Source organism: Megascapheus bottae, chromosome 36, assembly GCF_031878675.1.
Source record: "Megascapheus bottae isolate mThoBot1 chromosome 36, mThoBot2.hap1, whole genome shotgun sequence".
NCBI lineage: Eukaryota > Metazoa > Chordata > Mammalia > Rodentia > Geomyidae > Megascapheus > Megascapheus bottae.
Window position 1 is genome coordinate 3,014,722 of NC_143544.1, and position 69,298 is coordinate 3,084,019.

Below are 69,298 nucleotides of genomic sequence, written 5' to 3' on the forward strand. Positions count from 1 at the left end.
GCCGACCTTGGGCCCACAGGCAGCCTGTGTGCAGAATTTTCTTGAGCTGTTCTGCCAGTGTTCAGAGGCTGGGTGATGAGGTGGTGATAGGGTCCTGGGAGTGTCCCCAGCTGTGGTGGTGGCACACAAACTGCTTGCTGAATGTAGCTCCTGCACCAAATACATGGTCCATCTCATGGGGGAGCCCACTGAGGTAGAGCTCAACTGAGTCAGAGTGCAGACAACTGCCACGTACAAGACTCAACTACCAAGGGATCTGGAAGGGGGAGAGGGGAACCAAAGCCTGTGTGGGAAAGCTGACCTCAGGGGGGCCTCATGGCCAGTGGGGGAACTTGGCATGCTGACAGCCTGCAGCCTTCTGCTGCACCCAGAAAGCCAACCAGGGGCGTGCCTGTGGAGGCAGAGCGAGGGCTTGAGGTGTTAGCACAGAGGGCAGGAGTGGGTGAGCTGCAAGCTGGGGTTCTCCAGCCCCTGGAAAGAACTTACCAGTCTCTCACTTCACCACCCACTCTGTCATGGAAATGCAGGTTCACCTGGCAGAATGCCAGTCTTGAATGAAAAAGTTAAGCTCATTAGGCCTCAAGTTCAAGTTCCAGCACACACACACACACACACACACACACACACACACACACACACGCACGCACACACAGGAATGGCAAGAGGAAGTGGTGAGATCCCTTTAATGTGCCACACCTTATAGTACCAGGCCTCAGGCCCCAGCTCCAACCTGCAGAGGGGAGGGGCTTTGAGTCCTGGAAGTGGCCCTTGAACCGTTCTGGGAGCTCTTCCTGCTGTGTGGGCTCCTCTTCTGGGCCTGGGAAGATGGTGGCGGGCAGCTGGGACAGTGGCTCCTGTCTGGATACCCAGGGCAGGTCCTCTTGTTGAGGCCTGACATTCTGAGGGAGCTGCAGAAGGTAGGCCAGGTCCGGGTCCTCTGTCCTCCCCCTCTCCAGGGAACAGCAGCCAAGCAGCTGAGAGTAAACAGGCTGGAGCTCAAACTGGCCAAGGTGCACACTGTGGTGCCAGCTGTCTTCAGCAAGCCACTGGGGTGGCAAGCCATGCCGAGGTCTGCGGCTTATAAACAGGAAGGGGCTGGAAATCGGTGTGTCCAGCCATCTGGCCAACACTGCTTGGCCTCTGTCAGATGCTGGGAAGTTCCCATTGGCCTGGGTGGGTCACTGTAGATGGCGCCCCTTTCCTAAATGTTTACCACCAAGTGGAGAGCCCAGATACCCTATCCTATCATGAGCCATTGTCACACTGGGGGATAGGGGACTGTGGTTTCCGAATTATTCCTGCAATCATTCTCAGTGTGCCAATACAGTGCTCCACCAAAGCTGTGCCCCTTGGCTGCTGCTTGCACTGGAGGTGAAGACTGTCAGAGTGGAGGTGACTGGTGAGCTAGCGGCCAGCCTAGGAGCTGGGGATACTGGAATATGGCCTGGAGTGACCTCAGGTGGGGGCGGGGATCCCTCCCCTAGCATCATGGGAAGAGCTCCTCACAGATTCTGCGAGTGTCTTCCGGGGCTGCGACCGTGTGGCCCACGGTTCTCGGGTCTGTGAAGATTTCATAGTCATTGCCACCCTGTAAAGACACAGGCAAGTATTTGTAAATGGCTCCACGCTGTCCCAGGCCTTGCGGGAGCTGGCTCGTACGGGGGCGGGCAGGAAGCGCAGGAGTGTGCCCAGGCTAAGGGATTTAACCTTCTCCTGAACTGCAGGTGAGCAGAGAACACATAATTATGTTTAGGAAAGACATCGTGTCACTCTTGTGAAGACGTGTCTAAGGCTCATTATTCTGCAAAGAGTGAACGAGGCAAGTGACAGCATCTTCACAGCCATCGGTTTGTTTCCACTGGTGCTGGAACTTGGACAAAGCTGCCAGTGACTCTCCAGGCAGGGCGGCAGGCTGAAGGCGTGGTTTCTGCAGTGAGTGGGCCAGGGCCCAGCTCCCAAACCTGTCTAGGGTGTGGCTAAGGAGATTCCAGTCTCCACAGTGAAGACCCGGTGCTTTAGTTTGGAGGCGGGATTTTGGTGGCTGGCCTGGAACTTAGCCCTCCTGCCTCAGTCACCTGAGTCGGATTATAGATGCACACTAGTGCTTTCATTTCTGCAAGATGGTGATGGATACCTTAATCCAGGGGGAGCCTGGCTCTGCTGCCTGGGGTGGCTCTGGGGAAGGTGTCCATGTCCCCCTCCTGCTGGTGCCGGCCCTTCCCACTGGGGCAGCTCAGTTCCCCCTTTCACTGTGGCCCTGGCTTGGGGTTTTGGGTCCCCAGCACAGCTCCCAACACTCTGCCTGTGATGCCCTGATCCCTCCAGAGCCCGGGCCCCCCCCTCCACCTCCCTTTCTGATATTTCCAGAAGTGCAGAGGGGTTTTACAGCACAGAGGCATGAGCCCCTAGGAGATAGGAGAAGAGCCACACTGGAGTGCTGCAACATGCCCCAGGCCTCCACCGGGACACTGGTGTCCCAGCTTGGAGGCTCTGCTCTTCTGCGGACAGACGCCAGCACGCAGCCTGAGCCAGGGACAAACAGCCTCATCACCATGACCTCCCAACCTCAAGCCCCAATTGAAACAAACTGCAAAAACATGGTCTGTCACACTTACTGGCATGGTTTTATCTCCAAAGAAATATATGGTCTTAAAACCGTCCTTTTCCACGTGTCTCAGGCAGTACCTCTTGTCCCACCCATCAGGAAAGACATCAAAGCTGATCTGGCCTCCTGCCGGGAAGGGAGCAGACAAAGGGAAGCCACAGTGAGGAGGGTGAGAAAAAGCGCTGGGGTGTGGCACTCACACCTGTAATCCTAGCTACTCAGGACACTGAAATCTGAGGATGGCAGTGGGAAGCCAGCCTGGGCAGGAAAGTTCATGAGACTCTTATTTCCAATTAACCAAGAAAAAGCCAGAAGTGGACCGCATAAGCCTTGAGCAAAAATGGCCAAGGGACGGAGCCCAGCAAAGTGCAGGCAGGAAGAGTGCTGGGATGTGTGGATGGAGGGTCACACCCATGTCCGAAGCCCCTTGCGGGGGGGGGGGGGGGGGGGGGGGGGGCTGGGATGTCTCAGCCATTCGGAGAGGGCCCTGCTCCCGACAGCCTGCACGGCCACCTTCCACCTCCTCCACACGGAGCCCAGGGGGACCCTCACTAGCTAGCCACCCACAACCAACTCCTGGCGAACGGAGACCCCAAAGTGTGTGACACATGCGTGTACACACTACCTATGGAAAACGTGAGGCCCTTCCCCTCAAACTCCTTCCGCAGCTCCGAGACGAATTTTTGACGTATATTTTCTTTCTGAGAAACAAAAAAGCTACGTTAGGTACTGTCCGTGCGTGTGGCTTTCCTAAGTCCGGCTGCTGTCTGGGGCATGTCAGCACTCACTTTATCCAGCTCGTAGAACTCCATGCGTTCTTCTTGGCTACAGCTCCTTCCGATGGGGGATACATTCAACATCCCATTTCGGAATTCGATGAAAGTTCCCCTGGGAAGGAAGGCAAAAAGGAATGGTCCCCCAAATTTCTACTCACTGGCGCAGCGTCACAGGTGGGAAAGGAGCGGGACAGCCGGGTGCTTTTTATACAGAAGGGGCTGCTGGGGCACATGGCGGGCCCTGAAATATATCTAATGTGCACTGAGACCCAGAATGAAAAGAATGGAATGGGGAGAACGATGACCAAGATGCACTCACTGTACTGGGGCCAGGAGCGTGGCCTAGTGGTAAGGTGCTCGACTAACATGTATGACGCCCTGGGTTCAATTCCTCAGTACCACATATGCAGAAAAAGCTGGAAGTGGTGCTATGGCCCCAGTGGCAGAGCTCTAGTCTTGAGGGAAGCCCAAGGACAGTGCTCAGGCCCTGAGCTCTTCCTCAGGCTAGAGCTCTACCTCTTTGAACCACGGCGCCAATTCCAGTTTTCTGGTGGTTAATTGGCAATAAGAGTCTCATGGACTTTTGTGCCTGGGCTGGCTTTGAACCACAATCCTGATATCAGCCTCCTGAGTAGCTAGGGTTACAGGTGTGAGCCATTGGTGACTGGCTAACATTCTATTGCTTAAAAACAAATAAACAAATAGATAACAAGTGAGGTAGACCAAACTAGAGCATCATCCTGACAAGCGACACTTCAGTGTTTTCTGAGAGGCCACCCTCTACACATCTCCTGACTTCCAGCGGTGATGCTTGTAAATCCTGGAGTCACCGAGGGATCCCATGCTGTCCTGGCCTCCAGCCACCAGCTACAGGAGATGCTAAGAGGCCCATGGCAGGTGCAGAGCTGAGGATGGCCTATCTGAACCTGCAAGCCTATTTCTATGCACCTTCCTTCAGAAGGAAGTTAATGGACTCCAAAGAGGGTGGAGATAGTGAAATGGACTGTTTAAGGTTCTATAGGAAGTGAGAGTGGCAGACACTCAATGCCTCTACACTGGATCCCGTTCCCTGCTCAGCTCCACTCATGGAGGATATAGCAAAAAACATACAAGACACCTAGACACTTCCTCCAAGACCCAGCCCTGGGGCTCCCTGTCCTAAGGGTGACAAATAGCATTGTGTCTCCCCCAACTCCAGGACATATCACCATGCTGTGCAATTCTGAGTTCTCAGGAACCAGGCCGCAGCAGCCTGTCAAGCATCAAGTACCCAGTTTCCCCCTGAAGATCTGAGGTCTTCCTGCATCTATCTGACCCAAGCTGTACGTAATGGCGTCTGCACAAGACATGCACACGCCGGTCACCATCTCAGTTCTGCGTCCTGGGCTCGCAGGCTGCTCTTCCCCTCTGGAGTTACAGCTCCACCAGCTGCGTCTCCCACCAGACCACAGGCTGGAGACAGGATTAGGACTTGTCCTTTTTAAACAAAACTACCCTTAATGCTTAGTCCAAATTAGTGACAGAGTGGACCTGGGGAACTTCTCACTGTGGAGAGATTATGACATGCCAACAGGAACCGGGATGCAATACCCATCAGCCCACGGGTAGCACCCCCATCTCCTCCCACGTGTGGGTGTGGGTGTGGGGGGGCTGCACTCCAGCTGAAAGGGTGAGCAGGAGGCGCAGGCTTTGTGGATTCTGCCAGCCGCTACCTGCAACAAGCTTCTCCTCTTGGTGATTCGGGTTACATAATGAGTGTTGACATCTGGGAAGAAATCATCTCTGCCAAGTCACCAATCGTCACTGTGAGCTCCTGTTTACTACTTTCCCGTCTTCCCATGTATGCCGTTACTCCTTTCCAAATGGAGTTCAGCACCAGTGGGTCATTTATCATCCTACCTACTCAGAGGCTGAGATCTGGAGCATCAAGGTTCAAAGCCAGAAAAGTGAGACTCCACCTCTGAATACCTAGCAAAATGCTATACTGTACGTACAGCTCAAGTGGTATAGCACCAGCTGTGAGCGAGTATGCTGAATACAGCACAATGCCCTGAATGAGTTCATGCCCCGGTACCAGCACACACAAAAGGGGACTGAGATGATAAGAGCATCTCAAACAAGCAGGAGGTAGATTCCTAAACCAAAGGCCTGCAGAGGTCTTAAGTGCTGTGCTCTGAGTATAAATGACCCTGAGTCTACCAAATGACATCGGTCCACATTCCAGTGGAGCCTCTGTGCTCAAAGCAAACTCACCTTTTCATTTTCTTTTTCTTTTTTCTTTTTTTTTTTTTTTTTGCCAGTCCTGGGCTTGAGCTCAGGGCCTGAGCACTGTCCTTGGACTTTCTCAAGGCTAGAGCTCTACCACTTGAGCCTCAGCACCACTTCCAGCTTTTTTCTATGTATGTGGTACCAAGGAATCGATCCCGGGTCTTCATGCATGCTAGGCAAGCACTTTAACTACTAGGCCAAACTCCCGGCCCCAAACTCACCTTTTCTTTGGGAGTTTAATTTTTGCTATGTAGCTCAGGCAGTAGTTGATTACATCTTGAATTAGGGCCTCACCCAGATGACCTTGAATATTCTACATGAAGAGAACACTGGAGTTACTTGATTAAGCCGGAAGTGTTTTCAACCAGCTTTCCAGCAAACCAGTTTTTCAACCTCTATTTCTGGAAAACCACAGGCTGCAGCAGCAGGTCCCTCCCTCCCCCAACAGTGACAGTGACTCCACTGCATTTCTACCTCTCCAGAACCACAAGGGCTTTGCTCAAAGCATTTTCTGCCTCATTACTCAAGAGTTTTGGGTTTATTGCCTTGCAAACGGCTCCTTGGAAGGTCCAGAGCGCTTATTGCTGTTGCTTTTATCCAATTAAAACAGCACCAGACAATGACTGAAATTATATTTGAAAGCTCCAGCTTTCTCTTCTGTGAGAACTCCAAGTACCTTATAAAGCTGCTTTCAATGAGGCCTCATGTTTGCTATTTTAATAAATATTAGACAAAAGCACCCTCTAAAATTAATGATAAAAGTTTAGTGACCAGTCCAAAATAGACAATAGCCTCATGGTTCCAAATTTCACATCTTAACATAGAATACGCAGTTCAGATTCCCTCCCTCCCATTCCCCAGCTCCCTGGCATGTCCCCAGAGACGTCCAATGTCAAATACCCCTCTAGACAACATTGTCATGGTAGGACACAGTAGATCATTTACTGAAGAGCCTACCTGTTTACACAAGAATTTCCCATCTTTGTAGGCCACCAAGCCATTTTCCGAGAACACATAATCGTATTTCTCAACCACTACAACCAAAACAAAAGACAACTCAGAATGCAGTGAGGTAAAGTCTACATTTCTATTTTGATTAACACCCACCACCTGAACTCTGAACTCTGGGAAGGACTAGGAGAGATGCGTTCATCTTAGCACACTGTGTGTGGGGTGGGGTTCCTTGCATATAGAGCTGAAGGATGAAGTCTGGCTTGGAGATAGGAGAGCGGTGAGGGCTTCTGGGTCCCAGCCTTCAGCATCCCGGCCTGTAAGGGGTTGCTGGCTCATCACAGTTCCTCAGCGACATTATGAGCCAGCAGTAGCAGGATCATGACAAAAAGGTGCATTTCCAAACTCTGCTCTCAGTTTTCAAAAATCAGCATGGGACAGGCTGAGAATCACAACTTTTTTTTTTTTAAGGTTAGGCTTGTAATCATTCTGATATGGAGGAGACCACGACATATCCTTTATGCACTTGATAAAATGCAGATTTGCAGGCCAGGCGTCCCTTGGATGTAACTATGTAACACTTGAAAGTTAACATGGTGAATGACCCACTGCATGTGGCCTTTGGCTGTTGACTAGCTGTGTACTTTGACTTTTCTGTTTCACATTCTCTGGAGAGCACAACATACTCTTCCACCTCTGACCACATGGTAAATACACTACCAGAGGCAGGAAGTGCGGTCACTACCGGACGGACCTGATATCTGGGGCTTAATGCACCGTTATGTCATTCATAGTATTTCCAATCAGAGCGTCTACAAGGAAATTAGGTGTAAACAGGAACAGAGAGATTTAAAGGGACTGAGTGGATTACTTTACTAGAAACTAGGATCCAGTAAATGCAATCTACACAGCTTTGTACTCTAAGATACGACACACAGAACAGTCATTTCCTATGCTGCCCAGGGGATGTGGGCAAAGCTTTGTTTTCATGTACTCTACTGGCATCTAGTGGGTAGAGACCAAAGACAGTGGCCAACACTCTGGACAACATCATAGCAGAGACTCACGCGGCCCGAGATGTCAATAATGCCGAGGTTGAGAAGCCTCATTCTAGAGGAGCTGGTTCCAACATGTCAGAACTCTGGTGAGAAGTGTGTGCCTTTTGTTTTGTTCTGTAAAGAAGATTCTCCTGACTCAGCCATCTGAGTGCTGGGGCCAATGTCCAGCACGACAAGAAGGTTTTAAAGAACTATTGGTCCATCTTCCCACCCACGATCTCTCCCAGTCCAGGTATTCTGAGGGCGTCCAAAGAGCCAGTCCTGGCATTCATGGCACACACAGGACCAGTGTTCCTTCAAATCAGACACCCATTACCAGCGGTGCACCAAAATCTTTGGGAGTATTTGCTACAGCACAGTTCCCAGGTCCCAGAGATGTACTGAATCTGAACCTGGCAGGGAAGGAGCCAGTGACACTTTCCAGGGTCCCGAGCTGGAGATGATTTAGTACATGTGGGGAGTCTAGTGATTCGTAACACCCACGACCGGGAACGTGGGGAACACTCGGTTAGGACAACAGGGAGGAGGAACCTAGACCCGGAGGGGATACCTCATCTGGGTAAGGATAGCCCAGCAACTCTGGGACTTGAAAGAATTAAAAGCAGAGGAGGAGCAAAGGCAGAGAAAACTCCTTCCTCAAGGAAGCAGAAAGCATGGCTTATGGAGAGGACTTCAGAGTGTGCTTGAGACAGGGCCCAATATCCTCATGAGAAGTTAATCTTTGACAAAATGCAATTAGCAATGGATTGGTTACCATCATTTCCCAGCTGCTCTTGCACTTTCTCAAAGTCCGACCCGCCTACCACTCCGATTTTCGTCTTCTGCCTCAATTTTTGTAGAAAGTCATCCATTTCCTTCGTAATTTTCTACATTTCAAGGAGGAATATGTAACAGTCATAAGCCATAAAATAACCCAACTCCTATTATTATATATAGCCAGTTGTTACCTGGTCTGTAGCTTTCTATACATACTCAGGTATGTGAGATATAATTTTGACTATTAAGTTTATATTGGAATAAACTTAGAAAATTTTACATACATTTACCCAAACCTAAACACATAAGGAATTTATGAGTAGTTGTGTATTGTTCTATCTTTTTGCTGTTGTTTAGAGATGGGGGAAGGAGAAGGCAGGATGTCTTGCTATGTTGCCCAGGCTGACCTTGAACTCCTGGGCTCAAGCAATCCTCTTGTCTCCTCCTCCTGGGTGGCTGGGATTACAAGTTGTACGCATGACACTGTCAGCTGTTGTGTTTGCTTAGTTAGTTGTTGTTGTTGGTTTTTTTTGAGACAGGATCTTACTATTACTATGTAAGATGCTGGGAATATAGCCACATCTGCTCGTGTACAAGATAGCTATGGCTTCAAAGCAGAGACAAGCAGTTGTGGCAGGCTGTGTGGTCTGCAGAGTGTCCCAGTATTTACTGTCTGATGGTAAGCTCTTAGCTGTGGTAATGACTTTGTGGTTACAAATAAAGTTTTGGCCCTTAAGGAATGCAGGCTAAGATGAAAAGGGAGATACACTATGATGACCACTGACAAGAAGTGTAGAGATAAAGTTAACAGGGAGGTGTGGACTATTTTTTAGATCTAGATTTTCTGTGCATTTCTTTTCAGTGATTCATGTTTCATCAAAAATTTTAAATGCTCCAATGATTCATGTGGGTTTACAGGCCCTTTTTTTTGAAAGCTTTTGTTCTCTCAATTGTTTTAGATGGAATGGCATTTTAAGCAAAGTACTCAGCACAAAAGAAAAACCTCCTGCTGAAACAGTGATTTGTGCCACCCATGCTAATCAGATTTAACCTTCATTGGTCATATCCTGTTACAGCAGCAATAAAACATATCCTGTTCTTCCCCTTCCAGTTTGCTTTGTGCTCATCAAATATTTGAGAATACACATATATTGAGGGAAAGGCTGTGTGATGAAAAGATCTTTGCTACATAATACAGCCCATAACTGTAGTTCCCAGCCCATAGGAAAAAAAAATAGCTTCTTGGGCCAGGAGTTTGGCCTAGTGGTAGAGTGCTTGCCTAGCATGCATGAAGCCCTGGGTTCGATTCCTTGGTACTACATACATAGAAAAAAGCTGGAAGTGGTGCTGTGGCTCAAGTGGTAGAGCTCTAGCTGCTCAGGCCCTGAGTTCAAGCAAAAACAAACAAACAAAAAACAGATCAAAACAAAAAACTTTCTAAAGGATAATTTTCTTTTTCCTAAGTGTTAAAATCATTTATCTTTGTTTCAAGGGAACATATTCTTGGTCATGTGAATTACACTTTATGCTTAGATATCCTGATTCTGGGCGCCAACCAGTACTCTTTTTCTTTCTGTGTGTCCTGGGGCTTGAACTTGGCCTGGGCGCAATCCCTGAACTCTTCAGCTCAAGGCTACCACCCTACTCTGAGTCAAGTCCCACTTCCTGTTTTTTAGAGGTTAAGTGGAGATAAAAGTCTCAGGTCCTTTTGTGCCGGGGCTGACTTTGAACCTTGATCCTCAGATCTCAGCCTCCTGAGTAGCTAGGATGACAGGCGTGAGCCACCACACCAGTACTTTTCTGACAGTATACCCGCATCTGGAGGAGCTTCCACACATAACGCTCTTGAGGAACTTCCATTAGGTCTGCCTTGTGAATTCAATGTCAGAATTGCAAATCGGTTCCAGTTCCCTTACTCTTTTTTGGGTCAGTTCTGGGGCTTGAATTTAGTGCCTGGACCCTGTCCCTGAGCTTTTTTGCTCAAGGCTAGCACTTTACAACTTTGAGCCATGGCGCCACTTTTTTTTTTTTTTTAAAAGTTTTTAATTGGAGATGAGAGTCTCACAGGGGCTTTTCTGCCTAGGCTGGCTTCAAACCCCAATTCTCAGATCTCAGCCTTCTGAGTAGCTAGGATTACATGTGTGAACCATTGGCGCCTGGCTCAGTTTCCTTACTTTTACAATACTAATAACAAACTACCCCTACCTGGGATGAAAGATGGAGGGAGACAAGGAGTCCCACACTGGGTGAAAAAGGATTAGAGGGGTGGGCGCATGTGCTAAGGCCTTGGTTCAAATTAGGCAGCTCTTTTTATAAAGAAGAAAGGAGGAAGAAGGAAGGAAGGAAGAAATATTGCTGTAGCCAGATACAGACAATACACCTACAATAATTCACAAGTGTATGTTGATCACTGAATCTCAGGGTTAGAAAAGGCCTTCGTATAATTCGGCCCTTGGGAATGTAGAGTTATCATCTGATGAATAAAAACTGTGACCCAGAAACCCTGCACTTGAGTGTCAGGACACATGACAAGAGGCTTTCTAGAGGGCACTTCACTAAAAGGAGTGGAATAGGAGCGGAGGCGAATGAGGTCATTTGGTCCAGGCTCAAGTCTTAAAAGACTCTTGTGCTGCGTGCCAAGGAGAGTACGGGGAGCCCCGTGACAAAGCTGATGTTAACCGCTAGAAGGAAGCGAGATGGGGAAGAGGGTCTCAGTGGGTCGCCTGGAATGACCTAGGGCTTTCTATAGCACGGCGGTCCATGGCAGAGGCTGCTGATAACATCCTAAAATCCGAGTTCGAATCTGAACTTACATGATTTCACCAGACCCTCGAGACACCCTGGGGAGGGGGGGGGCCCACAGGGAAGGGCCCCCATTTCAAGCTGAAGCTGTGGCGTTTCCGAGAGGTGAACTGCCGGGATCACGGCTACCAAGATGCGAAAACCTAAGTCCCGGGCCACGGAACTCCACCCGGCCCGGCCCTTGGGCGGCTGGTAGGGGAGCTGGGCTTGGGTTCCAATCCGGGTGCACCCGATACCATACCGATTTCCTGATCTTAAATAACAGTGTCCGGGCCTCGTCCCGTCTTAGAGCTCCCCGGCAAGGCTTCCGCCTCAGCCCCGGGCTGGGACCGGCTGGGACCGGGGCGGGGGTGGGGTGGGGTGGGGGCGGATCCCGCACCGACCAGTGGTCAGCCCGGGCCCGGTGGAGATCTCCCGCCGTCATCCTCCATCCTCCCGGGAGCAGCTTACCTGCCGCGGGGCCGTCAGGGTCCCATCCACGTCGAAGAGGCAGAGCGCGGGACCCGACGCTGCCATCTCCACCACCTCCGGCGGCTTTACTTGACAGGACGCGCTGGCGGCAGCAACTCCAATCGGAACTCGAACCGGAACTTCCGGGTCCCGCCCCTTAAACGCGTGTGCCGCAGGGCATGTTGGGAAAGGAGGATCCCGCGGCTACTACAGAGCCTTGGGGCCCACGGCTGCCAGAGTCCTGGGACTACAAATCCCAAAATGCAACGTGCGCCATACGTACCAACTACGTGTGCGCACGCGCCCTTAGTAGTTGGCTGGGGTTGGGCTGGAGTAGGCGGAGACACGTGGGGTTCACTTCCGGCGGTGGCGAAAGGACGGCCATGGTAAGAAACTAGTGACGAATACCGTGTTTGTCCCCGAGTTCCTGACTTTTGTTTCGCATGCTTCATATTTCGGGAGCGTGAGCCTCCTCCCCAGGTATTTGTTGAAGGAGTGAGTGACGCTGCGCCCTTTCTGGGTTGTTTTGTGCGCAGGGGAGGCTGCCTCCTCCTCCCTCAGCCTCCCGGCTGCCTGGATTTCAATCAGGCGTGTGCCAACCAGGTGACACCTTCATTTCCAGTGGAAAAACAAGCAGGACTTGAGACCTTGCCAGAAAACCCTGCAAACATCCAGGCACAGAGAAAAGTGCATTATTGCTGGGGCCGGGGCTTAGGGGTGGAGTGCTCGCCTAGCGTTCGTGTAGTCCTGGGTTCAGTCACTGGGTGCCACCTAAACAGGAAAAGCTGGAGGTGATGCCGAGGCTCCAGGGACGAGAATGCAAACACTGAGCAAAAACAGCTCAGGGACAGTGCCCAGGCCCGGAGTCGAAGCCCCAGGACTGGCAAAAACAGAAGTTTATTACCAGCAGAGAGACCGCAAGACCTGTTCTCACAAGAGAGGAGTGCCGGCTCTTGTCTGATCTATATAACCTACAAGCATAGGAGGCGGAGACCCTGGAGGTGTGGACCAGGGGCTAAATCATGACAGACTAGGATTTATGGCTGCTGCCCAAGTGGCAGATTAAAGGGTCTGCAGCTGCCCGGGCCTGAAGGTTATTCTAAGGGGATCTTGTTGCCTTCTATTGTAACTGCCCCCAAAGGAGTGTCATCTCAAGGTGAAGAGGAGTGGAAACGAGTTATTTATTGCCAGTACCGAATGGTTCTAGTGTTGTCTAGTGTTGGTATGCCCTCCTATGAGAGAGGAGGCTATTGGGTTTAAGTGAAAGTGGGTCAGTTTGAGACTCATCTCTACTCCCTTTATTCTGGCTTGTCCTTGCACAGTTCGTGGTAAAATAGATGTAGCGATGCCTGCCCAGAATAGTATTTGTGAAGCCTGCATGAAGTGAAGCACGTAGCTGGCTTTTATCTTAGGCGATCATCGCGGTGACTTGGCAGGGTCAGCCAGAGAATGCTTGTGTAGATAGATGTTCATCATGTTATTAGTATGGTTGAGTTCCATAAGAGACATGTCTTCTCTTCCTTCCAGGCTGCTCTCCTCTGGGCCATGCGGAGGCTGCGGGAGCCCGTGGCTGCCTGGGGAAGGCCCCTGCGAGTACTCTGGTGCTGCCATGTGCAGGACAATCCCAGGAGACGTGTGGGCAGTAGCCCACCCAACATAGCAGGGAAACCACCAGGTCTAGAGTCTGAGAAGTTCCAGATGGTTTACCGTTTCGGTTCCATCAGAGCCTTTGGGTTCATATCCCGGCTGAAGCTGGCACAAACCACCCTGACCGTGGTGGCCCTGCCTCCAGCCTTGTACAGTTACTCCCAGGGCCTCCTGACGCACACCACCATGTGTCTGGTGGGCGGAGTTGCCAGCTTCGCCCTGGTCATGCTCTACTGGATGAGCTCTTTCTTCCGGAGGTTGGTGGGCATCTTGTACGTGAATGAGTCCTGCACCCTGCTGCGGGTGGCCCACCTGACCTTCTGGGGCAGGCGGCAGGATACATACTGTCCTGTGGCCGATGTGGTGCCCCTGACGGAGACCCGGGACCGGCCCCAGGATCTGTTCATGCGCATCCAGCAGTACAGCGGAAAGCAGACCTTCTACCTCACTCTGCGCTATGGACGCATCCTGGACAGAGAGCGCTTCTCACAGGTGTTTGGAACACTGGGCACGCTTAAGTGAACAGTGGTGCCTTGCCCTTGGCAGCCTGGATCTCTGACACAGCTGAGGGAGGGGGTTCCTGGGGATTCATCTTGAGATGAAGCAATCCACAAGGCCTAGGGGAGAAAACCTTAACTGTACGTGGCCACATATCTCCTCTCCCCTCCCATCCTTTCCCCTCCTCTTCCCTCCCTTGGCTGAAACTCAGAGCCATGTACTCTTACTTTTATTTTTCAATTAATGCTGTTAGTCTGTCACTTGAGCCACACTGCTCCTTCTGTCTTTTTTTTTCTGGTTAATTGGACTTTTCTGCCTGGGGCTGGCTTTAAACTAAGAAATCTCAGTTTCCTGAGATTATAGGTGTGCCTCACCAGTACCTTGCTTTAGTGTTATTTTTCACATCTGTACAGTGGGAAAGCCTTGGCTCATGCGATGCTTGGCTTGTGGTAGTGCCGCTCAGTGGTATGGCACTTTGCCCAGCACCCAAGAGACCCTGGGCTTTCATCCCCTACACCACAAAGCAAGCAAACAACGAATGCCACATGCTTTGTAGACACTAAACTTTAGCAAACCCTGGGCCTTTGGTTGGAGAGGGAAGCATTCTGGCCACCAGCAAGGATTTGCAGAGTCCTGAGCTGGGTACCATGTAGTGCCCAGAAATAGAAGGGGCTGGATGGATCCCAGAGTGTATCTATTATACCAGTCAGGACATTACTTCCCTACATCCTGCACATTCATCCCAAATCTCAGCCAAGACTCTGGGGCCCCTAATGCTATTGTGTGTCTTTCCCGATACATGTTCATTCTATGGTTTGTACCAGGGTAAAGGGAAGGCCTGACCTTTCTAATCTTGCCACCTCAAAGCTGACAATTAAATGTTTTGTTGTATAACTTTCTAGCCTTTTTCTTTTTCTTCCCCCACTCTTTTTTTTTTTTTTTGTCAGTCCTGGGGCCTGAACTCAGGGCCTGGGCACTGTCCTTGGACACATTTTGCTCAAGGCTAGCGCTCTGCCTCTTGAGCCACAGGGCTACTTCTGGCTTTTTCTGTGTATGTGGTACTGAGGAATCGAACCCAGGGCTTTGTGCATGCTAGGCAAGCACTCTACCAGCCTCCTAGCCTTTTTGTATTATAATGAGATGCAGCTAACATGTGTTCTTTTAAACATTCTAAAATGTACAGTTCAAGGACACGGAGCACATCCACAGTATTGTACCTCCGTCACAGTATCCACTTCTAAAACATTTCTATCCAAACAAAATCTACCCATTTAACAGTGCTCTCTGTCCACCTTGGCGCTGGGCTGCTTTCTGGCTGCGTTTGCAGGATCTCCATCACTCAGCCTGGGCACTGTCCCTGAGCTCTTCAGCTCAAGGCTACCACCCTACCCTTGAGCCAAGCCCCACTTCCTGTTTTCTAGCCATTAGTTGGAGGTAAGAGTCGAGTTCTTTTGTTCTGGGGCTGGCTTTGAATCTTGGTCTTCAAATCTCAGCCTCCTGAGTAGCTAGGATTACAGGCATGAGCCACCGTGCCCAGCCAGGTCTCCATCTTTTACATGTGTTCCTTTCTATGTTTGAGCCACTGGTGTCTGGTGAAAAAGTGGTGTTTAGAAGCAGAGAAAGCATATAATTAATGGCAATTTGTTCCTGCACACTCCCAAGTCACTCAGTGATTCTGCCCAAATCCTAAGAGCACCTATCCCATGCCTGGCACTGGTGCCAGGCGCTTACCTGTCATCCTAGCTACTTGAGAGGCTGAGATCTGAGGATTGTGGGTCAAGGCCAGCCCAGATTACCCCCCCCCACCCACACACACTCACACAAAAAGGCAGAAGTGGAGCTGTGGTTCAAGTGGTAGAGGTCTAGCCTTAAAGAAGTTCAGGGAGGCCGGGAGTTTGTCCTACTGGTTAAAGTGCTTGCCTAGCATGCATGAAGACCCGGGTTCAATTCCTCGGTACCACATACATAGGAAAAAAAAAAAGCCAGAAGTGGTGCTGAGGCTCAAGTGGTAGAGCTCTAGCCTTGAGAAAATCCAAGGACAGTGCTCAGGCCCTGAGCTCAAGTCCAGGACTGGCAAAAAAAAAGAAGTTCAGGGACAGTGCCCAGACCTTGAGTTCAAGTGTCAGGACTGCTGCATGTGCGTACACACACGCACGCACGCATGCACACACACACACACACACACACACACACACACACACACACACACACACACACACACACGGAAGTGAAAAATAGCCTTACCAGCATGGCCACATGGCCAGCAGAGGGCAGTGTGAGCAAGTACATCATTCCTTCTCACTTCTCAAGGGTTAGGCCTTCTCAATTCTCTGGGGAGTGTTTTTTGTTTTTGTTTTTTTGCCAGTCCTGGGCTTAAGCTCAGGGCCTGAGCACTGTCCTTGGACTTTCTCAAGGCTAGAGCTCTACCACTTGAGCCTCAGCACCACTTCTGGCTTTTTTCTATGTATGTGGTACTGAGGAATCGAACCTGGGTCTTTGTGCATGCTAAGCAAGCACTCTACCACTAGGCCACACTCCTGGCCTTGGGGAGTGTTAATAATAATAATAATGAGTACCAGGGAGCTATTAAGAAAAAGGAGCTGGGCACTTGTAGCGCAGCCCAGGCGGCTGGAAAACTGGAAATGCAGCTGTGGCTCAAAGTGATAGAGCACTAGCCTTGAGCAGAAGGACTTGGGGATAGCACACAAGTCTTGACTTCAAGCCCCATGACTGAAAAAATGAACGTGTGTCGTTGACCTTACCCAATAAAGAATGTTGCTGTACTCCTTGGTCTCTCTTATCCCTTCTCTCCTGTGCCAGCTTTTTCTTTTTTGTAGGTTGTGGGGCTTGAACTTTGGGCCTGCGTGTTGTCCCTAAGCTCTTCAACTCTACCAGTTTGAGCCACAGCGCTGGGCCTGGTGCCTGCTTTCTATGGAGGAATTTCCCAGGCTTGGATTTCCATTTTGGACTTAAGTGCTGATGACACATTAGGAAAGGCACAGCGGGTGACCAGCACTGGTGACATACTTGTCCTTCCTTGTGTGGCCTTTATTCTGTTAGTAGAAAGCTATCTGGACTTTGCCCCACTCTCCAGGCTGCACTGTGTGGTAGAGATTGCGGGCAGGGTGGTCTGTGGTGTATCAAGCAAGCTTCTACTGCTTGCCACATAGAGTAGGGTGAGATCTGCTGTCCTTCCTACCTACTGTTAGCAAAATGAGACTTCTCTTTTCCTCAGGCCAAGTGTCCATTCCCCCCCCCAGCCCATCATTAACCCCCCAGGTTTTGTGCATTCTCGAGATGAATGACCCAAACCACCCAAGTGGGAGCTTCTCATTTGTTACTGTCTTAGGACTTCAGGATGTACCAGTTTGTAGATGGAAAAAGCAACAGGGGCCTTCTGAGCCCCAGGCAGAGTCCAACTTTTATGGCCTTGTTTTGATGCTGCCTGCCTTCAGTTATAAAACCCTGCTTGATTAGAGTTAATCAGGCAGAGCCTATGCCTGATACCATCTGGCCATGGTTGTACCAACTCTGGGGACAAAGCATTCGTTTTACTGATGAACGGTTTAAATACCCTGGCACCAGTTAGGCTGCAACCTGCGGTGGAGAAATAGGCTGAATCCTTAAGTGGAAAGAGCAGAAGTCGGGTGCAGTGCTGGCTTTCCCCTTGTCTCCTAGCTCCTCAGGGGCTGAGATCTGAAGCCAGCTGAGGCAGGAAAATCTATGAGACCTGTATCTTCACTGAACCACCAAAAAAGCCGGAAGTAGAGCTGTGCCTCAACTGGCAGTGCACCAGCCTTGAGGGAAAAAGCCGAGAGTGCGCCCAGACCCTAAGTTCAAACCCCAGGACACACACGTAGCAGCAGCATGCGGGGGTAAAACATACGGCTTGTGTTCCAGATTTCCTGCCTGCTTGACTGCCAGCCTGGTAACTGCCCTCCCGCTGAGAGGACTAAATGACCTCCTAAAAAAAGCCCTTAAACATAGCATTGCTTCATCCCAGAAGACACTTCAACAAACAGCATTTACTACGGTTACCCAGATCTGGTAGGCAGAGAAATGGCCGAAGGTCATCCAGACACAGAGCATCCACGCTGCTTCTTTATTCTAGTCATCCTCAACCTGATGCTTGATTATGTGATTATGGACTCAAAACAATCTGACTTCCTTGAAGTCAAGCCTAAACATTAATTTTTTTTTTTTTGCCAGTCCTGGGCTTAAACTCAGGGCCTGAGCACTGTCCTTGGATTTTTCTCAAGGCTAGAGCTCTACCACTTGAGCCTCAGCACCACTTCTGGCTTTTTCTAAGTATATAGTACCAAGGAATTGAACCCAGGTCTTCGTGCATGCTAGGCAAGCACTCTACCACTAGGCCAAACTCCCAGCCCCCTAACCATTAGTTTTTTTTGTTGTTGTTGGCGTTCTTCAAATAGGGTTTCAGTAGGAAGCCTGAATTGGCTCCCTGAGCCTCTTGAGTGGGGGAGTCACAAGTGGAAACCACCAAGCCCAGCTAGCATTATTTTTGTCTTTTCTGTTTTTCTTTTTCTTTTTTTGCCAGTCCTGGGGCTTGAACTCGGGGCGTGGGCACTGTTCTTGGACACTTTTCCTCAAGGCTAGCACTCTGCCACATGAGCTACAGTACTACTTCCAGCTTTTTCCATGTATGTGGTACCAAGAAATTGAACCCGGGTCTTGGTGCATGCCAGGCAAGCACTCTACCACTAGGCCACACTCCTGGCCCTGGATTTTTTTAACGGTCTTTCAGGTGATTGCTAAGTGTACCTAACATGCAGGACAGCTGTCCTTCCTCTGGGATTCTGGATTTCTTTCTCTCTCAGCCCATTATCATATTATTGCTGTCTTCATGCAGGCCCCAGGCCATTGTGGTGGGGGGAGATCCCTGCTCCCAACTCCAATGCTTCATGCTACTTCACTCCAAGCACCTGTTGTAAACACTAGCATTACTTCTGTTAGGACTCCAAGTTCACATCCTGCATCCATCCTCATGTCCTTCCCTTTATATGGCTTGTCCTTAATGAAGCCAACAGGACAAATGGCCTTGTGTGTCTTCCTGAGCCCCAGGCAACAAGCCGGTAGGATGCATGCCCTAAGTTGTCTCTCAGAGGTGTACAATACATGCTTTCATCAACACCTACCAAATAATTATAACAAAACTATTTCCAGCCCAAAGAAATCTGCATTCACCCTAATGACTCCATTATAAATATCTTTTTTTTTTTTAATTCAAGAGTACTGATGAACACAGGAAACAGATTTAATTCACAGAATTGGCATCTGGTCATCAGTGACATTGAGACATCTGGTCATTGGCGACATGTTACATTTCTGTAGTTATTGGCACTGTCAATGAAGTATGGTAAACAAGATCACTTCATATGCGTTTAAGTCTGCAATAGTCCTAGCTATGGTTTCTACCATGAGTTGATACAGAGAGACAGATAGAGCTAGGTAGGTATAGCTTTATAGATACATCAACATTGTGCACAGTTTTGCATGGTTACTTAGCATCAGTAAAAATCATTTAAAAAAACCCACACAATTTATAATAAAAGACAGAACGTGCTAAGACTGGCTAGTATTGGACTTGGTATTCTGGAAGAGACAAGACTCACTCGAGACATGTACTAAACTATGGCACTAATGTCTGATGGCTGGTTTCCAGACCATCAGTCCCAGCAATGCTGGTTCCAGGGCTCAGCCCTGGACAGCAGCCTCTCAGGTTTTCCGGCTTACTACCAACCTCTTTTACGTTTCTACAATTGTGAGCTTGCTTCTTGAAATTCATCCAGCTGAACTCCCAGCCCCAAAAAGGTAGTCTCAAGGACACTGTACCCCAATTTGAACAGAACTTGTAATTAAATGACTTAATTTTTTTTGGGGGGGGGGTGGTCATGGGGCTTGAACTCAGGGTCTAGGCACTGTCCCTGAGTTCTTCAGCTCAAGGGTAACACTCTACCACATTGAGCCACAGCGCCACTTCCAGTTTTCTGGTGGTTAACTGTCGAGTAGAGCCTTATGGAAAATACAATTAAAAAAACAATAAAAGTCTCGTTGACTTTTGTGCCTGGGCTGGCTTTGAACTGCGATTCTCAGATCTCAGCCTCCTGAGTAATTAGGGTTATTGGCATGAGCCACCAGCGCCTGGCTTTAATTTTTTTTTTTAAATAAGAAGTAACTTCTGGGTAAGAGTGAATTATGTATCTGGAAATAACTTTTCAGAGGAAGGGAGTTTTGAATTTCTCTGCCAATGGAAACAAAATATCTGAAGAGGCCCTGACTTAAAACCTTGGACTCCAAAAGCCTTACTGAATACCTATAAAAATGTCCCAGGAGAGGCCAGATTCCAGCCAATGAAGGAATTTGGGATTGTTTTTGGCATTTTTCTTGTTGGTTAAATGTCTTGAACCTTGAGCGATTGTGGTTGGAATCTGCTTCTCCAGAGCTAGAACTGATGGCTCTTTGTACACACTGCTCCCTTTCAGAAACACTCTTCCTGCCTCTGATTGGCTCACTGGTTTAAGGACCTGTCCCTTGAGAGCTCATGTTTGTATTCTCGGTGCTCATCACAGGGTCTGGGGTGGCCTGGGTGTTTCATGAAGGTATGAAGAGTGAGTGAATGACGAATGGAGAAATGATACCCTGGAATGAGCCAGGCCTTGCCAAAAGGAGGCCCACCTCCTCGCAAACCTGACAATGCTGATGAGTTTGACCCACCACGGTGGGTTTGTCTGAATATTGGGAGAAGCATGTGAGGGCTTCTACCTCTCACAGATGGGTTATTAAGAGCACAGCATGCTGAACCAGAATCTTGACATGCCCATCCTCTAAGAGTCCTCAAGGCTCTGGAATGGGGTGGGAGAGGGCAGAGGAGTACCCTCTGCTCAAGGGACCACCTACCAGTCCTCTCTCCGTCTGCCCACTCAAGACTGGCTTGCTTTGGAGGGTCAGGTGCTTTTGTAAGAGCATCTGAGGTTAAGTCCGTTCAGGGATCATCTCTCCTCCCTCTCCTCCCAGCTGACGCTCAGTACCCACGGCTGCAGCCTGTGCTCCAGCCTGGTGATGAATCCCCAAACTCAGGCATCTCAGGAAAAGCTCTGAGTTCAGGGGCAAGTTCAAAGAAACCACCTTGAATCTAAGATTACTCTCCCATGGGCACTTTCCATTCCCTCAAGAATTGCAGTCCTGCAGTGACCCCCTCTGACAGGACAGAAAGAAGGTGGGTGAACCAAAGCTGGAGAAAAGATGTAAAGAGGTCAGGAATCAGAGGTCAGAAACCTAGAGATCCTGGGAGAGAAGATAAGTGGTCTTGTGTCCCCTTAGCCTTGGCCTTGTGCTTCTAACTCTCGGGGTCAAGTAAACACTCAGGCTGCAGCTCTCCCACAGCCCGCGCTACAACCCCAGGTCTAGGCTGGCATTTAGCAGGCAAAACAGAGTTTAGTGACACCATCCAGGGCAGAATTCACAGTTCAATGGCATCACCATCGCAGCAGAGTTTCTGGAGTTTAACCTATGGGATCATTAGTTGTACAAAGAGGAAAAATCAAGAGCAGCCTCTCCGTCTCCTCCCTCTCTCTCCCTCCCCCCCACTCATCTCAGCCACCACCATCTCCTACACACAAATAACCTTTCATTTATGCTCTTCTTGCTTCCGAAACTTTTTAAGTGAAAACATGAATTAGGCAAACGAATCAATTTGACAACGGTTGCGCTTGGAGCTTCCTCCACGTGCCGTGGAAATGGCTTCTTTACTTGAAGTCTGCTAAGATGTCGCTGAAAATATTGAGGAAGAGGTGAGCGTGGTGATCCCTGAAGACCAGTGTGGGACGGAAACGGATGGACTTGTCACCGCAGCCCCCCAACACCACACCTAGAGGGAAGGGCCAGAGCAGGTTAGGCCTGTGGGCTCCTCAGACCGCCCAGGGGAACGGTGCGTACCCTGTCCTCCTCCCCGGCCCACCTTACCTTTGTTTCTGGCCAATAAAATGAGTTTATTCCGCGTGGATTCATCTGGAGTGTCAAAGGAACAGAAGGTGCCTCGTCCTCTTACCCTGCTGATGAACTGAGGGTACCGAGCCTGCAAGGGGAGACAAGAGAGATCAAAGAAGCAGTAAGGCCAGAAGGGTAGTGCCAGGTTCCAGGTAGGGGTGGGGGCGGGAGGGTACCTGGAGGTCCAACAGCCCGGCCAGCAGAGCCTTCCCCGCGTGCGTCACGTTGTTCAGCAGGTCCTCACGCTTGATGACGTTGATTACCTCACTCAGAAGCAAGTTCTTGGACGGGTCCCCCAGCCAGGTATTGAAAATCCGGTAAGGCTGGAAGGAAGCTGGGTTTCAGGACGCAGCACATGGCGGTCCCCACCGACGCTGCCTCTCTTGGAAAGCAGGAAAGCTAACCCATTGAGTATCTCTCAGGTACCGGGAACAAAACACATAGTATTTAAGCCTTCCGTTGGTACTGAGGGCAGGTACTGTTGTGGGAACACACAGTCCCATACCCAGAGGAGGCCCAGGGAGTAAAGATAGTCACTGACAAGGATATGTTGAGACGTTTCTGTCACTGTGTGAAAGCCTTGCATGCACTCACAGTGCAGCTAAGACATCAATGGGCCATGGTGGCTCACACCTGTCATTCTAGCGACTCAGAAGGCTGAGATCTGAGGATCACAGTTCCAAAGCCAGCCTAGGCAGGAAAGTTCATGATTGTCTTTGGATAGGTAAGGGGGAGGGGAGGCGCAGAAATGGAAGGACAAACATAGCAGTGGCCCTCATATACGACTTGTGGATGAGGCTGGGAGGGGACAAACTGGAAGACAGCAGGGTGACACTGCCCTAAAAAGAAATGTACTCATTACCTGACTTAGGTAACTGTATATCAGCTTTGTCTACATTGTCACGATGGATATGGATACAGAGCAGCAAGGGTTCGTATTATGGTCTGTGCACACCAGGGGATTGTCCTGGAATGCTAGTTGGGCCTTAGAAACCTTTGTAGCAGCTTAAGAACTCTGTACTTCCTTCTCGTGGGGAAGGAGCACAGGCAGGTCAGCAACTGACTTCAACTCACCGCGCTGGGCCGGAACTCCTCTTTGTGGAAGAACCCTCCAGTCATCATCTTCTTGCTGAAGGTCATCACGTCTGCAGGGTCATCTAAGCCCCAGTGCTCATGGGCCCAGAACTTTCCAGTGCAGCCCCCTCCAGTCTGGACCTCATCCACCAAGAAAGCACAGCCGTGCTGGCCGGAGAAAGGAGCGAGGAAGAAACAATCAACTGCCAGTAGTTCCACCAGCCACCTAACCCTAGTCCATCAGGGCGTCATTGTTTTCTTTTTCTGTGCCAGGGGTAGAGTTTGGTGGTCTATACCTGTCATCCCAGCAGCCTAGGGGGATGCACAAGGGCTAGGTGCAGCACTGTGTGTCTGTCATTCCCAAGGATTTATTTATTTACTTATTGTCAGTCATGGGGGTGGGGCTTAAACTCTGGGCCTGGGCATTGTCCTGATCTCTTCAGCTCAAGCCTACTGCCCTGCCCTTTTAAGTCATAGTACCACTTTTGGTTTTCTGGTGGTTACTGGAGATAAGAGTCTCACGGACTTTAGTGCCTTGGCTGGCTTTGAACTGAGATCTTTATATCTCAGACTCCTGAGTAGCTAGGATTACAGGCATGAGCCACTGCACCCAGGTAAAGGAAATGTGTTTTGTTTGTTTGTTTTTTTTGCCAGTCCTGGGGCTTGAACTCAGGGCCTGAGTGCTCTCCTTGGGCTTTCTCAAAGCTAGAGCTCTACCACTTGAGTCACAGCACCATTTCTGGCTTTTTCAATATATGTGGTACTGAGGAATTAAACCTGGGTCTTTGTGCGTGCTAGGCAAGCACTCTACCACTAGGCCCAACTCCTGGTCCCCGAGGATTTGGAGAAGCACAACCAGGAGGATCATAGTCCAGGCTGGGCCAGACATAAAGGAAGACACTACTTCAAATTAACCAAATGAATAGAGGAACTGTAGGTGTCGCTCAAGTGACAGAACATCTGCCTCGCCAGCTCAAGATGGTGAGTTTAACCCTCAGTACTACCAGCCAAAAAGAAAAATAAAAGGCTGGGGACTTTGTGGGGACCTGTTAGTTTGGCTCACCCCCTCACCCCCCATCAGGCCCAGTCCTCTAACCTTCCTGGAAATGTCTCTCAGCTTCCTGAAGAAGTCATCTGATGCGTGGTTATCTCCGCCCTCAGATTGGATAGGCTCCACAATAATGCCTGCCACTGTCTTCTTCTTTTTCCGGTACTTCACGATCAGATCTTCTACCTGTACCCCAAAGGGACAAGTCACAACGGCTCTGCCCATGCTTCTGAGCAGCACTCAGAGAAGGGGCATCGGGGCTCCAGAAATCCCTGGAAATTTTTATGTTGGTGTGAGAGTCTCTGGGGCAGAAAGTGGGATGGGGGTCTCATTTACACAGCCACCCACTTGTCTATAGAGAGAGTGATTCCATCTGTGGGTGCAGAGGGGCCTGGGAGAGTATGGTCATACCTTCAGACCGATCTGAGGAAATTGTCCTGGGTGATCAGATACCTCATGTTTGGGTTGATGGTGTATTTATTTATTTCTCACAATTTATTGGGCTAAAGGTTTACATGGGTGCATTGATGTTGCAGAATATCTATGTAAAATTAACCCAAGTGGAAAAATAATCTAAGTAAAAGGGACTGGGACATTTCAGAAAATAAATCTGTAAATTTAAAAGTGAACTAACCTAATTGTGGGCTGGGGGCACAACCCAGTGTTACACTGCTTGCCTAGCAAGTATGAGGCTCTGGGTTCAGGCCCTAGTACTGCAACAAAGCAAAATGAAAACAAATTGGGCCCCAGTGGCTTCTCCCTATAATCCGGGCTACTCAGGAAGCTGAGATCTGAGGAGCTTAGTGAGCAGTCAGCCTAGGAAGACAAAAACCTCAGGACTCTTATTTCCATTTAACCAGCAAAAAACAGAAATGGAGGTGGAGGTGTGGCTCAAGTGATTTGAGAGCCAGCTGAGAGTGACAAAGCCAAGGGAGAGCAAAAGCCCCTGAGTTCAAACCCCAGTAATCAATCTGTCTATCTCTGTCTGTCTCTCTTACACACACACACACACACACACACACACACACACACACAGTCACTTCCAATGGTTATGCCAAGGGTATTTTCTTGTCTACTGATTTAAGCAAAATTCTTTCCTACAGTGGTGATCTCTCCAGGTCAGTATGTCAGTAGCTGGGGATCCCATAAGGCCACCAGTCACCTGGTATCAGTCCAGAATGAGCTATGCTCACAGTGTAAAATACAAGCAGTATTTCAAAGGCTTGGTGAGAAAAACAAAACAAAACAAAAAACCCCTCACTGGTAGTACTTAAACATTACTCGTGTGTTAACATATTTGGGGTATATCAGGTTCAATAAAATGCTTTTAAACTTAATTTCCCCTAATCCTTTTTATCTTTGTTGTTGGTTGTGGGGCTTGTACTCTAGGCCTGGGTGCTATCCCTGTGCCCTTTTGCTCAAGACTAGCACACTACCACTTTGAGCCACTTCTGGTTTTCTGGTGGTTAAATGGAGATAAAAGAGTCTCATGGATTTTCCTGCCCAGGCTGGCTTTGAACAATGATCCTCAGATCTTTCCTCAGATTTCTACTTTGTGAGTAGACATTGGCATCCAGTTTCCTTTTTACTTTTTAACAAACAAACAAGTCACTAGAAATGCTCTCCTTGGGACCAAGGGTGTAGTTACCTCCTCCAGGCAGCGGGCCTCCTCCAGTTCGTTGTCCTTGACGAACTCCTCCAGAGGATACTTCAGCCGTGGAAAGGGTGCGATCGGCCAGTCAAAGGAGGGGATGTCGATCTTGTGAATGGCTTTAGAGTGTGTGGTCGCTAAGCAACCTGAGTCCAGCAACACAGAAAACAACAACAACAACAAACAGATGCTTGGCTTGGGGCAGTGGAAGAGAGCTTCTTCAAAAGGAGGTGATAGCTGGGTGCTGGTGGTTCACGCCTGTAATCCTGACTACTTTGGAGGCTGAGATCTAAGGATCGAAATTCCGGGCCAACTCAGGTAGGGGAGTCTGTGAGACTCTCAGCTCCAGTTAACCAGCAAAAAGAAGGAAGTGGAACTGTGAGTCAAGTGGCAGAACATTAACTTTGAGCCAAAAAGCTCACGGATAGCTCTCAGGTCCCACGTTCAAGCTTCATGGCTGCATGCCCTCCATCCCTCCCTCTGCCCCACCCCCCAAAAGGGAGATGACAGTGTAGACATGAAATCCCCTGGGAGACCTAATTAATTGTATGTGCAGTATGTGTGTGATATGTGCATTGTGTGTGTTTTCTTTGTGACTTATCACAGCACCTCTGAAGATGAGTGACAGAATGCCATGGCAGGACCACGTGGGTCCCTCCTTACCCATGGTCCTCCCGTGGAACGCGCCCATGAAGGAGAGCATGCTGTAGTCGGGGCAACCGGGGGCCTGGAACCAAGAAACATGGCATCAGTCCCAGTTGTGCGATGGGCTTTAGCACTGGGTACTACATGCTGACCCGTAAACCTGGAGGAGACGGGAGGCCGTTGAGAAGGCCCACTGGAATTTTGCTTTGCTCTCATATGGATTTAAAAGGAAAGTCAAAGTGAACACCAAGAGATTTCACAGAACTGTCTGGACTTATTCTCTGCTCAGTCTGCCTCGCAAGGCCACATGAGACAAGGGTCTGAGCTGTCCCCAAATGGGAAACCCCTGGGAATCAGGAAAACATCTGCTGGGTCAGGAAGTGGGGAGGGAAAGAATAACACCTTCCCCTCCCCACTGCAGCTGCTCCTTTTCAGATGCTCCCTGCCTTACCCCCTGGCCCACTGGCCCAACAAGCCTTTAAGAGCACCGGGGCATCTCAGAGCCCCGCCCCTAAAGCCCCACCCCCTTGTAGCCACACCCACCAAGGCCCTTCCAAGACAGGTCCTTCATGATCACCAAGACCCCTCCCATCCAAGCTCTGCAGTACATCCCCTAAGACCTCCTCCTGTGACACACTGCAAGTCTCTTGTCATTTTTTTTGTTGTTGTTCGTTTCCCAATAACAGGTGCAGGTCACTAAGCGTGGAATAAGATCTGAACATGTTGACAAGAGATCCACCAAGATGGAGGAAATACCCAAGGAAGTAGGACAAAGGCTATTAAAAAAAAAAAAGGTAAAAGAGGAGGCTGAGTCAAGAAGACTTTTTGTTGTTGTTTTTGGTTGGTTGTGGGGCTTGAACTCTGGGCCTGGGCACTGTCCCTGAGCTCAGCTCTTCAGCTCAAGGCTAGCGCTCTACCACTTGAGCCACAGCATCACTATCAGTTTTCTAGTGGTTAACTGGAGATAGGAGTCTCATGGTTTTTAATGCCCAGGCTGGCTTTGAACTGCGATTCTCCTGAGTAGCTAGGATTACAGGTATCAGCCTCTAGTGCCCGATTAATAGCTGTTTTTGTTAGAATTGAACTAAGGCCTTACACCCAGTAAGCAGGTACTTTACCATGTGAACCATGCCCCCGTCCCAAGTATAGCATCTCAAGTCATTGTATTTTGGGAGCCCTCCTAACTGAGGAGCCCAGGGTCCATCAACCAGCATCACTCAACTTGAATCAGTCAGAGAGGCATGGCTCAAGTGGTAGAGCACCAGCCTTCTGCAGAAAGGTCAAGTGCAAGTCCCATAATGGTACACACACACACACACACACACACACACACACCCCTCTCAGCCAGTAGAGGCCAGGAGACCCAATTGTACTTACCTGGTTAATCATGCAGCTCTCCAGCTCCTCTTTTGAGAACCCCCTCTGCCCTCTTTCCTTGCTCTGCCCAAACAGAAAAGAACCAATTCTAAGATGCTTTTAAGTGCTCATTTCAGGGATCCCCTCTACGCCTGTGCTTGCACAGCTAGCAAGAGATGCCAACACACATGCATTCGCATGCATTCCTATCCTACACACATGCACTCCAATGCATTGATATCCTAACTGATGCCAGGACACACAGCATCATTACGCCGGGGAGATTTGTGAAGCTTTGGCCTTTTGCTCCACATTACACTGAAATGTGGGGCCCTCACTGTTCTCCGACCCTGACTACTGAGATGTAATAGTCTGGTCTTTTGGAGGTAAACTGTCAGACAACAGCTGAGTGCATGGCTGGATGAGAATGCATGTGTTCACAGCCCAGACCTTACCCGGTACCACATGAAGATGGTTTTGAATGCATTTTCGTTGGAACAGGAGCCACAGGCCATGGTTATAAGCTGAGACATCCCTTTGGGGGCCACCTGTAGAAGGAGCTTGCTGTGAGTGGATCCCCATTCTCCCAGGAGCTGTGCTATGAGCTCCACACTGACCCAGTATCAAAGGAGGCCAAGGGAGAGAGAGAAACAAAGACTGAAAACCACCACATGGTGCCCAGCACAAAAAAAGACATTATTTATTTAGTGCTATGTCATTTAAAAACAAACAAACAAATACACCATGGCCCTAGCCAGGCAATCCTGGCTCATGTCTATAATCCTAGCTGCTCAGAGGCTGAGATCTCAGGATCTCAAAGCTAGCCCAGGCAGAAAAGTCCCCTGGTGAAATCGTTATGAACTGTGGCTCATAGTGGCAGAGTGGTAGCCTTGAGCAAAAGAGCTCAGGGGCAAAAATATATCCTTGTATTTCGGGAACAGTGAAGTTTACTCATTCATGAGATTTCATTCCAGAGTCTGTGTAGAGGGCCTGTAAAAATGCCAGGTCAGAAGCCAAAGAGATTCATATTTAGATTCATTACTTAAGGAAACTAGATTCCAGCAACCACTCCTCACCTTCTCTTCCTGGTTATGAATCACAAACTCTTCCCAGCAGAGAGGCATCCACAGTGCTTTCCCCAAAACTTACCGAGAGCAAGGAGTCCCGGAGCTTGTCCACAAAGTTCTCTGGAGGCAAGATGCCCAGGGCAGGTCTGTTGATAAAAGTACTCTGCAAAAGGCCAGCAGAGAAAGGATGACTCTTAATCAGGCCGGAGCTCTGCCCACCTCTCACCTCCCCTGGGTTCAAAGAAGCCATGAATGGCATCAAGACTGAGGGCGTTCCAGCAATATTGAGTGACAGAGTTCCCTGAGCTTTTTAGGGGGAATCCACAGGGGTTCTGTGAGACTTAAAGAAAGCGTCAGTATGTTGGTTGTGATCTCGCTCCATAATTTGATCAGATACTACTACCCAGTTACCCAATGAACTAGAGTGACAGGTGCAAGTGCTTTTTTTTTTTCTTTCTGTTTTGTGTGCCAATGCTAGGACTTGGACTACTACTTGGCCCACAGCTCCATTTCTGGCCTTTTGATGGTTGATTGGAGATTAGATTCTCATGGATTTTTCTGCCCAGGATGACTTTGAACCCAATCCTTGGACTTCAGTCTCTTGAGCAGCTAGGATTACAGCCATGAGCCACTGGTGCCAGCTACACAGTATTATTCACAACCAAAGGAGAAACACTATCAGTGCTCAAGCTTCACTTACATGAATTAAGGAAAGAGCCTCAAACTCCAGGGGATGTAACACAGCTATACAATCACAGGGGGGTGGGGCTTAGCTGACAATGTTCCTAAATAACCAATCAGAAAGGTCTAATTCCTCACTCCATTTTTTTTACGTCATTTAATCAGCACTATTACATAAAAAGCCTGGCCTTGTAGTTCAAGACTGTAAAGTTCACTTACAAGATTTCATTCCAGCGTCTGTTTAGGGGGCCTGTAAAAGTGCTAGATTAGAAGGCAAACCTATTAAGGTTAAATTAGTTACTGAAAAATCGGTGAGTTCTACTTTATCTTTTTTTTTTTTTTGGCCAGTCCTGGGCTTGGGCTCAGGGCCTGAGCACTGTCCTTGGACTTTCTCAAGGCTAGGACTCTACCACTTGAGCCTCAGTACCACTTCCAGCTTTTTTCTATGTATGCGGTACCGAGGAATCGAACCCGGGTCTTCATGCATGCTAGGCAAGCACTTTAACCACTAGGCCAAACTCCCGGCCCTCTACTTTATCTTTTAAATGAGAAGAGCATGGCTTGCCTGACCTTGCACCCCCAAAACAGCCCAGTAACACCCACCTTCCTCAATACACAGTAGGAGGGGGAGAGGCCTGAGTTGTTGGGGTTTTTTTTTTTTTTTTGCTCAAGGCTAGTGCTCTAGTACTGTAAGCCACAGCTCCACTTCTGGTTTTCTACTGGTTACTTGGAGATCAGAGTCTCACAGACTTTCTTACCCAGCTTGGCTTCGAATCGTGATCCTCAGATCCCACCCTCCTGGGATTTACAGGCATGAGCCACCGGTGCCTGGCACATGCCTCTTTATGATTTTTCTGATAAGAATAGCTAATGTGCCATGAAGATACCTGAGATTTAGTGGCAAAATTGTCTTAAGCTAGTGAATTCAGAAGAGATTGGCTTTGTACAAAACAGAGCTGGGAAAAGAAAGCGGAGAAGAAAACAGTGAGGTTTTACAAGTGGGCTTGGGTTGTAAAAGGCGTCCTAATGGATGGAATGCTGGGTGTGGTGGCTCACACCTATTCTCTCAGCTACATGGAAGGCAGTGGAAGGAGGATCACAAGTCTGATTCCACCTTGGGGAAAGTGGCTGAGAACCTCATCTCAACTACAAGATATAAACGGTGGCTGTAGCTCAAGTGGTGGAGCAGTTGACTGGCATTTTCTACGAGGCTCTGCATTCTATCCCCAGTGCAAAAAAGAAAAAGAAAATACTGGTGACCAGAGGACTTGGCCTGGGCCATAAAAAAAAACTGTGGCAGAATTCACATCGCTGTGGTATTCTGCTTCTGGAATCATTCATGTAGGACTAGAAGCCCAGGAGAGGAACTCTAAGCAGGAGAGGAAGTGGCCTTTCCTTCTTTGAAGACTTAAGGAATCTGAGGACCAGAGGTCAAGCCACAAAAACCTACAGGCAGGAGCAGAACAGCGGTTCACACCCAGGCCAGCTAGCTTGAGATCACCACACAGCCCAGAAAAGATGCCTCGACCTGTCGGCGGGGTCTATGAAAGAGCGGTTCTTGCTAGCTCTTAGGGAGCTCTTAGGATCTTAGGGTTCCAGGAAAGCTGCTGTCATGGGCTGCAGAAGTTCCCAGAGGAGCATAGGCACGCTGGCTGCCTATCTGGGCCCAGGAAAGATGTGGAGGTGGTGTTCTCGCTCCACAAAGTGTGACATTAACAGCAGAAGAAATTTGGGACACGAAGTGGCAGAATCAAATGAGGACAGGTTCTCTGTCGGCTCAATGCACACTCGCACTCGCTCTCTCTTTCTGTCTCTCGCTCTCTTTCTCTCTTTTTTCTGTCTGAAATGGGGTCTAGCTATGTCCTGCAGGCTGATCTTGAAGTTACCAGCCTCTTTCTCGACTCACCCACCCAAATGCTGGGATCCCAGGCTTTTGCTACCACTTCCCAGGTAACTCACTCACATCAAGCCTCTCCATCTTGACAAACAGAGCTGTAGGAGTGAGAAGACTTGGAAATTGCAATCTGGTGTCTATCCTACGTGGCCAGGTGGCCCATGTGACACCTGTGGCTCAGGTGTCCATGGCAATGTGCTCACACATGAGAATGCTCAATAAGGGCTGGGGAATGTGGCTGGGAGTGGCACTGTGGCTCAAGTGGTAGAGAGCTAGGCTTGAATAAAAGAAGCTCAGGGACAGAGCCCAGGCCCAGAGTGCAAGTCCCAGGACTTGCACACACAAAAGAAGAGTGCCATCTATAAATGAAGTAACTAAGCAAGCCGTGAGTTCAGTTGCTACTGATGGCAACTTTACCATGGAAAAGTTGTGGAAGCATCCTAAAGATGGGCAGCATTTCCATGCACACAGTAGTCCCTGCCAGAAAGCCAAGTTGGAGAGGAGAGGGTTGAGGACCAACCCTCGCCTGTGTCACCTGTGAGAGGAGTGTGGGCTGGGGCTGGGCTGGTGCTATGTGGGAAATGGGGATTCTTGGGCCTCTAGCCACATCATGCTGTTGAGAAGGGGCTGCCGTGCAGGCAAGCTGACGCTGCAAATGTGTCTGACATGATTGTTGACAGCTCTTCCGGCACCAACTGCCAGAGCAGCTGGGATCTGTGGGACGTTTCCCAACAAAGCGGGCTTTGAGTATAAACATACCCTCCCAACCTCTGGCCACAAAGGGCTTCACCAGAAGCCTTCCAAAGGCGTGAGCTTCCTCTCCCACAGCCGGGACAGGGTCCTCAAGTCCACCCAGGCAGGACACAGCCACTATGGCTCTGTGGGAGAATCTTCAATTCTGTGAAGTTGCTTAAGAGCCAGGCTCCAGTAACTCACTCACATCTGTCCTCCCAGCTACACAGGAGGCTGAGATGTGATGATCCTGGTTTGAAGCCAAAAGAAAGTCTGTGAAGACTCTTACCTCGAATTAACCACCAAAAAGCTGGAAGTGGGGCTGTGGCTTATGTGGTAGAGTGCCAGCCTGGAGTGAAAAGCTAAAAGACTCTGCCCAGACCCCACGTCCAAGACCCAATATCAGCACACCCAAATCTCCAAGAAATCATAGCCCCTAGATGGGCTCAGAAAAAGCCAGAGGTGGAGCTGTGGTTCAAATGGTAGAGCACTGGTCTTGAGGAAAAGAAGCTCAGGAACAGTGGGTAGGCTGAGTTTAAGCTCCAAGACTGGCACAAAAATAAAAATATTAAGTTAATAAAATAGAATCCACAGACTTGGATTTTTCCCAGAAACTGTGATCCTACCACATGATTCTTTTTTTTTTTTTTTGGCCAGTCCTGGGCTTGACCTCAGGGCCTGTCCTTGGACTTTCTCAAGGCCAGAGCTCTGCCACTTGAGCCTCAGCACCACTTCTGGCTTTTTTTTTTTCTATGTATGTGGTACCGAGGAATCGAACCCAGGTCTTTGTGCATGCTAGGCAAGCACTTTAACCACTAGGCCAAACTCCCAGCCCAGGATTCTTTTCTTTTTTTTGAATTCCCTGAGCAGAGTTTTACTCACCCTGGCTTACACTGGGTTGTACCCTGTCCTCTGGTCTGAGCTCAAAGGTCACTTTTGCCGTAAAGTCTTTCCTCTGTGCTCTTTCCCAATACCTGCGCTGGCTGTTGTGATTGTTCTGGGGCAAATGCTTCATTCTCTGTGCCTCAGTTTCCTCATCTATGAAAAGGGATCACGTGGCATCTGCATCACAGGTACAGCAGCCCTACAGCTGAGAAGAATCTCAGCACATGGTTTGGTATCTGCCATTGTCTCCACTACCACCTTCATTATCGTAGTCCTCTAAATGTGACTGTAGCATTGTTTACCACTGTGTGTGGCTAACTGGCTGCCTCCCAGGACAGGGGTGGTGGTGGTGGGGTTTTTTTTTTTTTTTCTTACTGAGGCATTCTGTGTGCACACAGTGGAGACTCAAGAAATGCTTACACAATGATGAATGAATGGATGGATGAATGAATGGATTATTTCTAAAGAAATGCTCTGTGCCCTGTGACGTAAGGAGACATACCACATTTTGAGACTGCTGGACGAGTTTCACCAGGGAAGGATGATTGTAACCTGGGGAGAGAAAGATATGGTGCAGGACCAGCACTGAATTTGAGGATTCCCTAGGCCCCTCCCACTTCCCTTCTAGTCCAGTGCATCCTGGGAGACTGTGACACACCAGAATGGAGGTCTGGTGTCCCCAAGGACAGAGTTGAGTTCAGCACTGGACCGCCACTACCACCACTCCACTCCCTCCTCCTCCTCCTCCTCTGGACAGTTCTCATTTAATGAATACATGTTCACTTTTCTGTGTCCGTGCCCACCCGTGATGCCAGCAGGAACAGGTGAGGGCTCTCCCCCAACCCTGCCTTGTGCAGAGTCCCCAGGTGCTGGAGGAGTTTTTCTAGTTGCTGGCTGGTAGGGGTGGGGGGTTATACCTGGAATCTTAGCTATTTAGGAGGCAGAGAGCTGAGGATTGTGGATCAAAGCCAGCCCAGGAAGACAAATCTGAGTGACTCTTATCTCCAATTAACCAGCATAAACACTGGAAGTAACAGTATGGCTCAAGTGGTAGAGTGCCAGCAGCATCTAAGGCTAGCAGCATCAAAAGACAGACAGACAGACAGAAAGAAGTAAGTTAAGGAGGAAAGGAAGGAAGCATGCAAGTAAGGAAAAAAGGAGAGAGAGAAGGAAGGAGAGAGGGAGGAAAGGAAGTCAGCTAGCCTAACGTGCAGGTGCAGAGGGCGAGGCCCTCATGAAGGGAAAGGAACTCTCAGAAGAGACTCAAGCAAAGTCAGGGACCTCCCAAGGGCAGAGCCTACTGGAGGCAGAAAGGGGTGGAGACTGGAAGGAAGTAGGAGGGGCCAAGAGTAAGAAAGGGTGATTGGGATATAAACACATATGCATGTATGGAAACGTCAGGATGAAATTTCTGTTTGTGTACAACTTAATATTCACTGAATAAGGGCTAGAAGCCCATGGGAGCCTTTCAGCAGCCTCTCATTGTGTGGGCAGTGAGGAGGCAGCGCCTACAAACCAGGAAGACTGGGGGTGAGGGAGTGGGGATCTGAATCCGATGGTGACTTGATCCTGGCCTTGGTGGTGGGTGGGGGGATCATGAGGCTTGAACTCTGGCCTGGGTGCTGTCCCTAAGCTCTTCAGCTCAAGGCTACCAGCCTTACCCTTGAGCATTTCCCATTATTTTCTGGTGATTAATTGGAGATAAGAGTCACATAGCTTTGTGAGCTTTGTGTTGCCTAGGCTAGCTTTGAACCATGATCCTGAGATCTCAGCCTCCTGAGTAGCTGGGATTACAGGCATGAGCCACCATGCCCAGCCTATTGCTGTGGTTTCTATAAGTGCTATAGCATTTTGTCATAGCAGCCTCACTGGAAAAAGACCTACACATTTGCATCTCTATTCTTGTACCAATTCCCTTTTTAATTGAAATACATTTACTCTGAAAGGATACTTTCTATTCCTGGGACTAGAGACTGACTTTAGTGGAAAGAATTTTATGCGTTTTGCCCAAGGCTCAAAGCCTGGGGCCCCAAACAATCATAAAAGTGAGAGGGATTCAAAGATCTTCAGTTTACTCTGCCTGCAGGGAGGGTGGGCTGGGGAAACTGGAATGGGAGGATGATGGGGACGGTGAGTGGGGAGGGAGTTCACAAGTCTCCAGCCTCTTCCGGACCCCACAGCTCAGCAGGCCCAAAGCTGGATGGCATTCATCACTGAGGACCAATACTGTCTGGGTTTTTCCAACTGTTTTCTGGCCAAAGATCTTTATGTTCTGGCTCCTTATCATGTGCCTGGGTGTTTATGAGTTTTCTGCTTCAGCAGATAAGCCAGGTCTAGGTAAAATCTCATTAAACCACACTGGCAGTTTGTCTTATTGGCTCCTGCAGGGCAGGAGAGAGAGAAGAGAGGAGAGGAGAGGAGAGGAGAGGAGAGGAGAAGAGAGGAGAAAGAAAGCTGGACTCTGCTTAGGGAAGTCCCATCGTGGGTTTTGGTGCTAAGCGATCCCCTCTCTCCCATCACTACAAGGCAGTGACTTAGGTCTTGGCTTTGCTCTTCTCACAGACCCTGGTCAGACATAACAACCACTGAAAGCCTGTGATATTGTGAACATGGAGTTGGTGAGACTGGAAGACGCTGACAACTATGTTGGGAGGGGCATAGAGAGGACAGAATACATAGGTGACAGGCTCCACCAGGCCTACCCACAGCCTACTGGACGTGGGGTCACCAACCAACCATACTGCAAGCTGCCACCATGTCTCCAAATTAGCTCACTCTGTCCCTTCCTGCCAGTCACTGAGATGGCGTTCTCTGGACAGGTCTCCCATCTCCCAGCTGCTGATGAGAAGAGTGCCAGCTGCCCGCCTGCCCTGGAAATCGCCTGAAGTGTTCGGGACCATGGTGGGTGTGTGTGGAAGGTTTCTAGCTGACACCTCATCCTTTGAAGCTTGCCATCCTATCCTGTGTTGTTTTTCCCTGCCTCTCCTTCCTCCTAGACACTCTCACCCAGTTGTCTACCCTGCCGCCGGCCTCCAGCTCCTCCGTTCCCAGCTGTATTATGGCTACTACACTGGGTGAGAGCACACCTGGGCGAGCTAATGGGAATAGGATAAACACTCACCTTGTTCAGAGCACTGGAAAAGGGAGGGAATGAGGGAGGGGGTGTGTGTGTGACACATGTGACACATCACTCTTGTTTTGTTTTTTCCCCTGCTCTTGGGGTGTGTGTGTGTGTGTGTGTGTGTGACACACACACAGGATACTCTGACTGCCCTGATGCTGAGCAATGGAGGTGACACTCAAAGGCCCACGACCAGCTCTTACCTATGGGGACAGAGGAGATCTGAGAATACAGGTCTAACATGCGATTGCCGTCCACGTCCACCAGGTAGTTTCCCCGGCTCTCCTCATAGTTGCAGAAGAAATGTACGGCCTCTGCGTTCTTGGGAAAGAGGAAACGGGCTCAGACTCCCTAGGGCTCCAGTGATTCTTGGGCTTTTAGGACAGAAGCGCGAATCCATAAAGCGAATCATGTCTGTGAGTGCTGAGGATACCGTGTGCTTTGTACCGGTTTGCTTTATAGTAGCTTATTAAGCTGAGATTTGGGGTGTCCACGACTTGTTCTTTTTGCTCATCCTGGGGCTTGAACTCAGGGCCTGAGCACTGTCCTCGGGCTTTCCTCAAGGCTAGCGCTCTACCACGTGAGCCACAGCACCACTTCCGGCTTTTCTATGTATGCAGTACTGAGGCATTGAACCCGGGTCTTCCTGCATGCTAGGCAAGCACTCTACCACTAGGCCAAATTCTGGGCCCCATTTCTTTTCTTTTTTAAAGAGCTGACACAGTCAGAAGGTGAGCAAGGGGAGTGGAAAGAACGTGATCAAATCGCCACATACCTGAATTATGTTCAGTTGTTTCATTAACTCCTGCAGCAAGAACAAAGGGAATGTTAGGGTAGTCACCAAACCCTGTAATCAAATAGTCAAGATAGCTTCAAGTTGGGTGTGATGGCTCACATCTGTAATCCTTACTACTCTGAAGGATGAGATCTGAGGATGTTGGTTCAGAGCAGCCTGGGCCCGAATGTCTGTGAGACTCTTATCTCCAATTAACTACCAGAAAACCAGAAGTTGCACTGTAGCTCAAGAGGCAGGATGGTAGCCTTGTGCTAAAGAGCTCAGGGACATCACTCAGGTCCAGAATTCAAGTCCCACGACTACCCCCCCCCCAAAAAAAGATAGCTTTAAAATCTTCCCTGTCTTCCAGGCTCCTAAGAAATGGGTGCAGAGTTTTACACTAGTATCTTCTTACCTAGAACAGAATCCCTCCTATTCAATCTGTCCTTGTCCTCTTTTTTTGGGGGGGGGGGTCCTTGGACTTAAACTCAGAGCCTGGGCATTGTCCCTGAGTTTCTGTTATTTTTTATTCAAGGTAAGTGCTCTATCATTTGAGCCACAGCTCCACTTCTGGCTTTTGAGGGGTTAATTGGAGATAGGAGTCTCGGGGATTTTCTTGACCAGGCTGGCTTTGAACTGTGATCTCTGCCTCCTGAGTAGCTAGGATTATTTCTAGTTTAGCTAAATGCATGGACGTTTAGCACAGAGCTCTCGAAAGCACCGACAACACTGGCCCCTGGGCTCTGCTGGGCTCTAGTCTCCTGGCTCTCTTTCCTGTTTATTTTTGGAAACAAACCACTCAGGTACGCCAGGCTCACCAATGATCTAGGTCCCGGGACTTCTGTTTTCATCAGGGGTCCGTCATAATCGAATTCTACATCAACTTTGGCTGCAGCTTGGCTGATGTGTCTGGCTGCTGCATTGAGGGAGACAGGGAAGACAAGGAGAACCCGGGAGTCAGCAGACAGTGTGAGCATCTTCCCTGACAGACGCTCAAGGTCCCCCCACAGAGTCACAGGGCTGGCTATGGGGCAAGGCCGAGTTGGAGAATGGGAGAACTCCGTATCAGCAAGGCTGGAGAAGGGCAATCCCATTTTCTGATCTATTCCAGTGGACAGAGCTCTCTCTCTCTCCCTCTCTCTCCCTCTTTCTTCTCTCTCTCCCCCTCCTCACCACCACTCCCCTCTCCTCCCCTTTCTCTCATCTCCCTCTTTTCTTCCCTTTCCCTCCCTCCATTTCCCCCCCTTTTCTCCTTCTTTTCCCTCTCTCAAGTAATTTATTGAATACTGCACTGCCCAAGACAGCCCTGACTCCGCCCCCAATAGCATGGTTCCGCCCCCCAACAGCCCCCGCCCCGCCCCCAGCAGCCTGAGCTGGCTGGACTCCCTGCCCTGGGATCCCAGGCCTGGCTTGTGGCTCGGGTCCGGGGTCTTGTATTAGACCCCAGGGCTTACCTGGCACCAGCAGGCGGAGGGTGTTCTGGGAGCCGTAGGCCAGCTGCCGAGTGAGCAGCATGAAGGCCATAACAGGAACAGGGACCCCTGGAAGAGAGTACGGACCACTGAGTCTCTCTCTCTCTACAGCCCAGGCTGTCCTTGAACTCTTGGTGCTCCTGCCTCAGCCTCCCAGGATTACAGACGTGTGCCGCCCCGCCCAGCAATTCCTTTGCTTTGATCCTGATTACTGCATTCACTTGCAGGTGTACTGAACACACACGACTGCACTCCAGAAAAGATGAGTGCTTATTCTCTCCCGAGCTCCAGTATGGAGATTTGTTTTGGTGGGGGAGGGGAGCGGGGGTTTGAAACTTTGAACTCAAGGTCTCACACTTGCTCGGCTTGCTTGTTCAACAATGGGCACTCTACCTTACCATTTGGGCCATGCTTTCAGCACAGCATTGTGTGTGAGTGTGTGTGAGTGTAGGACCTGGTCCTACAGTTTTCTGCTGAAGAATGATGCTCTACCACTTGATCCACAGCTCCACTTTCCAGCTTTTGGCTGGTAACTGAAGATAAGCATCTCCCAGACTTTCCTGCACAGGGTGGCTTTGAACTCTGATCTTCAGACCTCCTCATCCTACGTTGTTAGGATTACAGGAGTAAGCCACCCAGCTTCAGGCATTCATTCTTAACACAACACCTTCCAAATAACCAGAAATGAATGTCCTTAATGTCGATTCCTTCTCCCTCACCCACGGATTCAATCTGCAGAAGTTAATGAGGCGGTAGAGGAGCCCGGCATTGTCTAGCTTCTGGAGAAAGGAAGATGGATTTGCCGCAGCTCTCTTGCTGAAGCTCGTCATTGAGGAGTGGGGGGCTATGAACAGTGGGAGAATGGAATGTTCTAGGCAGCTTTACTCATGCTGTCATGACGTTCTTAAAATAACCCAGCAAGGTACATATATAAATTTTTCCCAGCTCACTGTCAACAATGAATCCTGCCTATGATGGAATGGTGACCTGGCTGGTGTATGCAGAAAGAGGGAGATGCTCTTTCTGGCCAGGATTAGGCAGGGTGGGGCCCCCAAAATTCAGGAGGTCACATCTGACTTATGTAACTGTAACCCCACTGTGCATTGCCTTTATATTAGCAGCAAACAAATTTATAAGTGTTTGGATGACACATGCCAATATGGGTGACACAACCCATGTGAAGTCTGGCCCCTGGGTCTCAGTTTCCTCATGTGTAATAGATGGGTTGCAACAGCTATGGCTAACAAGTGGTAAAGCAAGACCTCCTTTTACTTGGATCCCTGCCTGGTTGCAAAGTCAACATTCAAGGCCTTTGATGATGGCATCTCACTCAAGCTTCCCTCCACTAAGAGACTCAACCAGATTCCATGCACATAAAATCCTTGCATCAATCATCTTCGGTGGACAGACACCTCCCCAGCTCCCACCCAAGCCTCTCTGGGGCCGCAAGATGCTTCCTCTCCATTCCATGGCTCAGCCTGAGATAGAAGTACCAGCAAGGGTCTCTAGATCTTTCTTTCCTGTCTACAGAATCAACAGGACACAATGACACATGAAGGCCAAGGATAGCTCCATTGCTAAGGCCGGGGATTGCTAGTGTCCCGGGCCTGTGCCCACAGGCTCCCAGCGCCCCATTCACACAGCTGCGAGGGGTGGCATTGGGTCAGGAAGCTTCACCTCGGATCCATACATCTCCTCTAACCCTTGGTCTGGTAACTTCTCTTGCCTTTCCCCCCAGTACCAGCCTCTCTCACTGAAGTCTGCAGGTTGGTTGGTTTTTTAAAAGCAACACTCAGGGGCTGGGAGTTTAGCCTAGTGGTAGAGTGCTTGCTTAGCACGCACGAAGACCCAGGATTGATTCCTTGGTACCACATACACAGAAAACGCTGGAAGTGGTGCTGTGGCTCAAGTGGTAGAGCTCTAGCCTTGAGAAAACCCTAGGACAGTGCTCAGGTCCTGAGCCCAAGTCCAGAACTGGCAAAAAAAAAAATTATATATATATATATTAATTTGGGATTCATATATAGGAACAAATATACATATAAATATATAATATATATATATATGTATATAAATATATAATCTGGAATTCATATATATATGCACAACGGGGTTGGCTCATGCCTGTAATCCTAGCTACTCAGGAGGCTTAGATCAAGGTTCAAAGCCAGTCCTGGCATAAAAGACCGTGAAGACTCTTATCTCCAATTAATCACTAGGAAACGGGAAGTGGGGCTATGGCTCAAGGAGTAGGGCAGTAGCCTTAAGCTGAAGAGCTCAGGGACAGCGCCTGGGCCCAGAGTTCCAAGCCCCATGACCCGTAAGAACAAAAACAAAAATAAAAACACTCAGGGCCTCAGTTTCCTCATCTATAAAGTGGAGAGAATGAAATTTATGCATGCAGTGTGAGGGCCTCAGCTCAAAAGGGACCAAAGGAAGAATTCACACGGGATATAGAAGAGATGGTCAGTTTCCAAAGACCTTTCTGGCCTTCGAGGAAGGATTGGCCTTGATGGGAGAGAAGCAGGCCTGCCTCAGTCTCTCAGCCTCAGTCCTTTGGGTCCCAGCGCTCGGGGCCCGTCAGCAAGACAGTAAGGAGCTTGATTCAGGTCCTCAGGAGAGCATGCATGCAAGCTGACAGCTTCCCTGCCCAGGAAAGCAGAGATGCGGTGTCCAATGGAAAAATGGCGATTGGAGGACCTAAGTGGGGAGCAGTGGTCACAGATGGAGGAGCTAATAATTTGGGATTCTGGATCCTGTAAAGGGAGGGAGGGGGGATACAAAAACAAACCTGCAGAATCTGGATTCAGAAGGCTGTTCGCACGGCCACCAACAGAGCTGTCCTGGCCAAAGCCACCAAAGTCCTGTTTCTCAGACAAACAGACTTGTTTGTTCAGTTCTGTGAGAGTTCACTGAGCACCCTGGCTAGACACCGGGGAAGCTGTGGAGGGCGCGGTTCACTGAGCACCCTGGCTAGACACCGGGGAAGCTGTGGAGGGCGCGAGCAGGGGCTGCTTTGTGCTCTGGACCTTGTGTTCCAGAATACAGGACTAACCAACCAAACAACAACAATCAGCACGACTGGACGACATCTCCCACCCAGAGGAAAAAAGCCGCATCTATGACGCAATGAAGGACAGCTCACTGAGCAGCGTGGAGAAAAGCAAACGACAGAGAAGTTAGAGTATAACCCGGGCTAATTGAATCTGAAGACTATGATCTCAGCCCACTGCCAGGTTTATAGCTTTGCACCTCTCCTGCCACTGCTCGATGTCATCAGACAACTAACTTAAACCAACACATCTCCTTCCACCCATGAAAAGAAACCCTAATGTCATCGTTCATGGTTTCCTCAAGATCTATTTTCTAGTCACATACTCATCCTTCATGGCCTGGTACAGACTGTCCTAATCTCATGCATTACTTGTTCCACTCCAATTCTTGTCCCCTTCTCCCTGGGGTGGGTGCGGGGAGAGATTAGGTCATCTAGCATGGGATTAGAGTCTGTAGGATGGAGACACTTTCCCTCCTCCCCCTGGGGGGGGACAGCTCCCTTCAGCCATTGCACCCATGGGAAGTCACCCCAAGAATTCAGCCACCCATGAACCAGGAAGCAGCCCTCCTCAGATGTTCAGTCTGCCAATGCCTTCATCTTGAAATCCCAGCCTCCAGAACCAAGAGGGACAACCTTCTGTGGTGCGTAAGGCACTTCGCCTGTGGTATGTTGTGAGAGTTGTTTGAATGGGCGCAGGCAGTTCTGTGAATGGGTCTCTTTTGAGACCCATGGTACTTATTAGCTCCGGGTAATAACAGAATATTTCATAAAAGAAATGTACTTCTTTTTTTTTTTTTTACCAGACAGAGGCAACTGTAACTCCTTACCTTTATAACGACTTAAAAACTTTTTTTTTTTAAATTAACTGATGATTTTAGAGTTTGGCCACCTTTCCTTTATTCCTCTTCTAGAGAAACCTTTAGACAGTCCAGTATAAGAGAGCTGGTAAGGGTGAGGTGCTGGGAGGGAGTAAGGAAAATGCATTCTCATGAGTGGACAGATTGAGCTTAAAAACCTGCTTCAGTTGAGCACAGTGGCTCAGCCCTATAATCTAAGATACGCAGGAAACAGAGAGCAGAAGGACTCTAGTCCTAAATCATCCTGTGCAGCAAGTACAAGACAGCTCATCTCAACCAAGGAGTTTGGGTGCCACATGCTTGTCAACAAATGGGCTCCAGGGGAAGTGTAAATGAGAGGATCACAGTCCCTCCCTAGCCGGAGACCACTGCAACTGGCTGGAAACAAAGGAGAGCTAAGTACAAATCAATGCCCAAGGGCTTTCCAGACAGCCTCTCTGTCCTACGGTGAGGTCTGGAGTTGGGAGGGGTGGGGGAGATAGCTCTGCCCTTCCTTGTCTTTGCCAATGCATGTTTTATTATTCCATAAAACCAGCCCTCACCTGGGTGCCTCAGCTTCCACCCGAGGCCATTTCCCCTTGTAAACAGCTGTGGATGTGGGGAATGGATCACTGGAACTGTTGCCAGATAGGCATGGTGGCTGTGCTTCTCCTCTCCCCTGGCTTTTGGTGTGGTCATATAAATGTAATCCATCTACTTTCAGAGAACTTAGAGACGTGGGGCTCCAGATGGCCCAGGCTGTTAAATACACCACCTTCTGCGACCTTGTCCTTTGTTTACTGAAAGGAGCGGTGCTCAGGACAAAACAAACAAAAAGGCACTGAAGTGGAGTGAGGGCTGAGATGCGAAGCTCTGGAGCTCTGGGGATGGGTCTGGTGATGCACCCACAGCCAAGGCTGACGTTACTTTTGTCTCTCTCCTTAAGAAAAAAAACCAAACCCACTCTGAGTGACAGGGAATGACGCCTAGCTACTCAAGAGGCTGAGATCTGAGGGCTGTGGCCTGGCAGAAAAAAAGCGATGTCTCATCTCTAGTTAACCAGCAAAACAAACCAGAAGTCAATGTGTGGCTCAAATGGAGGCAAACACAGAAAGCACAGAACATGATGTCCTCAGTTCAAGCCCTATTACTGGCACGAGCGCATACACACACCTACATACAATACACACAAAAGGAAAACAGTATCAGTGCCTAACAATGATGAATGGAAAGATGAACAAAGGTATGGATAAACCAAACGATGAGGGAATACCTGGATGGATGATTGCATACATGCATGCATGAATTAACTCACCAATGCCTGCATGCATGAATGAATGAATGAACGCATGAGAGCCCTAGGCTAAATAGAGAGACAGAGGCATGGTTTATATTACAGATAAACTGTGAGAGAACATGCTATACCAGCTAACAGAAACCAAAACTTGGCAAATACAATTGTCACAGTGACACACACACAGCCTTTGGCTATTTCAGAACAACAGAAGGACAGGTTGTTGAGTGGCATCTAACTGTGATTCAAACAGGGCCTTCCTGGAAAAGGTGTCCTGTTGGAGATAGGAACCTCATGAATTTTCCTGCGGTGTGGAGGTATGGTTCAGTTGGTAGAACACTGGCTAATAAGTGGAAGCATCAGGTACTAAGTTTGAATCCCAGTCACAGAAAGCAACAATACAGAAAGAAAATGTATCAATGAGATGGAAGTGGTGCTGTGGCTCTACTGGTAGTGCACTGCCTTCGAGCACAGAGAAGCTCGGGACAGCACCTAGGCCCTGAGTTCAAGCCCCAGAACTGGCAAAAAAAAAAAAAAAAGTATCAACAAGAAAACACCTAATGCACAGTCGATGCTGCTACCTCCCCTCTTGACTTCAAAATGTCTTTGGTGGCATATTTATTTACTTATTTATGGTCCTACTACCAGCTCTGTGCAGAAGCAGACATCACTCTTGGCGCAGTGGTACTTCAATTTCATTTAACCGAGGGACCAGCCCCCCCCCCCACTTTTTTTTTCTGCTTTGGAAGGCACTGACATTTAAAGCGTTCATTCAGGGCAGTTACTTTGCATCTATTTTCTCTTCATCCTTGTAGTTGTTGTGGTTTCATCCTCTGCAAAATAAACTGAAGATGATGGGAAAAGAAGGAAACTATGGGATGCCAGCACCCTGTAGCGTTTGGGACAGGGAGAAGAGTGGGTATAGCACGAGCTGAACTTGACTGTAAGTTAAGACTTTCCAGAAGCATGTGGGGAGGAATTCTGAAGATGGTTAAGAGCTTTCAAGGCAGGTTGGACAGAGGTATCTGCAGCAGAGTCTAGAAACTTCCTAACACTGGTGCTGTCCACGGCTCTCCCTTCCTGGGGGGTGGGCAGGGAGGGACCCACTCCAGTGAGTCTCTTCCCAGAGCAGCTATCTGGCAGCCCCCCAAGTATTCAGGGACAGGCCAGGCACAAGGGGTTCCCTCCAGGACCATGGAGCTGCCAGCTTGCACATGGGATCTCAATGGGCAAACTGCCATGATTCTCACATTGTTGCCTTGCAAATCAAATTTCACTAAAAAAAAAATCATTGCTTCCTTCTGGCTGCCTCTTGGAGATATGGATTGCTTTGGAGACAAATTCAAATTGAACTTCGAATTGACCGAAAGATGCAGCAGGGAGGGGGTGATGGCCTCATGGAAGGCTCTTGGCAGAAATATTCCAGATTGTCAAGGAGATTCTCAGTGCATGCTCCTTCCTCTGTAGAAACCGGGAAGCAAAATGCTATGGCAGCACCCCCATCCCTCCCCATCCGTGTCCTCCCATTCCTCACGGGTCAAAGCCTTGAGAAGGGAGAAAAGGATTTTTTGGGGGGCTTGAGTAAAACAATGTCTTCCAAGGTGACCCCCAGGACTTCATTTCTGGGAATCCAACGCCCCAGACAATGTTTCTGCAAACCTTCCTGGTAAAAAGCAACTTCCTTAGCTATCATTTTTATTTTAATGTCCAGTTTTATTTTGTATCTACTGTAAGTAGTCTTCAGTCAATTGTGTGTTCTCCCAAAACATCCTTGAAAAAAATCCATCAGGTGTATCTGAATGTCCTTCACCTGTAAAATCGTACATGAGTGTGCCTACACATTACATGTACACCCCCCCCCCACACACACACCTACACTCACATGCCTGGCAGTCAGGGTTCTGTAGCCAGCCCGGCTTAAAAATACTTCTTCTATGCCTGGGTGCAACCTCAGAGGTATCCTGGCTCAGAAGGATGCTCTAGACATCTAAGATGTCCCCAGACACAGGCTGGGGTATGCACTAAGAGTGCCAAGCAGGTCTGGGAAAAAGATAGGGTCTGCTGATATTCCGCTAGTACAAGAGGGAAGACAGACGGAGAAGGTGAAGGAGGAGGGGGGAAGCTGAGACATGGACAAAGAATTCAGGAGGAGATGGAACAAAGAGTAACAGAGAGAGAAAAACAGATAAATGTAGGGGAAATAGAACAGTCTTTTCTGTCTCCCTGAAAGGGTGCTTGGTTTAAGGCAGAAAATGAGCCACATATTTCAGTTCCCCCACCCCACCCCCTTTCCAGGTTTGTTTTTGTTTTTCCTTCTTTAGAGCTTATGAGCTCCTGGGGATCAGACAGAAAAACCAAGGCTTCAGAGGCCAGGACTCTGCCATGAGTTCAGCAGGTCCAGCCAGGCAGGAAGCTCTCTGAGGGGTGCCCCGTCATTTCCAAGACCTGCAGGGCAGGAGACCTAGCCTAAGCTAGAGGCCAATGCCCATCCACCAGGGGCCTTGAAGAGGCAGTGTGGACCCTTCCAGCACCCGGAGGGTGACAGTGACACAGCTTTCTGTCCTGGGCCACTCATCGGTTGCCATGACGACAGCAGGGGGCGGGCACATCCTGACTGGAGGCTGCAAGGGAGCCACATTGGTTCTAAATCACCAGCGACAGCCCAGCCAGTGCCTTACTTGAGCTATTAACGCTGTTGCCAGGGCAACCAGTGCGATCAAATCGCTGAGGAAATCTATAATTATTACGAGGGAGCCAGATATTGCCGTAATTCCGTGCACTGCCAGGACAATCCAACCTGAACTCCCCCACCCCCCCCCACCCACTCAGGGAGACACATCAACCCCTCACCCCCAAATCTGGGGAGAAGAGGCCAAAGGAGATTTTCCAAGGCAGATGGTTCATGTGACAGGTCGGAAACCTGCAAGCATATCTTGATCCAATGACAAAAAAAAAAAAAAAAGAGAAAGAAAGACGGAAAGCAAGCAAGCAAACAAGCAAAAAATAAGAAAGAAAGAAAGAAAGAAAGAAAGAAAGAAAGAAAGAAAGAAAGAAAGAAAATAGGTGATGCCACACAAAACTGACAATAATCACTACTGAAGGAACTTCTTGGTGTGTTCATTATGGAAATTCCCCATGTATAGCAGTGCTGAACAAAATGTTACAGCACATTCCTGCATTCCAAGCACATAGCTTCTACTATTAACATGTCCCCTTGCCTGCTTTATTGCATATCCATCCCGCTGTCTAGCCATTGCTCATCAGAGTAAACTGCAGATATCAGGCCTCTAAAATATTTTAACCCACATAAAATCAATGATTCAGTTGTTTTCAAACAACTCCCCCATCCATCCATCCAACATCCCCTCACCTACCCATCTCTTTATCTGTCTTCTTATCCATCCATCTTGTCATGCACCCATGAGGATGCCCAAAATATAAGGCTCAATATGTCCTCAGAGAGAGTCAATGTCTTCTCTTCACTACACCTGTCCCCTTTGCTGTGCTCAGCCTCTCAGGAAACACAATCAAGCTTATCCCTTTGTTTAAGTTTCTTCAATTCCAGATAGTTCATGTTCTTTAGATGTCATCTTTGACCTCATGGGCATATAATTACCATATCTGTAGCTCCCTGTGCAACTCTCCTTCCACATACCATATATATACATTTGTACATGCACAAGTATATTCTGAATGCATATCTTCTATGCTAACCTGGCCATTTCCTAGAGCACAGCACCTGGCACAGTTCAGGTTTTACAGATGAGGGAGACAGGGGCTGAGAAGAGCAGTCATCTCCAAATGACACAACCAAGCTGAGATCCTGCTGTAGTGATGCTGTAGTTACAGTCATAAAGCAAGGGCATGGAGTCTCTGCCAACTACCTCGGGCTAGCACTTGACTAGCATCCCCTGACAGCATCCCCTTTCTGTGGGAAGTGGGTATCTATCTTTTCTTCACTCATTGTCAACCTGAGGTCGAGTCAACCAACCATTCAACCATCGAGGTGTTTAAATATTTGCATGCTTCATCTCAGGTCTGAGAGTTACACAATCACATCAACCCAGGCTTTCTGTCCCTACAGACATTCCCTGAGAATAAGTGTATTTAATGCCTTTGAGAAGACACTGTAGCTGTAAGAGCTGAAGGGATAGTAAATATGTTGGTTAGGTAACTTCAACTCTGGGAATTAATGCTAGCCCTAAAGAAAGGAATACTTCTAAGCAAATAAATGAACTTAGAAGAGCCAACTGGAAGCAAGTTATACAGCAAATAGTAGAGGACTGCTTGGCTAAACTGCATTATAAAACTTTTGATTACCCTGGCCTTGTCCAGGGCAACCAAGACATAAGGATGAGACTCTGCCTGAAAATAACAACCAATGAAAAAGGGATGGATAATGTGGCTCAGGTGGTAGAAGGCCTGCCTGGTAAATGTAAGACTATGAGCTTAAACACCAGTAATGCCAATAAATGGACAGAGAAATAAATAAACAATGTTTCTCTTTTTTTCCCCCCCTTTTGTGCCAGTCCTAGGGCTTGAACTCAGGGTCTAGGCACTGTCTAGGGCTTAGTGGTAGAGTGTTCACCTAGCATCATGAGGCCCTGGATTCCATTCCTACACACAAAATAGCTGGAAGTGATGCTGTGGCTCAAGTAGCAGAGCACTAGCCTTGAGCAAAAACTGTCCAAGGACAGTCCCTAGGCCCTGAGTTCAAGCCCCAGGACTGGCAAAAATAAAATAAATCAGAAAAAAAAAATCAAATGCTTAGGGAAAGGGAGTCTCAATAAAATAAAATAAATCAGAAAAAAAATCAAATGCTTAGGGAAAGGGAGTCTCAATAAAATAAAATAAATCAGAAAAAAAAAATCAAATGCTTAGGGAAAGGGAGTCTCCCTAAGCTTTTACAAACAGGACAGATACCAGAGCAGGAGGGAAACTTCAGTGGATGACAGCTGAATGTGTCTAGACATTTAATTGTAGGAAAACAATGATTGTATTACTCTACATGGCATTTACAGAAAGCCCCAGAGGCACTGCGATATTGATTTGTGTTCAGTTTGCTTCCAAAGGTGTGGAAAAGAAGAGAGGAGTCTCCAAATGGACTCCGAAGAAGGACATTCAGTGTTCTGGCACCAGACCAGGCCAACTTGGCTTCTGGTTCCCAGGGGGAGAAGCTTAAAAGTTGAAAGTAGGTCAGCAAGATTAGGTGGTTTTGTGCATTTGTGGCATAATATGAAGCGTCTCTAGCTAATTCAGGGCCTTCCCACAATCTCCAGGCTCTGAGGTTCTGTGCCTGGATTGACTGACCATTGTCTACTTTCCTGCTTTCACTGGCCTGCCCCGAGGAATGATGGGTAACCTGAGCTTTGCAGTTTCCACTAGTAATTCTTTCAGCTCTATGGTATAGGCATGCTGTGTTTTGAGAGTTAGCATCATTCCACGGGGGGGGGGGGGGGGGGATACCTTTGCATTTAGCAGATGAGAAAACCGGGACAAAGAGGTAGGTCAAGGGCTGGGAATGTGGGTTTGATCCCTCTGTATCACATACACAGAAGCTGGAGGTGGTGCTGTGGCTCAAATGGTAGAATGCTAGCCTCAAGCCAAAGAAGCTCAGAGACAGTGCCCAGGCCCAGAGTTCAAGCCCCAAGACTGGCAAAAGAAAAATAACTAAAAAGAAAGCAAACTAGGTCAGGCTTTCCCTACTCTAACCCTATGCAAACCCATTACCAAAGTCTAGTTTTTCCACTAGCTAAGCATCTAGGTACGTAAATGGCAGTGCCATCTTGCAGGCAGGGAAACTGAGGCTAGGAGAAAGTTAAGCAGAGCATGCCTTCTGTGGTCTTCACAGCAGGAGAGGGACAGTTGGGATGTGAACTCAGCTTTGCCTGGCTTGCCTAGATTTTTGTTTTTAATTTGCAGAATGACAAGCACAGGGCTTCAGGAGGTTCTGCTTCCGCAGGCAATCTCTTGCCATTTGGCTCCTGAAGAGAATGAAAACTACAGCAAGGCAGCAGGCTCTTTATCACAAGCCCCGGGAGCCAGATGCTTCCCATTTGAGCCTTTTCACAGAACTCTCTGCCTTCCTCTCTCTTCCCCCACCACTGCCAGCTCAAGCGGCGCGCTGTCTGGTAGACTCAGCAACTTCCCTCCCAAACTCTGTGACAGCAACTTGATACCCATTCCCAAAGGATGTCTCCAGAGCAAAGAACTGGACAAAGACAAGGACAAACTCCAGTGTCCCGAGGGAACAGGTGCCACTTGAAACTGGGGACTCAGGACGCAGTGGATCCATTCTTCTTGTCTTTTTTGGCAGTACTGGAGAGTGGACTCAGGGGCTTGTGCTAACAAGCGTTCTACTATTTTTTAAATCTTAACTTGCTTTCAGTTAAGGCCCTTTTCTTGTCTGGTGGTGGCCTTGGACAGCTAAGGTCTCTTATTTCCATCTCCTGAGTAGCTTGGATTACAGGCATGCATTCCTAGCCTTGACTCTCAAGTGTCTTGAAGTGCATTTCCCAAGAGATAATAATAGATGGCATGCAAGTAGACATTTATCTCAGTGGTAATGTGCGTGTACATGTGTATATACGTGTGTGTGATGTTCTGGTACTGGGCTTTGAACTCAATGCCACAAGCTTGCTAGACTTATTCATTTGGCTAATAGTACTCTACCACTTAAGCCATGCCTTCAGCCCAGTTTGTTTATTTGTTTTACTAGTTATTTTGGAGATGAAAGTCTTGAAGACTTTTCTGCCCAATCCTCTGGATCTCAGCTTTCCTGAGTAGCTAGTCTTACAGGCATAAACCAGGAGAGCCTGGCATCAATGATAAAATCTGATTTTAATGTGTATTTAAAAATAAGAAACAAAGGGCGGGGAGTTTGGCATAGTGGTAGAGTGCTTGCCTAGCATGCACGAAGACCAGGGTTCGATTCCTTGGTACCACATACTTAGAAAAAGCCAGAAGTGGTGCTGAGGCTCAAGTGGTAGAGTTCTAACCTTGAGAAAAATCCAAGGATAGGCCGGGAGTTTGGCCTAGTGGTTAAAGTGCTTGCCTAGCATGCACGAAGACCCGGGTTCAATTCCTCCGTACCACATATAGAAAAAAAAAAAGGTGGGAGTGGTGCTGAGGCTCAAGTGGTAGAGCTCTAGCCTTGAGGAAGTCCAAGGACAGTGCTCAGGCCCTGAGCTCAAGCCCAGGACTAGGGGAAAAAAAAAAAATGAAACAAAGCACAAAAGACCTGCGACTTCCCAGATAAGGTTGCCTGGGGGAGGCAGAGTGATTGAGCAGAGCAATTTATTTTATTTATTTTTATTTTTTTGCCAGTCCTGGGCTTGAGCTCAGGGCCTGAGCACTGTCCTTGGACTTTCTCAAGGCTAGAGCTCTACCACTTGAGCCTCAGCACCATTTCTGGCTTTTTTCTATGTATGTGGTTCCAAGGAATCGAACCCGGGTCTTCATGCATGCTAGGTAAGCACTCTACCACTAGGCCAAACTCCCGGCCCCTGAGCAGAGCAATTTAAATTAAAGAAATAATCAGTAACAAGAATAACACTGATGCACATTAAGTATTACCCTGTATCAGACCCCGCTACTAAGTGATTCCTGCACTTCCTTCATCTGACCTTCAGGCTGCCCTTGAACTGATACAAATGTTAGCCTATTTTATAGAGGAGGTAGCTCAGGGTTTCACTGCTTGGAAGCACGTAGCCTGGAATTTGAACTGGTAAACAAGGGTGGTGGTACTCAGGCCAGACCAGAGTCTGGAATGCAGAAGGAAGAGAGGTGAACTGAGCATGCAACATTCTGCATCTCAGCAATGCAGTTTTTAGCAGGTTGCCACGGTGTGTCTTGTCTGTCTGTCTGCCTTGCTGCCTCTCTGCAGTACTGGGGAATCGAACTCACTCGTGCATGCCAGGCAAGCGGCCCAACCTCTGACTTGCATCCGCAGCTCTGCTGGAGAACAATCCCAGTCTACCGAGGTGGGAATTTGGGCCACATAATCATCTAGCCTCTCTGTACCTCAGTTTCCTTGTTTATAAAACACTGTGGAGAGACAGTACGAACTATCCTGAGGACTGCTGCAGGGTGATAGGATCCATTACTATGTGGAAAGTGTTCATAAGAGAAGTCAGTTCAAGGGCTTCCTGTGCCCTTTTGCTCCGTAACTAAACAAAACACAGAATCCCACATAACCTCTCGGTCATCGGCTGAGCGCCCTGGATCTGCACCTTTGTGTGGCAGGCACCCACACCCACCGGGCCTCCCTGAGCCCTGCAGAGCTGGCCTTGCTTTCTCATGCGTGGCTACAGGCCTTTAGAAGGACACCACCACCACCACCATAGAGCCAGGCCTCTGTAGCAATTTCCCCAGCATCCTCGGATAAAGAGTGTGACTTCCATTCACAACCTTTCCCACATTAAAGTTGACCAGCCTGGGTAAATCTGTCCTATTCTACAATCACCTAGGATGAAATACCTTTGGATTTCTCCACTGAGTAAATCGCTCATGAGCTGGGAAAGCAGCAAATACAAAGAGTGAAGAGTTCGTGTGTTTGCTTGGTCCCTTAAGACCTAAATGACCTAAACGACCTCAGCGACCTTCGGCATACCATGTTGGGCAACAGTGGTATGCATTCCCATAAGAAAGCTAAGCGAAGGACTTCAGGTCCCCATGGCAGTGGGGACAGGGGGCCTAAGTAAGGGATGCAGGGTAAGAAGGGAAGGATTGTTCTCCTCAATCAGCAACTAATTAATACAGATGTGCACTTACAATATTAGAATGCCCTAAAGTTCTCAGAGCCAAAAATCAGCAAATACAACTGCCTCTTCCTGACTCATGCTGTTTAAGGCCTCTTAGGCCAACGAAGAGCCTGTGTCAAGCCACCCACTCTATAGAGAGGAAAACTGAGTTCCAGGACCTGGCAACAGAGATGGTTCTCATATACTGGCCTGTAGGTCCAAGAAACCAACCCCATGTCAATCTCACAGCAGCCTTGAGGACCAACAGATGATTGCAAATGACCTAACCTACAGGAACACACCCCACACCAACCCAGGTGGCTCAATTTCTGAAGAAACCAGAATAGTGAGACCCAAAACTGCCCATGAACGGACACTTGCACGCCCAAGAACTCTCTGCAAACACCCACAGACCTGGCATCGATTTGACCCATCTGGAGGTCACCTCGCCCCCATCTCTCCCAGAATATCCATCACCCAAACCTCTCAAGAGCAAAAGGTGGGTTGAGCCTGTGGCTTGTCATGAGCAGAGAAACTTGGAGGCCAGTGGCCCCGGCCATGTTTATAAAGGCTGTCGTCATGATGATGAAGAAACAGGATCAGGGCCCTCTGAATGTTTTTCTTGCTACTCTCTTGTCCCCCTTCCCCTCCCCTCCCCAGGGCCAACTTAGCCCCAAAGCCTTCCTGGAACAGGTCCCTAGGTCAGAACGTCCATGCTCTTCTGTGTGTGGCTCACAGAGTCCTTTAGAGGACGGTGCATTTTGGGGCCAGGCAGCCTGCCAGGCATGCAAATTCTCACGCAGGCAGTCATTTGCACAAATGATCCGAGGCTCGTTCATTTCCAGCCTGTCCCCACAACCTGCGATCAGCCTGCAGAGAGCTATTTAGAGCTCTGGACAAGGAGCACAGAGACGAAGGCTTTGTTCCTACGAGGAGTCAGCTCTGCCTTCCACGTGCTGTGCTTCTGCCTGGTGTTTTGCCCACCTTGCCCCCCAAAAGGAGCTTTAAGGTCTCAAAAGCTGCTTATGCCAAGGTCAGTACCCTGCCTCTGGAACTGGCTGGCTTCCCTCAGGGAACCTGGTCTCGAAGGTAGAAAGGAACTATGTTCTGCCCACTAGCTTCCTGAAGGCTCTTTTCCAAGTGCCATTAAGACCGCATCATTGCCTGGCTTCCAACCCCGCCAGGCATGCTTAAGGGTCTCAGAGCCCAGTTCCAACTCAGCATCATGGGTCAGTCGGCTGGTCACAGATGGCTTCTCCTGAAGTCCTCTCTTCACCTACCCAGCCTGAGAAGTGTGTGTGTGTGTGTGTGTGTGTGTGTACATGTGTGCCGGAATAGTAATGGGGCTTTAAATGCAGGATCTCATGTTCTTTGCTTGGTTGTTTAAACTTGAAGTTGGTCTATAAAACTTGAGCCACTTGCCTGGCCCCAGCAGCTCACGCCTATAACCCTAACTATTCAGGAGGCTGAGATCTGAGGATCATGGTTTGAAGCCACACCAGGCAGGAAAGTCCATGAGATTTGTATCTTCAAAGAACCACCAGAAAACTGCAAGTAGCACTGTGTTAGCCTTGAGCTGAAGAGCTCAGGGACAACATCCAGGCCCAGAATTCAAGCTCCATGACTGACCAAAAAAAAAAAAAAAAGAAAAGAAAAGAAAATCACAGTCCTCGGATCTCAGCCTCCTGAGTAGCTAGGGTAACCAGTACCCAGATTTTTACTATTTTTCCTACGCCAATGGAATATGATGCCTTGTTTACCTATAACATAGTTTGGGATTATCTGATTCTATCCCTGTTCCTTGTATTTTGGCTTTTTTTTTTTTTGTCCAACTCCTTTGTGATAGACCTGTGAATTCTAGCTCACTGGAGCATTCTGCATCCCCTCACCATTCATACCAGCACTTCTGGACTCTACACAGTCGCACCTCCCCAAGCTTTTCCTTTGAACTAGTTGTAACATCTGCTTAATAAACTTGCCATGTGCTCATTTTCTATTTGCATGAGTCTTTATTTATCTCTTTCCCCCCCCCCTCGAAGTTTTCTCATACCAGTTTCTATAAATTCTTTCAGTCTGTTCTTGATGTTCTTTCTGTCCAAAATATCTTTCTTTCCTTTCTGAATTTTCTCCCCTGAAATTTCTTTTGCAGCATCCTGAGAAACAAGGTAATCTCTTTCCACTTTGTCCACAGGCCTGTGTTTCACAGCTAAGCTGTAGCTGAGGAGATGTCTCACACCCATGCTCAAACCCAAACCCACGTCCAACCCAAATCAAAGTCTCTCTCTCTCTCTCTCTCTCTCTCTCTCTCTCTCTCTCTCTCTCTCTCTCTCTCTCTCTCTCTCTCTCTCTCTCTCACACACGCACACACACACCACTTATGCATCCCCTTTGTATGTGTATGCAACACATGGAAACCATTCAACAACAAACATACTCTCCTTTGGGGAGATTGACTGGAACTTGCCAGGTAGGTGATCTACCACTTAAGTCACACTCCCAGCCTTTGAACACACTCAACAAATGAACACCAGATGGCTACATCTGCCTCCCACTGATAAGCTGAAAGAGGTCTTGTTTTCTTTGTTCCACACCATATTCAAGATGGCTGCGTTTGGCATCTTGCACCCACTAAGTACTTGTTTTTCTAGCACCTTGAAGTCATTTCTCCTCTCCTGGAGAACAAAGCACGTGTAGCTTCAGACTTAAATTCCACACTTCTAAGTATCCATGCCATGGCACTTCAAGCCCTCTGGGTCTCACCCCCCCCTTAGGAAATCAGTAATAATATCTTCTCTGCTTCTTGATCACTGTATGACCTTGAGCCTCTACTTCTAGGTCATTATGTGATCTGGAGCCAGTCATAACCTCTCTGGTCTCGCTTCCCCACTAGCAAAACAAGGTCAGCTTAGACATTCCATGAAACGAAACCCAAAGATACAAATGAGCTAATGGCACTTCAATGATGCTGTAGACATGGTAAAGAGATAAACTTAATGTTAAGTCATGAGCAAAGCTAGCAGGACTTAGCTATGAGCCAGAATGGCATAGAGATAACATTTAAGCTAAGGGATGGCATCTCGGCCATAAGTTCAAGTCTTAGTACCAACACAAAAAGCTAGCAAGCAAGAAACAGAGGAAGGGAGGAGGGAGGGGGGAAAGAAGGAAGGAAGGAAGAAAGGAAAGGAAATCAAATGATCAATGATAGAAATAGATGTTGGAACAACAGCAGAGAATTTACCTGGTTGGGTTACTGTGGAATGAATGAATGGAACTTTGTGTTCTGACTCTTGGAAACTAATTGATAATTCATGTGAGCCCTGGCTTCTCCCTATCTGTTTACCTCTCATCCACTGCTTGCCTGTCCCCCTGCCAGGAGGCAGAGATCAAAAAGTCTCCTAAGTGACAGGTGGTGTGTGTGTGTGTGTGTGTGTGTGGCCTTCGGGAAAAGCTCAGCAGACTGGATCAATGCCCCCCTGCTCTGCCATGCCTGCAGACAGCCAGGGAACACAGGGCCTCTGCTCCTCGCCCCAGGTATCTAGCTGTTTTTGCTTTCTCTGGACTCTCTTCCCATCTTCCCAGCAAACTCTCAGAGGGATGGAATGGCGGGATAGAGCCTCTAGTTACACATCCACTCACTTCCAAGGACACACTGTCCTTCAAAAGCTCTCTTGGAGTCATCTTATACAGGAGGCTTTCCTTGACCTTCCCCTGTCCCCAAAGCCAGTAAAAATCATTTTCTGCTGAACCTCTCTGTGCTCCACTCCCCCGCTCCCACCCCCATCTGCCCTGCAGTTTCTCCCTTTCTGTAATTCTTTGCAGGGAACCTGCCTGTCCTGCCAGCTCTTGCATCCCAAATGCATGGCACAGCACGGGCACAAATAGGTCGTCATGGAGCCTTGATTGAATGTGGCAATGTTTTGTATAGAAGGGACAATATGCACAACACATTTGAACCATTTAAAAATGTACAGCACAAGGACCACACACACACACACACACACAATGCTGTACCTCTGTTATCAATATCTGGCTCCCATTTTTTTTTTTAATTTTGTGCTGATACTGAGGCTTGAACTCAGGACTTGGGTACTGCCCTTTAGCTTTTTCACTCTAGGATTGTGCTCTACCACTTGAGGCTCAGCTCCACCTCTGGGTTTTTTTGATGGTTTGTTAGAGAGAAGAATCTCACACATTTTTCTACCCAGGCTAGCTTCAAATCACAGTCCTCAGATCTCAGCCTCCTGAGTTGCTAGGATTACCAGTGGTGCAGGGCTGAAAAGAGGTGGCTTCGAAGAATGGCTTCCAGCCTGACTATTTATTTTTCTCCTAGCTGAGCAATGGGTGGTGTTCTTGGACAAGCCTAAGCAGCCCTCCTGTCATGCAGAAACCAGAGCAAGGAGCTGAGGGAAGGGAAGGCAGCCGTCTTAGACTATCCATTGCAAGTCAGGTTTGCAGGCTAGCTATTAGACCGAATGGTAGTTCTCATTGTGGAAGGAGAGAGGGGTGGATTTTATCCCTGTTCAGGGAATATCTAGTCATCTGGATACATGGTCTATCAGTTGAAAAGGGAGCATGTGGCATTTATTGTGTGGAAAGAAAGAAGGGTGATAGCTGGGTGCTGGTAGCTTATGCCTGTAATCCTAGCTACTCGGGAGGCTGAGATACAAGGTTTGAAGCCAGGCCAGGCAGGAAAGTCCCTGTGAGACTCTTACTGCCAATCAACCACTCACGAACCAGAAGTGATACTGTGGCTCAAGTGGTATAGCCCTAGACTTAGGCACAAAGAGGCTTAGGGATAGCACCCAAGTGCTGAGTTCAAGCCTCACAATTAACCAAAAAAAAAAAAAAAAAAAAAGATGTGATAGACCATAGCGAGCTCTATAGTCCTAAATTTAATCCCTACAAACATTAAATAATAATAGTAACAACAATGACAATAATAATAATAAGAAGAAGAAGAAGATGAGGAAGAAGAAAGGATTTCTCTAAAATCACACACCAAGTGGCAGAGAGATTAATATGTTGATCTGTGAACTTTGGCTGTAGGCTAAAACAGAATAAGCTCTACCAAGGAGCTTGGCAGGGGTGAAGAGGAGAGAGCTGCTCTCCCAGCCTCTCCCTGTTTATGGAAATCAATCCCTTGCTCTCGTGGCTGAGCAGCCTTCTAGAGCCAGCAGAGTTTCAGCTCTCTCCTGAATTCAATGCCTGGATGTGAGACATAGAGCAGGGCCAGCTGCTGAGTGCAGGGGGCTGGGATGGAGTGGCTGGGACAGAATGGTGCAGGGGTGGAGAGAAGGGGATGTGACTTCCCCAGAGCCCGTCCAAAGTTCCTGGAACCAGCCAGGAGAGTCACTGACACACATGCAGTGTGTTCCATTGGAGCTAACTGCCAGACAGCATCTGCGACCCCAGGTCAGTGTGGATTTGGGAAGCCCTCTGGTATAAAATGATTGTATAGGTTCACCCAGAAATAGGTTTGCCTGGGGTCTGGTGGGGGTGGGGGGCAGTAGGGTACAAAGTCCAGCTCTGTCTCTCCAAAGCTACATGGTATGCTCATGTCAGTGTCTCCAATGACAAGTGAGGACATGGCACCTCCATTGTCAGTGTGAAGAATGGAGTGAGTATTGGCGGAGGGGGGGTCACGGGTACCCCATGTTTTCCTGCAGGACCTTGGCTGAGCTTTGTTACTCACTAGCTAGGTGACCTTGAACCAACCTCCTCCCCTTTTTATCCCTCAGTTTCTTTCCTTGACAAGGGAAGACAGTGGGGTCTTCATCTAGAAGCCCTTTCAGGTCTGAAGGCTGTGGTAGGCTGAGCCATCTGTCTCCCCCCAGACTGGATCCCCTTTGGCCACTTCACGCTGTGGTGCCCCAGCGAGGAAAACAACGAAGCAAAACTCCCCTCATGGCTCTCTCTCTCTTGTCCCCTAAACTGGCCCACCCTTGGGGCCCAAGCCAGCACATCCTGCCTTTTAGTCTAGTTTCATCAAAGCAGCAAAGCCAACATTGTCCCCAGACCCATCAGCGGGTCCAGCAGCAGCCTTCTCTATGGCTGAGTGCCCAGAGAATTCCACCAGGCAATGGGCACAGTTCAGAGGGAGGGGACAAACCCAGGGAGCAAACAGAGGCTTCTTGGAAGATGGGCCAGCAACTCGTCTCTGCATTGGCAACCTCTTTTCCAGAATTGGAGGGTGGACAGGATAAGTACCCTGTGGGGATAACACTCAACAAAACCTTTTGTATGTGAGGGTGAAAGTACATGGGGGGCGGGGTTCTTCCTGCTGGTCCCACAGTTTGGCTGGCAGAGACCATTCACGTACTCAGAGTTTGGAGGCTAAACCAAACACTCATGGTCCACGCCTGTAATCCTAGCTACTCAGGAGGCTGAGATTTCAGGATGGAAGATTGAAGCCAGCCTAAGCAGGAAAGTTCCCGGAGACTCTTATCACCAGTGAACCACCAGAAACCAGAAGTGGCACCATGGCTCAACGTGATAGAGCACTAGCCTGGAGTATAAAAGATCGCAGAGACAGCACCCAGGCCCCGGGTTCAAGGCCCACAATGGACAAAAATAAAAAGGGTTTGGAGGGTACTGAAAGGGTCTGTAGGCCCAGGATCTCCGTTACGTAGGCTTCGGCCCTCCTAAACCTTCTAATGTGACTAAACCTTGTCTGGTCCTGTCTCCATCCTGGAATGACTGGGTGAGGCAGGAGGAGAGCCACAGCAGATAGGCATGGATGGGAGGGTAGGTGAGAGGGACCCAGGAGGTGAGATCTGAGTGAAATAATTACAGCCGAGTGGAAGGCAGGGGCAGAAATGAACATGAATGTCGGAAGGTTGCCTTGTCTCTCAATGTGAACGCCCCTTGTTCCCATGTCTTTCCACCCAAGATTCCTTTATCAGGGAGGGTGGGAGGCAGCCCTCCCAGATCCTGGGCGGGGAAGGGGATCTCTATTTCCAGGAGCGCAGTTTTTGAGTGGTGATGCGGTGTGTGTGTGTGTGTGTGTAGGGCACTCTGGGATAACCTGGTCTTAGGGAGGGCCTCTTCCCAGGACTCCATTTTCCACGAGTGGGGGAGGGAAAGGACACTTCTCTATGAGTCAGAAGGACCCCCCTTTGCCCCCCGTTATTCTGCAGAACCTCAGGGGGAGAGAACCAAGAGATTCGAACTTCCTTTATGAGGGAAGGAAGCATCAGAGTCCAAAGAGACTCTAGATACTTGGAGGGGGGCTGGTCCTCACTTTGGGGGGGGGGGTTTCTGTCCCCAGGGACAATCTGGGGAGGGAACCCTGTCTCCAGAGCGGCGGCTGGAAGAAAGGACTCTTGGAAGGGACGACGAGGGTGAAGGGGAGGGGGGCCCTTTCTTTACCAGGGAGGCGATGGGCGTCCTGGGAGGCCGGAGGGACCCAGTTTGGGGGGAGACGATGCCCCGTTTTTTGCCTCCTGGGGTGGGGGGGGAAGCCATCTCGGATCCGCACGCACGCGACTCGACGCCTGGCCCTTACCTCCAGGTCCCGGCTCGGATCTGGTTGGGTGGGGAGTGGGGGAGGCTGCAATCCGCCGGTCTCCGATTCGCGGGGTCCGCGCCCTCCCTGCGCGCGCTCGGTCGGGCTGCGCCTGGCGTCTGCTCGGCTTCACCCAGAGACTCGCCGGACTCGCAGGCTCCGCCCACCCTCCCCGACCAATCAGCGTCGCCGGCGCTGGCTCTCGCTCGCGCCTCAGCCAATGGGAGCGCCCGCTACGGGCCACCGCCCCCTCCGGGGGGGGTGGAGGAGAGGAGGGCGGGACCGGGGCAGAGTCCGGCCTCCGCGCGCGCGGGATGCGGCGAGCGGCCCCCGGGAGGAGGGGCTGCGAGGGCCCGAGGGGCCCCGGGAGCCCGGGTTCCGTGGGTCGGAGCCGTGGGGAGGAGGCTGCGCGGCCTGGCATAGCCTGGATCGTAGTTCCAGCCCCTCCTCCTCCCCCCCACCCCGCATCTTTGTATTGGACCCTCGGATGTGGTCTTGGAGACCCCAGGGCTCGGTACGGAGCAGGGGCGGGGATGGCGGGGGTAGGGGAGGGAAGGTGCATCGGCCTGGCACCCCAGTGCCAGAGCCCAGGGCTCCCGCCGGCTCCCCACCTCCACCTCCACCACCGCCGCCTGGCCTTCAGCTAGCGCGCGTGCCAGGCCGGGCCCTGCGCAGAGCCCTGGATGAGGAAGGCAGACCACAGCTCCTTTTACGCGCGTGGACCCCCATCACAAGCTGCTCCCCCGCCCCTCCTCGTCTCCTCCACGGTACCCAGGCAAGCGGCCTGTATAAGCAAGACCCTGGTGCTTTCGTAGGGGGCTGTGTGGAAACTAGAAGAATCCTAAAATGAGTTCGTCTGACAGCCCCAGAGGTCTTGAGAGGTGCGTGGGAAGAAAAAGAAAAAAAGGTTGGGGGGAGAAAAATCAAGCATCAGATCAAGACATGGCAAAGTGAGCCTGTAATCCCAGCTACTCCAGAAGTGGAGGTCTTGACGATCACGGTTCAAAGCCAGCCTGGGGTTCCATTCCTCAGTACCACATACACAGAAAAAGCCACAGGTGGCATTGTGGCTCAAGTGGTAGAATGTAGCCTTGAACAAAAGAAGGTCATTGACAGTGCCCAGGCTCTGAGTTAAAGCCCCAGTGACTGGAAAAACAAGACCAAAACCAAACAAACAAATAAACAAACAAATAAAAACTAAAAAGAATCAAACTTGGCTTTCCTCAGTCATCCTTTAACCCTGGTAGCTTCATTTGACGCTGGCAAAACTCTAAGGCCTCTCCTTGTTATCTAGGAATCCAAGATGACAAATCTCTGATTAGATAAGGATTGCAGTTTTAGAAATAAAGACATTAAGATAAACATAAAACAATTAGATTAAAAAAAAACACCTCCAAATTACTTCCTAATGTGACTGTAGGAACCCCAAGAAACAATAATGAAGAATAAATCAGGCTGGATCTAGTAGTGTGCATCTAGAATCCCTGTGGTTATGAGCTAAGGCTAGAGGATTTTTTATTTTGAGGACAATCTGGGCTTTACAGCAAGTCCTGTCTCAAGAAGAGAAAGGAAACAAACAACATAAAACCAGTCTTCAGTCCTACGGAAGCAGAGGGCTTTGCTTATCTCTGTGGTATGTGAATCCTACCACATTGCTCAGAACCTTTTGAGACCTGTGCTGTAAACCTACAATTTTTCCTTAAAACCTAAGCTAGGGCTGGGAATGTGGCTTAGTGGTAGAGTGTTTTCCTAGCATGCACAAAGCCCTGGGTTCATTCGATTCTTCAGTATCACATCCACAGAAAAAGCCAGAAATAGCACTGTGACTCAAGCAAAAGAAGCTCAGGGACAGTGCTCAGACCCCGTTCAGGCTGCCTGAGAGGCAAAACAAAAACAAAAACAAACAAAAACCTAAAACCTAAGCCAGGTTAGGTTCAAGACCTGCCCAAAGAAAGCATCTGATCAATGAGCATGAGAGAGAAAACGAGGTTAAGAGGTGGGTGTGGTGGTGCTTACTTAACCATCCTAGAACTGGGGGCTGAGGGTGGAATGTTCAAGGTCAGCCTGGACAACACAGTGAGATTCTACCACCAACAACAATCACCATAATTAATAACCTAACAGTAGGCTACCCTTTTAAGTTATTTTAATTAATCAATTAATTTTTTTTTGTCAGTTGTGGGGCTTGGACTCTGGGCCTGGGCACTGTCCCTGAGCTTCTTTTGCTCAAAGCTGGCACTCTACCACTTGAGCCACAGCACCACTTTCAGCCTTTTCTGTGTCTGTGGTACCGAGGAATTTTACCCAGGGCTTCATGCATGCCAGGCAAGCACTCCCGCTCCCCACCCCCTCAATTTCAGTTGTTTGGGTGGCTAATTGCAGATAAGAGTCTCATAGACTTTCTTGACTGGGTTACCTTTGACTGGAATCCTCAGATCTCACCTTCTTGGGTAGCTAGAATTATAGACATGAGCTGCTGGCACCTGGCTAATCTTAAGTGTCATAATCAATTTGATGTGTGGCATATCACCATATATGAGAATGGACAACTAGCTACAACTGGCTAGCAAGCTAGACTGAATGACAAATACATATTCCTCAGCAGAAGTAGTTTTCTCTGTGTAGTTTGAAATTATAAGTGATTTTAATTTTATTTTCCTTGCAGGTTGCTTACTTCTGATTAGTCTACCATGAATACCTATTATTCCTGAACTAGGGAGAAAATAACATACAAAAACAAAGCAGAAGAGTAAAAAGCCGATTAGTACACTATAATTCATGAACCAGATGCTGCTCAGAAGCCTTGTGTCTTTGTATACCTCATGCACTAAGAATGAATTTTCCGTTTTAACTGGTGTATGAGGAGCAGCAGGACAAAGGAAAAACAAAAATAAGGGTTCGAAAGCTGTGGCTCGAGTAGTAACGTGCTCGCTTAGAAGGTGTGAGCCAGAGTCAAGTCCACAGCACCACCAAAACCAACTAGCAATGACAAAAAAGAGCTATGAACGTTGTATGCGATTCAACTTTCAGTGTATATAAATAAAGTTTTATTGGAACATAGCTATATAAATTCATGTTGCCTAGGACATGATAGTGACAGAGTAGCTACAATGGTTCTTTTCAAGAAACAAAACACCATCATCACCATCATCATCAACAATATCACCTTTCTTGTGATCTAAGGCCATTAAAGTGGAGTTGACTCGATCGCGTCATTCCCTGGGCTGTGCTTTGAGTGCCCAGGGTGGGTCAGTACTAGTTCAGCTCTCCTAGGGGAGTGAGGCGGTTGCTTCCTTTCTGGCTAAGGGGGAGAGTGAGAAAGCTATTTAGAGCCAGGTGCTTTGCAAACTGATTCTCAAATAGCTTCATTGTAACACTTGTGAAGAAAACTGTCAGCAGGGTGGAAACCGCTCTCTGCACAGGGGCTTCGCCTGCATTTTCTGCATTCCTGTGCTTTCCTGATGGGGGCTCCTCGGGGATCAGGTGTCTTTCAGCACAGGCTGGGAGTGTTTTTCCAGAAGGGAGGAGGCCTCTGGGACAGGACCTGACTATCCCCTGTGCCTGGTAATAATACAACTCCTCCCAGAATGGCAGTCCCGGCTGGAAGGGCACCTGGAAATCCCTACAAGAAGGCAAGGAGGAAGGGAGGCTCAAGATTGTCTGAACAGGAAAGACCCTTAGAAATCAGTGGCCCATTGCACAGAGGAGGAGGCCCAGAGAGGAGGAAGTTGCCCAGAGCTGAATGAGAATGTACATCTGATTTCTTTAAATAAATAAATAAATAAACTAAGTTAGGCACCAGTGCCTCACATCCCAGCTACTCAGGAGGCTGAGGTGTGAGGATTTTGATTTCAAGTCAGCCTGGGCAGGAAAGTCTGTGAGACTCTTACCTTCACTCAACTACAAAACAAACAAAAACAAAACAGAAGCAGAGCTGTAGTTCAAGTGGTAGAGTGCTAGCCTTGAGCAAAAAAGAAGGTCAGGGAGAATGTCCAGGTTCTGAGCTCAAGCCCCAGGACTAGCAAACAACAACAACAACAACAAAACACAAATGTTCATAACATCACTTTGTTTTTGGTGCTGGCACTGGGCTTGAACTCAGTGTGAGCCACCAGTATCAGGCTTTTGTTCTGTTGTCCTGAGGGCTGAGACCTTCAGAGCTGCCAGCTTGAAAGAGGTATAACCCTGTGGTCTCCCTTAATCTCAGGACACGTGGAAATGACAGAGCAGCTGTACCATCCCCTGCCGCCACCCCCAGCCTGCCTTTGTCAATGTGTATACAGAACCAAGAAGACGATGGGGCTTCATTTTGTCCTGTGGCTGAAGGTCATCACCCCAAATTCCTGCCACCACACACCCAGTCCCTGACTCGCACTGGTTCTTCCTGCAATATTTCAAGCACTGGGTAGAAGCTCTGTGTTGAATCTGGTTGTTTTTCAGGCTAGCACAGTGCCACAGTCTCGTGGTACTGGGTGGCTGCAGTGAGCTACAGCTTCCCATCAGATACGAATGGTCTGTCACTGGAGTCTGTCCCTCAGGCAGCCATTAATCTCAGTTCAGGGCAGGCCCAGAGAGCTCCCAGTTGTGCATAATTCTGTTCTTCATCTCCAGTGCCGTCCTTAACAAATGATTGGAGATGGTCGACACTTGTTATCCAACAGGCTTAGTGTCAGATGACACCAAGTGGGACCATTAGTTTGGACTAAGGATATTTCTAATTTAAGGTGGGTTTAGCACAGCACCATGCCACTGTGAATCTGCGAGCATCTGTTACATGCCTAGGGCATCTCAAGGTCAGAAGAAGTGTGGTGGCTTTTCTCACCATCACTGCTGATGGAACTCAGTGGTAGAGTGTTTGCCTAGCATGTTCCACCCCCAGTACACAAAAAGAAAGAAAGAAAGAAAATAACTGTGGCTGGATAGAATAACTGGATGTGTGGGCCCCTCGTGAGATCTTTGGGGACCTTTTTCTAATAGTGGTTGGTATTCAACAGGTGCCGTAGTAATATTTAACACTACGGATGCTTGAAAAAGTCAACCAACTCTCATCCCTTCTGTTGGAGCTCCGGATCTCGTTGGAGCTGTCCAGCAGTTTCTTGCTGAAATGTCCCAGAAGCAAAAACCCAATTGGAGACGGGATGTCATTCTTCAAGCCCACATATACAAAGGTCCTTTCTCTTTTTCCATGCCCTCCCCTTTCCTCTCCAGACACTGCTACCCATTCAGTCAGTCACTTCCATTCTTCTCAGAACTCTCACCACCTGCGATACGTGAGCAGCTGGCTGTCAAATAACTTATTTCCAGGGGTGTCTCCAACCTGGCCAGGCAGTTCCTTCTAGGCACGCCCCAGATTCAATCCATCTTCCAATGCCTGGTATTTGGCAGAACATGGGTGGAGGCACATAGCAATGCACAGCATGAATTGTGCCTGCCACCAGGACTCTATTTGATGCCTCCAATGCCTATCACGCAGGGAAAGTCTTTGCAGTAATACATCTTGGATGCCCTGTGGGTTCCAGACACAGAGCACTACAAATGCCTGCTCTTCTGGTCCATTCAGAGGCAGCAGCAGGAAGAGTTTTGCTGAAGGGGCAGGACTCACCCTGGCACCTGCAGGCGATTAGGTCCAGGTTGCTTCCCAGCGATTTGGCTCTGAGTCTCAACTTTCTAAGCGGGAATGGTGACTGATGGCTCTTGGCCCCCTGCTGGCTGAGAAGGTTAAGTGCAGAAGTTGGCTGCCTGTGGTTTGGAAGAAAAATCAGTGTGCGTGCTGATTTCCTGAACTCCCTACTCAGACTTGGGGCTGCCCTGGGTGCCCCATGAGGATCCTTGGGGACCTCAAAGTCCCACGACAGATACCCTAAAGAAACTTTGTAATCACAGAATCTGGCTGTGTGTGGAGATAGTGTTGGCTGACCTGGCTATGGGGCTGGGGGAGGGGAATGTGTGCTCTAGTGGGAGGGGCTTCTGACATCTTCCCATCATGACAGGACTCTCCAACCTACAGTTACTCAGCCCAGTGTGTCCACGCAACCAATCACGTGTCCCATCTTCACTCACCCCGTGCACAGCTAGTAGACTGACTCTGGGTAAGTTCTAACCTCAGTGAGCCTCAGTTTCTTCCTCTGTGCAGCAGGCGGTAAGAATAATCCCAAGAGTGGTGAAATGTTGCCCACGGCTGGCATCTTTAGGTGTGCGTACACACATACACACCAGAAAATCAGGAACGGGAGGACTCCCATCTCTCCATTTTCATTCTGAACTCTTGCCCACCCCACATGCCCCCAAACACCCAGGTGTGTGTTGTCATAGAAACGGCCCAGGGGTAGTGCACTTAAGAACATGGTTGATTTTTTTTTTCCTTTCCCAAAATAACCCACCCTGTCAGTCAGCTAAGACTCAGGGGAAGTGGTTAGACAGGTAAGATTATTTTGCCATCTTTAGCTGGGGAGCAAGGCACCTCATTGGGGGAATTTCTTCCCCCCTCCCCACCCCATCTCCTGAGACAAGCAGTTAACAGAAAAGCAATGAGGGGTGATAATGACAGTAATGACAATTACGATGGCTTCAATTTCTGGAGCCTGTCCTCTGCTTACATGCTAAGCACCCATCATGCATTAAGAAGGAGAAAAAAAAATAATGAACTACCTTGAAGTAGCTGTACAAAGAGGTTTCCGTTCAACATGTCGACTGATGAGGTCAGCTGCACTAGGATCAGAGTCACCCCTTCATCCTTATGATTTAGGGGAACTCTGGGCAGTGCTGTGCTAGGTTGTGGGCCAAGTGCTGAACTGGAAGCATGAATGTTGGGGCTGGCTTGAGCTCAGCTACCAGGTGCCATGTTCTAAGCACCTTCCTCACAGAGCCCCCCATGACCGGCGTTGGGTGGCATCTGAGCTATAGCAGGATGAGTACCCTAAGATCCCCGGGGCGTCCACACTCTGGAGTGTCAGCTGACAGCCCTCTGGAGTCCATTCGGGCACCCGATGCTGTGGATTCACAAGGCAGGGGTGACACCTGGTGGTGAGTGCTCTCCCCAGAAGCCAGTGGGGACCCGAGGTGCACAGGGGGGCACCCTGCTCTCCTTCCTTGGGAGCTGTGGGGAGGAGAGAATGACCTCCGTGCTTGTAGGGAGGCAGAGGTCAAGAACACGCATCACACCTGTTCCGCCACCAGCCAGCCAGAGTTCCTGCATCGGAATGTCTGTCCCAAAGTCTCCCTCCTTCCTCAGCTCTGCTGAACACAGCAGTGGGGACCGGCAGAATGGCTGCAGCAAGCACAATGCCAAAGCCCTGAGAGACACAGCACCCAGAACTCTGTGTGTGTGTGTGGACACAGACAAAGGCTTGGTGGAAGGAAGTGGGGGTGGGGAATATGGTTACAAGGTTGAGGTGCATCAGCCTTGAAAGAACAGGAAAGGCCATGGTGGGACCCTGGAAAGGGCTGCAGGCCTTGCAGAGGGGCTCTGGTGTCTCGTATGTCCTCAAGGGGAGCATACCATTTTGTGAGTCTGTGCAAAGGAAAGAAATACGGATCTCAGAGATGATTAGATCTGGGTTCCTAGGCTACTTCTGCTGCCTAGTGGCTTTGTCATCTTAGAAAACTCATCTTTTATTTTTTTCCATCCTAGGGCTTGAACTCAGGTCCTGGGCATTGCTCCCGAGTCTCTTTGTGAGTCTTTTATTTATTTTTTGAGTATCATGAGGATTCTCCTGCCAAGGCTGGCTTTGAACCACAATCCCCAGACCTCAGTCTCCTGAGTAGCTAGGATGACAAGGGCGAGCCACCACTGTCTTACCCTACCTCCAGCATCCAACTCCCCCATCCCAGGCCTTGTTTAATCGCAGCACAGGATCCCTTCCCAGAAGCCAGTCTAGCACCTGCACCATCCTTGTCTAGACCCCCACTGATGGTTTGATGTTTCTGAAATGCCACTTGTAGAGGCTCTCAGGAGGGAGGCAGTAATACCTGGTGACAAGCTAGGACTCGATTCTGAAGTGAAAGTCTAATGATGCTGAGCTACAGTGGATCCCCATCATTCCTGGCTCCACCTGGAAGCCAGGAAGGAGGCCTCTCAGGCCAGTGGTTTAGGCTCACACACGTCTCACCCTGACACCTCGATGCTTGGTGCCAATTCCATCCACGTGAGGGCTGGGAAATGCAGAGATTGGCACGGAAGTGCTGCCAGCAGGGAGAGCTCATTAGAACTCTCACTTGTTAGAGTGCGGTGTGAGTGACAAGGCAGCCAGCACAGTGAAGGTGGGTCTCTCTGATGCTAGGGGGCAGGACTAGGCCAAGGAGCAGCTCTTCTGGCAGGAGGGTGTGTACTAATCACCTGGGGTCTTATTCTGACTCTGGTCCTGCGTTTCTACTGAGTGCCACCTGAGGCCTTCTGCACTGCTTCTGTTCTGGGGGTCCCACTGGGGCATGGTGAGGGAGGGATGTCTGATTGCCCTCAGCGGCTGCACGTGTTGAGAAGGTCACCTGGCCTCTGTGAACTTCAGATTTCTCCTATATAAGATGGAGGTGCCTCTGTCCTTCGGATCTTTACAGGATTTCGGGGTGATGGCATGATAGTGAGACATGTCTTGCCCTGCAGATTCAGCCCAGCTCCTCCCCTCCCTCTTCCCCTGCGGTGGCAGGTCCTCTTCCTCCAGACAGGGTGTCTCTTCCTTGGCACTTCACTGTGTGGTGCGTGCCATCCTGTGCCCTCTGGGATGGCTCGCAGGGTCTGGGCCTCCCTCACTGGACACTGCAGCCCAGGTTCCAGGCTATGATAATCCATGTCTCCACCACAATGCTGAGCGTCCCCAGAGGCAAAGCCTCACACAGTTAGTTATGAAACATGGCTCTCCTTCACAATCAGTATTAATAATCCCCTCTCCCCCCACGCCGTGCATTATGCTGCTATCCTGTGCCAGATGATATGGCAGGGACACGTTGAAAAGGAAACACAACTGGTCCTGATCTCGTGGGAACGTTGCTCCTTTGACAGCCTCCATCTTCTCAGCGGCTGCCAGCGCCAGGCTGGTTAGGAGACAAGGTGAGTTTAGACTCACTAATGCTGGGCTCCGGACAGAGGGGTGAGTGGGCCAATGAATGCACCTGCCTAAGGCTTGGGGGAAGCCAAGGGAGTGTGGACAGATGCCCAGGGGCGGCGGGGCCTCAAGGGGCAGCAGAAGCAGAGCAGGGAGGGACTGGGCTGTGGGAAGAGGACAGACAGACTGACTGCACACTAGACGCAGGATCTCGAGTGGCGCTGTGGGGAGGGGAGATACACTCATGTGGAAGGGAAACAACAGCCAATACCACTGTGCAGCCCAGGTCTGCTGTACCAGGCCCCCACAGGGTGGCTTGTTTGTGTGTTCTAAATGACCCTAAATCTGGTTATAAAGAATCAAAGAAGACAAAGGCCACGTCCGGCAGGCCAGCCCACTCTCGTGGAGCCAGAGGTTGGACTAAGCATGGTCTTGATGGGAAGTGAGATTGTGGGAATCGGATTACACACGAGACTGCCGGTGCCACCGCCGAGGCCTGGCGACCAGAACGGCAGCAGGTGAACAGCAAGTGCTCCTGAGGTACTGGACCATACAGGCCTCTGACCCACCCGCCCAGGGCTCTCTGGCTGCTGTTGGGGGGCCAGGGGAGA

The 69,298-nt window shown here is 49.2% G+C and overlaps 3 protein-coding genes across 3 annotated transcripts; 1 reads left to right on the forward strand and 2 right to left on the reverse strand.

Moving 5' to 3' along the window:
- Positions 1-934: 934 nt before the first annotated feature.
- Pmm2 (phosphomannomutase 2) lies at positions 935-11,782 on the reverse strand. Its single transcript, XM_090324961.1, has 8 exons — positions 11,667-11,782; positions 8,413-8,524; positions 6,607-6,683; positions 5,871-5,962; positions 3,394-3,493; positions 3,231-3,306; positions 2,616-2,731; positions 935-1,588 (listed from the first exon to the last, which is right to left on the reverse strand). The coding sequence occupies exons 1-8, from the start codon at positions 11,730-11,732 to the stop codon at positions 1,487-1,489; spliced, it is 741 nt and encodes a 246-aa protein (XP_090181087.1). The 5' UTR covers positions 11,733-11,782; the 3' UTR covers positions 935-1,486.
- A 1,416-nt stretch (positions 11,783-13,198) lies between these two features.
- On the forward strand, positions 13,199-14,705 carry Tmem186 (transmembrane protein 186). The gene has a single exon (XM_090324555.1). The coding sequence runs from the start codon at positions 13,212-13,214 to the stop codon at positions 13,833-13,835; it is 624 nt and encodes a 207-aa protein (XP_090180681.1). The 5' UTR covers positions 13,199-13,211; the 3' UTR covers positions 13,836-14,705.
- A 4,330-nt stretch (positions 14,706-19,035) lies between these two features.
- Positions 19,036-59,774, reverse strand: Abat (4-aminobutyrate aminotransferase). Its single transcript, XM_090324880.1, has 16 exons — positions 59,650-59,774; positions 38,202-38,288; positions 37,566-37,663; positions 36,748-36,777; positions 36,176-36,293; positions 33,354-33,403; positions 28,742-28,822; positions 28,048-28,140; positions 27,614-27,676; positions 26,255-26,318; positions 25,589-25,737; positions 23,989-24,126; positions 22,893-23,060; positions 21,995-22,141; positions 21,795-21,906; positions 19,036-21,699 (listed from the first exon to the last, which is right to left on the reverse strand). The coding sequence occupies exons 2-16, from the start codon at positions 38,269-38,271 to the stop codon at positions 21,578-21,580; spliced, it is 1,503 nt and encodes a 500-aa protein (XP_090181006.1). The 5' UTR covers positions 38,272-38,288; positions 59,650-59,774; the 3' UTR covers positions 19,036-21,577.
- Between the last annotated feature and the right edge of the window lie 9,524 nt (positions 59,775-69,298).

What these genes read in the sequence shown, in the direction of transcription:
- Pmm2 (XM_090324961.1), bottom strand. Translation starts at nt 11,732, where the DNA reads ATGGCAGCGTCGGGTCCCGCGCTCTGCCTCTTCGACGTGGATGGGACC. An exon ending in ATTAAACTCCCAAAGAAAAG is followed by an intron (nt 3,494 to 5,870) that starts GTGAGTTTGGGG and finishes CTTCCTTCCCAG; the next exon opens with GGGAACTTTCATCGAATTCC. An exon ending in TTGGAGATAAAACCATGCCA is followed by an intron (nt 1,589 to 2,615) that starts GTAAGTGTGACA and finishes GTGTCTTTACAG; the next exon opens with GGTGGCAATGACTATGAAAT.
- Tmem186 (XM_090324555.1), top strand. Translation starts at nt 13,212, where the DNA reads ATGCGGAGGCTGCGGGAGCCCGTGGCTGCCTGGGGAAGGCCCCTGCGA.
- Abat (XM_090324880.1), bottom strand. Translation starts at nt 38,271, where the DNA reads ATGGCCTTCATGCTGCTCACTCGGCAGCTGGCCTACGGCTCCCAGAAC. An exon ending in GATCTCCTCTGTCCCCATAG is followed by an intron (nt 33,404 to 36,175) that starts GTAAGAGCTGGT and finishes TTCTCTCCCCAG; the next exon opens with GTTACAATCATCCTTCCCTG. An exon ending in TCCGGGACTCCTTGCTCTCG is followed by an intron (nt 28,141 to 28,741) that starts GTAAGTTTTGGG and finishes CTCCTTCTACAG; the next exon opens with GTGGCCCCCAAAGGGATGTC.